A 72,089-nucleotide genomic window follows, 5' to 3' on the forward strand; every position below is an offset into this window, starting at 1 on the left:
TCAGCTCCATTACTGTTTTAGATTGCGAAGCACTGATTAGTAGCAGTTACGTCTATTAATGAGGGAAAGTTTACTCATGGCAGGTGCCATTTTCTTGACAGTGCACCAAAGGGAAGTACTCATCATGTCCCTGACACTCACCATTATTGGAAGTTCAGACACAACATCTGTTTGTGAAAAATGTTTTTCTTTATCCTAATAGCACCTTAGGCGATGGCCTACTCCTCATCTTGTCCCTGATCTCCACAAATGCCTTGGAAAATGTCAAATTGTAAAGTGATATATTGGCATTAATTCAATGAGCCCACCTTTTTACTTATTATATTATTGGCCCATGATATTCAGAATTTTCTCAATGATTTTTACATGTTTATACATCCCATAGCTCTTTTTCATATTTTGGTGATGCAATGTTGGAAGGAGCAAAGAAAATATGAGCAAGGACTTACCGTACATCGATGCGTACTCAACAGTTGACTATGGATTGTCATCACTGGTTATTCCACACTTGTACAGCTGAAAGGGCAGTGAATGATGTTTTTCTCAAGTTTGTCCACCAAAAGTGTTGCCTGAGCAGAGGATAGACTTGCTGATCATACACTGACAGCCAAGAAAGAAGATAAGTGTCCTCTTTAGTCTTATGCCTTCACAGCAGAGCAGAGTGTTTAACTATCAAAAGAGACAGGTGACAACACTGGCCTACAGAATGTAGGTGTTCACAGACAGCTGCCTTTAATCTTTTAATAGGGCAGATAAGGTTAAGGAAAATACAGGGATATGGACAGTGAGTTGTTTGCTGGCTGCTGAAGTAACATCCTGCTGCATTGTATAATAATCATTGTAGTCGAGATGGAAATTTATAAGGTAATTATCTGAATTCTGACTCAAAGATTTTACACCAAAATTCTGGCGGAAATAGCTTTGAAAAGTCTCAATCTTTTGGCACATCCTGGAGCTGCGCTCAAATTTTGCGATTTTTGGGGTCCTCATACCATTTGAGCACAGCTCCGACAAAGTGGGTGAAGCTGGGGTAGAACGTTGGAATCTCAAATTCATAACGTGTGGCTGCTTTTGCTACTCCACAAATCTTACTCCAGTCACCAAAGTAAGATCACTTTTCAGAAGCTCCTGATTCATTAAGAGGTGTGCGCTTCTTAATGAATCAGGAGCTTCTGAAAAGTGACTCCACCATGCCTCTTCATCACGACCAGCGTTAAACCTCCAGTTGAGATAAATCGAAGCCATAATTTATAAAGCAGAGCATCAGAACGGGCAAGAATAACGTGAACCTACACCTAGGCAATGTAAACATTTTTCAGAAGTTTCCCTACAGGCAACAAAGTTCATAATCAGTTATTTTTAAGACACTAACATAATTATGTCTAATTGTATTTTAAAGGGTTTTAAAGAAACAAACTTTCATCTTTTCACTGCAATTTCACATGACCTAAATAGTGAAGCTTCCTAATACATACATTTTATTATTATTATTATTTATTATTATTATAGCGCCATTTATCCATGGTGCTTTACATGTAGGGAGGGTTATACATAATATGTATATATGTATATAATAATACATTTACCGGATCAATAGGTCCCTTATGTGTAACAGGTGTCATAACAGTGTAGCTGAATATCTTGTTCTGAATAGTTCATAAAGCTGGACTTCACTAAAAGTAGCAGAATACCCATACTCTATGATGGTATTTAGTTTCTGTGTGTGTACTGTATTGTATTTAGTCACAGTTTGCTTATGGAATGGTGGTGGTTGCATCTATCTGTCATGCCTCTAGCAACAAATATTTTTACGTCATCATAAGTGATAAAGATTAAAGGTAAATTATCATTTTGTTTTTTTGTTTATCAGTTAACTCTTCTTTCACTAGGCAGTTATTGTTCCGTTCAACTGCTCAGTTCAACTCAATGACATCAACGCGAGCGCCGTTACAACTTTTCACATCAGTGAGGTGAAAAGACTTCCCCACCAGGCACTGAACTGAGCAAGGATGCGCAGATCAGTGTCTCTGCTGCATGGCAGGCTGTATAGTTGCATCATGCAACAATACAGCCTGCCATCTAGATGTAGCAAAGCTAGAGGCGTCACGGGACAAATTGATTATTATCTTCACTTCAGGGACAGGTGAGGATGATATTGCTTTATTATTTTATTTTTATTGCAGGAGACATGGGCTTCAATGGATTGGGCATTGAGGTGAGTATACGTGTTTTTGGTAAATTTAGATTCATTAAAGGAGTTTGTGTCATAATTTCAAATAAAGGACTTTATTCTGGCTGTTACTTTTTTAACAATTTGAATCTGGTGTTAGTAATGGGGGCGTCTTAAAGATGCCTCTCCATTACTAACCTCTGGGCTTGATGTCACCTGACAAATCAATACAAAGGTTGCATCAACCTATACTACAACCAATACTATCAACCCACTTGCCACCGCAACAGAGCAAGAGGGAAGAGCGAGGCTAAGTGCCAGAATTGACGCATCTTATGGATGCGACTTTTCTGGGGCAGCTGGGAGCTTATGTTTTTAGTCTGGGAGGGTGCGAATATCCATGGCCCTGTCATAGGCTATTAATATCAGCCCGCAGCTGTCTGCCTCACCTTTGCTGGTTATTAATTAAAAGGGGACCCTATGTAATTTTTGGGGGGTTCTCCCATTTAAATAACCAGGAAAGGCTAAGTATACAGCTGTGAGCTGATATTAATAGCCTGGAAAGCTCCATGGGTATTACTGCCTTCCCAGGCTATAAACATCTGCCCCCAGCTGTACACTTTCCTTCTGCTGGTTAATAACATGTCCGGGGATCCCACGCCATTTTTTTGTACTAGTTATATATGTCACTGACATCTTTATATCTATCTATTCTATGTGTATATATCTATTCTATCTATTTTATTTTGACGGGTCGCGTTGTGATTTAACTGTACGTGGCTGCTGAAATGTCGGGATTTGAAGGACATGGGTGTGTAAAGATTGTATGGCACTCGCATGGTCCGAGTGCCGTGCGATTGTTTTATCACACCCATTGACTTGTATTAGCGAGTCACGTCTGAGATATGAGGACAATCGCAGCATGCAGTGATTTTTTTCTCATCCAGATCTGAACTGAGAAAAAAATTACAAATGAGCAGGGAATCATAGATTAGCATTGGTCAGAGTGCAATCTGATTTTTTATCTGTTTTGTCTGTTTTTCTCGCAGATGATTAAGAGCCCTAGGGGAGAGGGACTGGAGTAAATTTGCAACAAGTTTTGCATCGTTTTGAAAAATCACAAATAATGATTCAAAAGAACACATATAGAAACACTAAACTGTGCCAAACTAACCAGTAGCAAACTAAAAAAATGAGGCTACCCAATAAAACATAAATTTTAAAGGGAACCTGTCACCTGAATTTGGCGGGACCGGTTTTCGTTCATATGGGCGGAGTTTTTGGGTGTTTGATTCACCCTTTCCTTACCCGCTGGCTGCATGCTAGCCGCAATATTGGATTGAAGTTCATTCTCTGTCCTCCGTAGTACACACCTGCGCAAGGCAATCTTTCAGCATGCATACCCACAGCATGCAGCCAGTGGGTAAGGAAAGGGTGAATCAAATACCTGAAAACTCCGCCCATATGACTGAAAATCGGTCCCGCCAAATTCAGGTGACAGGTTCCTTTAATAAAGGCGCAAATGGAAAGATGATTATGACACAAGCAAATAATGAGCAAAACATTAACAATTAAAAAAAAGGCACAAATGCAGTAATGAATCAGTGTAAATGTAAAGGAAATGCAATAAAACATTGTCCTCCACTAGCGAACCATAACTGCTAGTTTAGTCATAAGAAATATACTGGGCCCAATTCATTATTGCATCTGCTCCTATTTTTTATTGCGTTTCTAGTATTTTGTGCCAATTTTTTGAGTTCGCTTGTTTTTTCGTTTTGTATCTTTTAGTCATTTGTCACTGTGAGCGGTTTCCAGATGTTTTTGCCTGATACATTGTTCATGACTTTTCGAAAAGGCAGAAAATTTGTCACCATTTTTGTGAAACGTGACCTTTTTATGCTAAAAATTTGGAAAAAATGTTAAATAAAGACCATTTTTTTTAACTTTGTGCAAAATGTATGAACAATTTGGGTCACAAATCGGCAAAGAATACCATAAGACAAAACAAAATTTGACTTTAAAAAAAAATGTGATGAATCGAGCCTTAACATATTCTGCGGCTCTCTGTCTCCCCACACACCCACTCTGAGTATGTTTTCACTGGAACAGTTTTAAGTAACACATATTATTTTGCCTTATTCAGACTTTTTCTATTGGGGAGCTGTTTTTTATTATGTGGTAATGCAAATGTAATAATAATAATACTAAATACTCCGTTAGAATTGTAGTAATTGGACTCCATGTATACGGAGCAAATATACACACATACTGTTCACTATATTACATGCAGACTCCCGTGGACTAGCTGTATATACTAACTGAGGCCGGGATCACACATGCGAGAAACACGTCCGTGTCTCGCATGTGAAACCCAAGCTCTGGCGCCGACACTTGGGAGCGGAGCGTGCGGCTCCATTTGTTGCTGTGCGGCCGCACGCTCCGCTCTGGAGTGCCGGTGCCAGAGATTGGTTTTCACATGCGAGACACGGACGTGTTTCTCGCATGTGTGATCCCGGCCTTAGAATGAAGTACGTTATGGACCTCATTTATCCAAACTAATTCATATGTTCATTTTCTGCTCTTTTTCCTACTGCAGATTCAACACAATATCTACATTTTCACTTAATGCAATTTCCATTTTAGTAGAACCTTAAAGTCCCATTTCAGAAATATATTTTTTTAATTTCAGCATTTGTGAACTATCAGTAAAGTATGTTCAATATGTGTATTAAATACTTACCAGTTGCCACCTTCTGCTGTGTCCTGCGCTGCTCCAGTCCATCTCCTGCACTCTGTGACTACGTTTTTTTCTTGTTTGCTCACACCACTGTTCACTAGGCTTTTTTTCCATGTTTTTTCTTTATGCAAATAAAAAACTGTTTTCTTACAATACCAGTAAAAGCTAAGAGATTTCAGAAATCTCATGCTCACGCTTGTTTTTTTTTTCCTGAGTGAATTTGAGAACTACAGCGTTTTTGAAATCCTCAGCATGTCAGCTCTTTCAACATTTTTGAAGCATTATTTTTTTCACCAACAGAAAGCAATGAGAAAATGAAAAGAAAAGCTGCAAAGATGCTTTTCTCAGCATTTTTAAAGAATTTTTGTTGAATAAAACTAACTTTATTTAACATATACTGTAAACAAAGTGCACATGTAGGTAAGAAGGGAGGTCCAGCACAGCCATCTGTCGGTAAAAAATTATTACATTTTATTACTCATCCATTAAAGCTAGAAGAAGAAAAAAGATGGTGAAGAAAATGGTGAAGAAAATTATAAAAAGGAACCCGGGTGAATAGGTAAATAAGGGAGGGGAGGGTATGAGAGGAAGAGGAAGGAGGAAGAAACGTGCTGGGAGGTGGTCGCTTGTCCTGTAAAATAACTTACCCCTATACTGACCTTAAGAATGGATGCATAAGAATGGATAATGGTTGGCGTTGGCACCCTGATGGGCTGGTTATAGGGGCCGTTATATGTTCTGAAGCAGGACTTCAATCAAAACACGGGTGAGATTATTCTGTTTTTTTTTCTGATTAATGTGACACTCACCTATGTTTAACTATTAGCCTTATACCACTTTTGTGAAGCTGTGAGCCTCCAATATACGTTTTTGTGGAGAAATTTGTTGGAACTCAGTGAGTCTTATTTGAGCTGAAAAGCTAATATAACAGGGTCTGAGAGACCTCTGAGTGTTTGTGGTAATATCTGGCTAAGGGAAGTGGTACATAATTTCTCACTATACCTCATATGTCATAGATCACGTGCAATCTGAAGGTGAAGGACATTAATACAGATCCCTTCCCCTGAATGTCATGTAGTGGTAACTAGTCTGGTGACTGGACCAAGGATGTTTATGTTATATGTTATGTGTGTCTTTTTAATCTTTAAAACCAGCATATTAAAAGTTATGTTTTAAAGAATCCCCCTTTATTGCTATAGCTACAAAATCTCTTTAAGGCCTCATTCACATCAGTATTTTTTTTATCAGAAGCGTCTCCAAAACACAGAACAAGTGTCAATCTTTCAATTATATATAGCTTTTCTCTGTAAGTTGAACTCCTGGTTTTGTCATACACTGATGTAAAAAACTAACAAAATACTGATGTGCGAGTAATAATATTAATTATATTTATTTAGTGCCAACATATTCCACAGCACTTTACAATTAAGCGGGGAAATGTACAGACATTAAAAACACTATAAAGAGTCATAGAGGAAAATTGAAATCCATAAGACATCTCCAGGGAGAGGACAACCCCCCCTCAGATTGGACACATTGGGAATATAAACTAAATATAACTGTAGAAGAGCTGACACTCTAACCTCCTTTGAAGCAGAGACCTCATGCAGTGACCAGGTAATTGCACAAAGGACTATCATGGAAAAAGACAGAATCTAAGATTAGTATATTCAAGGGGCACAAAAGTGGAAAATGTAACACCTTTAGATGTAAATCTTGTTCTCTGCAAAGAAAAACTGAACAATAGCAGCTACACGTCTCCGGGGTCCTGATAGGAATATTGGGTTTTGCATTGATCAGATAATTATGGTAGGTACATGATCAGTGTAGTAGTGAAGGGACGAGCATACCACATTCACTCACATCACTGTGGAGCCATTCCAATCCCTCCAACTTAATAACAATCCAATAGATGAAGCTACACAACTTATGTTTTCTAATGGGCTGGGTGGTGGAACCACTGTGCCGAAGCCCAAGGAAGACCTGGAGGGGCATTAATAAAAGCCTCCTCTAATTCGACCATGGATATGCAGCATACGATATCGAGATCTGAGGAGAGACAAGGGAGGTGGTCCAGGTGCGACTCCAGGACAGACCTTGGTTAGGTGGCAGCTGACCCCCTAGGAATGGGTAGCTGAGGTGGCCCGAGGGAATGTCCCAATAGTCACAGGAAGATAGAATAAGACACCAGGAATCACGGATGCAGACTGGACCGGTTGATGGAGAGATGGGCACTAGCAAGTGCAGCTGGACCAGATGACATAGAGGTGTACTCTGGCAGGTGCAGCGGGACCAGCTGACGTTGAGATGAGTACTGGCAGGTGCAGTGGGACCGGCTGATGTTGAGATAGGCAATGGCAGGTGCAGCATACAGGGACTTCGGACCTCACAAGAGTGTTAGGAAACAACAACAAACAACATTGCACAGGCACATCCATGTTGGAGGGTGTGCCTTAAATAGTAAGTGTCCTCCAGCTATTGGCTGGGGACACTTTAGGGAAATGCGGATGGCCCCTTTAAGAAAGGAGAAGTGTACGTGGCGGTGACCTAAGAAGAGAGCCCAGGGACTTGCATGTGGTGCACGCACTCTGGGCACCTGTAGATCCAGAAGGAGGAGACAGAGCAGGACGGGGACACGGCGGTGAGTACGCTGGCATCTATGCAGGGGAAGAGGGACCGCAGACAGAAATACCGACACTACATGTTTGATCTCTATTTAACAGTAAAATCTTGAAAAGAAATATGACATCAATATCTACCTCCCAGAAGCTTCAGGGGTGAAGATATCATGTAAGTTGGGGATCTCATAAAATTCTAACAGACCCAGCACATGCCACAATCTGCCCCCACATGAGCTCATCAAGGGGAGGCATGTAACCTTGGGCTACTGGAATGGAGTATTTGTGTTTATGTCATTTGTCAGATCTTGGAAGGTGGAGCTTGCTGTAGATCATGTCCGTTTCTTAAGGGTACACTGCGTCTAAAGAGCACACATACTCTTGAATTTAGTTGTAGAAATCTCAGTAATATTTTGTAATCTTGCTTGTTAGCACATTATTTAGAAACAAACCCAGTCGCATGTATGGAGCAAATGTCCAATCACAGAAATACGCTGATATATTCATACTAGATGGTGGCCCGATTCTAACACATCGGGTATTCTAGAATATATATGTCGTTTATTTATGAAGATTTAAGAATAATGCAATGAATACACAGGATTTTCCAGGTAAAATATATACATTATCAGTGAAGCGGTGTTTAAATCCCGCGCCAATATCACTGATTGGTGTAGAAGATAAACTTGGCACACACTTAGTGGGATGCAGTGAGATTTTAATTAGGAGAGTACATACAGTAGACGTTTCGGTCAAACATAGACCTTCATCAATGTACTATAACAGAAAAAATAATATATATAACAAAATCAAAATAAAGTATTTACATATTACACCCATATGTGGGTCAAAGATAGGCAGATTAATACATGAACATAGCAGTGTATGGTTATGTACAAGAGCACGAGATTTATAAGAAGATAACCAAATTAAATGTCCAAACATCATAGTAAATCCTAGCATGAAGATAAGAGACGTGCTCTAACTGAGTGAGGTCAATGAGCGTGTTACTGCTATTAGTGAGACCGACGTGTCATGCAATGGACAAGTACCTACCCTCTCAAGAATCCCAGATTATAGGGGGTCACAATAGTAATAGTGAGCGGAAACCTGTGGTGGCACGAAAAAGGAATAACACAAGACTCCTATATTATACTGGCCGAGATGTGACTACAATGAGTAGTGAGGAATAGGCGTTACCTACCCTGCTTGCTGCAGTAGATAAAGGGGCCTGAGATCGGCACTATGGGGTTAAAATAATGATAGCCATAATGCAAAAGAAAGCAGGTTTACCTCACTACTCATTGTAGTCACATCTCGGCCAGTATAATATAGGAGTCTTGTGTTATTCCTTTTTCGTGCCACCACAGGTTTCCGCTCACTATTACTATTGTGACCCCCTATAATCTGGGATTCTTGAGAGGGTAGGTACTTGTCCATTGCATGACACGTCGGTCTCACTAATAGCAGTAACACGCTCATTGACCTCACTCAGTTAGAGCACGTCTCTTATCTTCATGCTAGGATTTACTATGATGCTTGGACATTTAATTTGGTTATCTTCTTATAAATCTCGTGCTCTTGTACATAACCATACACTGCTATGTTCATGTATTAATCTGCCTATCTTTGACCCACATATGGGTGTAATATGTAAATACTTTATTTTGATTTTGTTATATATATTATTTTTTCTGTTATAGTACATTGATGAAGGTCTATGTTCGACCGAAACGTCTACTGTATGTACTCTCCTAATTAAAATCTCACTGCATCCCACTAAGTGTGTGCCAAGTTTATCTTCTACACTATATGGTTTGGGCACCTACTTGAGCACCACTGATATCAGCTGTGCCTACGGTTATTATTCAATATCACTGATTGGTCATGGCCGGCCAGGCGTGACCAATCAGCGCAGCGGGGTTTAAATCTCGAGCCAATATCGCTGATTGGTCATGGCCGGCTGGGCGCAACCAATCAGCGAAGCGTGGTTCAAATCCCGTGCCAATTCGCGGCTGGACTGCACCTGTCGCTGATTGGCATGCTGGCCGGCCGGGCGCGACAAATCAGCACAGTGGGGTTTAAATCCCGAGCCAATATCGCTGATTGGTCGCGGCCGACTGGGCGCGACCAATCAGCGAAGCGTGGTTCAAATCCCGTGCCAATTCACGGCCGGACTGCACCTGTCGCTGATTGGTCGCGGGCAGCTGGTGAGACCAATCAGCGACACGGTATTTCCGTTACAGACAGACAGAATTAGACCATTATATATTAGATCCCCGATGCATTATAATTGGGCCACCATCTAGTATGCATATAAACATTGGTGCTTACATTTATGTTTTAACCTGTCCTCCATGTTATTCTCTCCCTCACAGACTGTTCTCCATGTTATTCTCTCCCTCACAGACTGTCCTCCATGTTATTCTCTCCCTCACAGACTGTCCTCCATGTTATTCTCTCCCTCACAGACTGTTCTACATGTTATTCTCTCCCTCACAGACTGTCCTCCATGTTATTCTCTCCCTCACAGACTGTTCTCCATGTTATTCTCTACCTCACAGACTGTCCTCCATGTTAATCTCTCCCTCACAGACTGTTCTCCATGTTATTCTCTCCCTCACAGACTGTCTTTCATGTTATTCTCGTTCTAGCATATGTATGTAGTTTATTTATGGACGCTGATTGGTCGAAGCCGGCCGGGCGCGACCAATTAGCGACGCGGAATTTCAGTTACAGACAAACAGTATTCATATAAACATTGGTGCTTACATTTAAGTTTTAACCTGTCCTCCATGTTATTCTCTCCCCCCCCAGACTGTTCTCCATGTTATTCTCTCCCTCACAGACTGTCTTCCATGTTATTCTCTCCCTCACAGACTGTCCTCCATGTTATTCTCTCCCTCACAGACTGTCCTCCATGTTATTCTCTACCTCACAGACTGTTCTCCATGTTATTCTCTCCCTCAGAGACTGCCCTCCATGTTATTCTCTCCCTCACAGACTGTTCTCCATGTTATTCTCTCCCTCAGAGACTGTCCTCCATGTTATTCTCTCCCCCACAGACTGTTCTCCATGTTATTCTCTCCCTCACAGACTGTTCTCCATGTTATTCTCTCCCTCACAGACGGTCCTCCATGTTATTCTCTCCTTCACAGACTTTCCTCCATGCTATTCTCTCCCTCACAGACTGTTCTCCATGTTATTCTCTCCCTCACAGACTGTCTTCCATGTTATTCTCTCCCTCACAGACTGACCTCCATGGTATTCTCTCCCTCACAGACTTTCCTCCATGCTATTCTCTCCCTCACAGACTGTTCTCCATGTTATTCTCTCCCTCAGAGACTGTCCTCCATGTTATTCTCTCCCCCACAGACTGTTCTCCATGTTATTCTCTCCCTCACAGACTGACCTCCATGGTATTCTCTCCCTCACAGACTGTTCTCCATGGTATTCTCTCCCTCACAGACTGTCCTCCATGTTATTCTCTCCCTCACAGACTGTTCTCCATGTTATTCTCTCCCTCACAGACTGTCCTCCATGTTATTCTCTCCCTCACAGACTGTTCTCCATGTTATTCTCTCCCTCACATACTGTCCTCCATGTTATTCTCTCCCTCACAGACTGTCCTCCATGTTATTCTCTCCCTCATAGACTGTCCTCCATGTTATTCTCTCCCTCACAGACTGTCCTCCATGTTATTCTCTCCCTCACAGACTGTTCTCCATGTTATTCTCTCCCTCACAGACTGTTCTCCATGTTATTCTGCCCCTCACATACTGTCCTCCATGTTATTCTCTCCCTCACAGACTGTCCTCCATGTTATTATCTCCCTCATAGACTGTCCTCCATGTTATTCTCTCCCTCACAGACTGTCCTCCATGTTATTCTCTCCCTCACAGACTGTTCTCCATGTTATTCTCTCCCTCACAGACTGTCCTCCATGTTATTCTCTCCCTCACTGACTGTCCTCCATGTTATATTCTCTCCCTCACAGACTGTCCTCCATGTTATTCTCTCCCTCACAGACTGTTCTCCATGTTATTCTCTCCCTCACAGACTGTTCTCCATGTTATTCTCTCCCTCACAGACTGTCCTCCATGTTATTCTCTCCCTCACAGACTGTCCTCCATGTTATTCTCTCCCTCACAGACTGTCCTCCATGTTATTCTCTCCCTCACAGACTGTTCTCCATGTTATTCTCTCCCTCACAGACTGTCCTTCATGTTATTCTCTCCCTCACAGACTGTCCTCCATGTTATTCTCTCCCTCACAGACTGTCCTCCATGTTATTCTCTCCCTCACAGACTGTCCTCCATGTTATTCTCTCCCTCACAGACTCTTCTCCATGTTATTCTCTCCCTCACAGACTGTCCTCCATGTTATTCTCTTCCTCACAGACTGTCCTCCGTGTTATTCTCTCCCTCACAGACTCTTCTCCATGTTATTCTCTCCCTCACAGACTGTCCTCCATGTTATTCTCTCCCTCACAGACTGTCCTCCATGTTATTCTCTCCCTCACAGACTGTCCTCCATGTTATTCTCTCCCTCACAGACTGTTCTCCATGTTATTCTCTCCCTCACAGACTGTTCTCCATGTTATTCTCTCCCTCACAGACTGTCCTTCATGTTATTCTTGTTCTAGTATATGTATGTGGTTTATTTATGAACGCTGATTGGTCGAGGCCGGCCGGGCGCGACCAATTAGCGACGCGGGATTTCGGTTACAGACAAACAGACCCTTAGACAATTTATATTCATATGTGGGCTCATATTTTTAGTCTGAATGCGATCCCAAAAAACATTGGATCGCACTCGGACCAATGTTATGCGGTGGGGCCGTGCACATGTCCGATTTTTTCCTCGGACCAACTCGATCCGAGGAAAAAATCGCAGCATGCTTGATTTGCATCTATAAATCGGATCGCACTCGGGCATGCAAGTCAATGGATCAATCAAAAAAAATTGAGTGAGGTCCGATTTTCATGGACTGATTGGAGAAGATGGAGATTTTTTTTTCATCTCATATCTGAGAAAACCGGATCACCCTGTGACCAAACTCTGATCAGAGTGTGATTACCACAATCTTCCTGATTCTCTGATGAGAGAAAATACGATTGTGTGACCGTAGCCTAAAATGCGTCCTTTCCAATCCACCCAAGAAAAACTATATTGTGTTTTGCAATATATATTGCAAAAAGGAATTTTATTTAAATGAAAATTATATGAATGATAAAATATATAGAGTATTATATAATATTTCATCAGTAAATAAAATCCTTGAGTTTTCCTCTTCCATAGAATTGGTACCCAGCTGTCCTGGGATCCTGAATGGCAATTGTATTATGGTTTATTGTCTGTTGGTCTCTCCATCACATATGTATGTGTGTATATTAGTGGAATTGTGATAACACTTCAAACATCAGAAATCAGATCTGTACTAATGGGAAGAACTCATTTGTCAGACTGCCAACCTTATGAATGAAAGAGGGCGTGGTTCAGCAGGGGGCGTGGCCTAGGAGTAGAGGCACAGGAGCTGCCAGTGCTCTGCTGTCAGTGTGTCTGTGTGCATGCTGCTGGATCTGCATCTGAGCATCCTGAGCCCTGAGTGCAGCCTGGGATTAGCCTACACACACCCTTCCAGCCATTGTGGCCCTAGAGAACTGTCCATGTGTCTGACAGCAGACTGATTCCTTCCAAGCGTCTCACTTGGGATATTATTGACCCAAAGAAGAAGAAGATGAGGAGTAAAGTGATGCTGATTGTCCTGATAAATTGCTGCTTGGTGGGAGTTCTTTCAGCTTCAGGTAAGAGATCCCCCTTTGGAATTCTGGGATGTTTATTATTATAACTTTACTTTGTTATTCTCCTGAGATCAGTTTTTCCCATTGTGTCGGAATACTGCAGATGCCAGAGAATATCTGTTTATTACGCAGGGATTTCATATCGGCCAAGCGTCCCATAAAGATGTCATTAGTTGTTGTGTGATGGGAACGCTTTCCCTCCAGTATATTCCTAACTATGATCCATGATCAATAAAAACACCAAAAACGTGAGCACAACTTCCCATGGATCTAAAAGATTTCAGTTGATTCCATCTGGTTACTTTTGTGGCGAAAAGGGAACAATTATTGATAAAATGGCATCTATTGCAAGGAAAAGTGATTAAATCTATGATCAGTGCTAGTAGTAAGAAAAAAAGTGTTTGTTTTTTTTTAATAGTCACACCGAGTGAAAACGTAATAAATTAAATGTCTGACTGTATAGTATGAGATAAGGTCCATCCATCTGCTTAAGTCACAGAAAATATTATAGTTTGCCAGATAAAAGCGGTGTGTTCGTAAAAATGCCTCATTGTATGGGAAAAGTTTCCAAAACTTTTGTATATTTGACAATTTATGCAAAAACTTTTATGCATGTTATGTCCAAAATAGCAGATCCCAAAAAGCGTTTTCTCAGCATGTTTGATATTACATGGGGACTCTACCGTACCTCTCTATGCCTCTAAATTCATGAAGAGATATATGGAGGTGTTTTATGCAGGTGCAGGTATATGTGACATTTTAAAGTAAAAATTGCTTCATTGCTCTCTTTTATTGCTACATTTTGTTTAATATTTCTTTTTCAATTACAATGTTAAATTGTCTATGGAACTTGCTTACTCTGCATCATTAAGTTATGGTGAAAATATATAAATATTCTTAATCATTGATCTGCAACATGTGGCTATTCCGTTGTGAACCTACAACACCCATCATCCAATAAGTAGAACTCTACCTAGCGCTTACTTGCTGAAAGCAGTCGTTTCTGATTAGCTGTAATGTGACAACTTGCAGACCACCATTATATATGAATATATAGTACCACTCCACTCATGTATGTAATTTTGGTTGATGATGACTAACGATGTCTCATGTATCATCGTTATCACCGCACCCTTACTGGAATATTAGGCAACTTTATGGGATATTGCGCCGTAAATGTGCAAGTTGTTCGCTTGTGACTCTACACAATGGAAGACAGGAAGTGCACACTGGAACAATGCAACATCATTGATATCTCATTAACACTAGATTAATTAGTGCTTGTTGGCACCATAAGTTTCCAAATAGCGAGCAGAACACTTATGATAGTATTTTAGCACTGATGGTGGGGGAGTGAGATCGTCAGATGGGGGCTACCACATTTTAATGTCACAAATCCTTTCATAAAGACCTTGGAACTGCCCTGGCAGAATAACAGGAACTCCACCCAAGGTTATGAATTGATATGCTAGCGTTTTACCTCTGGGCCATCTGCGCTATCTTCCTGTTATGATAGTTATAGTTACAAATAAATTATTTTCTACTGAATGATCTATGCAATTAAGTTTTTTTAATTAATACTATTATTTTATAGTATTACCTTACATAATTTTACATTACATTGTTCTTTTTTTCTTTCCAGATACCCCCATTTTAAGTACTAAGAATGCCAATCTCTCCATAGCTTCAAACCATACACTAAATATTACTTGCAGGTATGCTACATTGTGTTCACGAAAATTGACATGAAAGATGTGATCATCTGTATGTTACTTTTTACACTCTGTCCTGAGTCGTTACAGCTTAATAGTTTTTATTCTACTTTTTGATACATAGATAAATTAATCAACAGCTGAAAAATTCCAACGCTGGAGTTAAGACATCTTTGATCAGTGGATGTTTGAAATGGTTGAAATCAGCTACTTCAGCAGATTTCTACCTAATATGTGTGACTAGCAGCTACACGATGTTCCAAATTGTTATGCAAATTACATTTTTCTTGGATTTTCCTAAGTGGTTGGTGCAAATGACAGTCAGTCTAATAAAAGTCATCACCCGTTAGAGTATACATCGAATGTTATTGAAGAAACCTCCCAATGATAACAGTATAATCTCCAAAATGAATAAAAACTCAAAATGCACTGTTCCAAATTATTAGGCACAGTAGAATTTCTAAACATTTGATATGTTTTAAAGAACTGAAAATGTTCATTTGTGGAATTTGCAGCATTAGGAGGTCCCATTCACTGAACAAAAAAGCTATTTAACTCCAAAACATCCTACCAGTCCAAGTTATATGTTAACATAGGAACCCTTCTTTGATATCACCTTCACAGTTCTTGCATCCATTGAACTTGAGAGTTTTTGGAGAGTTTCTGCTTGTATTTCTTTGTGTGAAGTCAGAATAGCCTCCCAGAGCTGCTGTTTTGATGTGAACGGCCTCCCACCCTCATAGATTTTGTGCTGGATGATACTCCAAAGGTTCTCTGTACGGTTGAGGTCAGGGAAAGATGGTGGCCACACCATGAGTTTATCTCCCTTCATGCCCATATCAGCCAATGACTCAGAGGTATTCTTTGCAACATGAGATGGTGCATTGTCATACATGAAGATGATTTTGCTCCTGAAGGCACGTTTCTGCTTTTTATACCATGGAAGAAAGTTGTCAGTCAGAAACTCTATATACTTTGCAGATGTCATTTTCACACCTTCAGGAACCTTAAAGCGTCCTACCAGCTGTTCCCCCATGATTCTGACCCAAAACATGACTCCTCCACCTCCATTCTGACATTGCAGCCTTGTTGGGACATGGTGGCCATCCACCGACCATCCAATACTCTATCCATCTGGACCATCCAGGGTTGCTTGAAACTCATCAGTAAACAAGACTGTTTGAAAATTAATCTTCATGTATGTCTGGGCCCACTGCAACCGTTTCTGCTTGTGAACACTGTTTAGGGGTGGCCGAATAGTAGGTTTATGCAGCACAGTAAGGCTTTGAAGGATCCTACACCTTGAGGTTCGAGGCACCAGCAGCTTCAAATAACTGTTTGCTGCTTTGTAATAGTAGCTTGGCAGCTGCTCTCTTAATCCAATGAATTCATCTAGCAGAAACCTTCCTCATTATGCCTTTATCTGCATGAACTCTGTCTGTGCTCTGTTTCAGTCACAAATCTCTTCACAGTATAATAATCACTCTTAAGTTTTCGCGAAATATCTAATGTTTTCATACCTTGTCCAAGGCATTGCACTATTTAACGCTTTTCAGCAGCAGAGAGATCATTTTTATTTCCCATATTGCTTGAAACCTGTTGCCTGCTTAATATTGTGGAACATCATTTTTAAGTAGTTTTCCTTTCATTAGAATTACCTGGAAAACTAATTATCACATGTGTTTAAGATTGATTTCAGTGATCCATTGAGCCCTGAGACACAATAACATCCATGAGTTTATTTGAAAAACAAAATAATTAAATCTTTATGACACTTAAATACAATTTGCATAATAATTTGGAACACAGTGTAATTGTGGATGATCTTACTGCTGGCAGCCTCAGCACTCGGGTGTTTTTGATGGGCATCAGTGAACTCCTGAACGGGGGGACTGAGCTCTTGCCGTTCCCTAAATGAGAGACTTTTATTAATCAGTTGAACATGTCATAACAGAGGACAATGTTTAAAGTAAAGTAGAGATTTGCAGAAAGTAGTGATCCTAGATTTTACCAAAAGCATTGGATTTGTTGCACTAGTTTCCCCTGCGTACTTGGACAATGTCCTGTGAAAGTGGAAATAGCTCAGTCATGTATAACTCATACTCACATTATACATATACATGGTCTTAGACGTTACATATTTCAGCATTACACATCAAGTCATTATCGATATCTAGAATTGTATAATTTGAAGGAGAAGATTTTATGTAAATATTAATTCTCTATTTTTCAGTGGGGAGCAACCAGTGGTTTGGTCATTGCCGGGTCCTGTTGATAGCCGCCTGTCACTCTTTGTGTGCAATGAAAGTGTCTATTGCCAGACAATTGTTGTATCCCAGTTCACTGTTAATGACACAGGAATGTACAAGTGCTACTATGAAGGCAGCAGTAGTGTCTCCAGGGTTCACGTGTCCATTGGTGGTAAGTGCATACATGTCACTAATATAGTTTACAAAATAAAGAAAAGGAGCACAGATTAAAATAAACTCCTGGAGCAGAGCTGCCAATGGTTTGATCCAAAGAACAACAAAATGGCAAGAGAAGTAGAACTTCAGTTCCACTTTGTGATTAAATGTAGCATTTGGTGAATAAAGGATTGTGAATTCGAAGGCCGGCTTCTTTCTACTTTTGTTAGAGTACATGAAGATAGACTTTAAATGGGCATTCTGATTGGAAGAAGTCATCACTTATCCAAAGGAACATACTCTAATACCCTGCCATTGCTCTGGATAGGTGATAATTTCTAGAATGGTGGGGGTCTGACTGGTGAAACCCCCACTGATCGCCAGAATGAGGCACTTTTATCACCACTACAATGGAACAGCAGTGTGCATGCTTAACCACCAATCGATTCATTTTCCATGGGAATGCCGAAGCGCTGTATTGGGCTTTTTACAGCAGTTTCATGGAGAATGAATGGAGTAGCTGTCATAGATGTGCAACGGGAATAAAAATGCTTAATTGGGGTTATCAGTGGTTGTACCCCCACTAGAAGTGACCACCTACGTTGTGCATAGGTGATGACTTCTACCAACCAGAATAAATCTTAAAATCTTGTGTCTGTCTTATAATGTTTCCATTTAACGTACAGTTGAGTGAGATGTATTATTGCACTTTACCATACACAATGCTCAACTAGTCATCATAACCAGTGATAGGGAAAAAAAGGAGAGGAAACAACCTAAGACATCTGTTATGGCTGGCAATCAGGCAACACAGCGTGCAGTAATCAGCGCACATACAGAGATCTGGCAATAACCAAAAACAATAGGACGAGCTCTGAGACGTGGAATCTCTGTAGACTGCAGTACCTGATCTATCCTCACACAACTATAAGCAGCAGTGGATTGCGCCTAACAACTACCTATGCAACTCGGCACTGCCTGAGGAGCTGACTAGCCTGAAGATAGAAATACAAGCCTGACTTACCTCAGAGAAAAACCCCAAAGGAATAGGCAGCCCCCCACATATAATGACTGTTAGCAAGATGAAAAGACAAACGTAGGAATGAAATAGATTCAGCAAAGTGAGGCCCGATATTCTAGACAGAGCGAGGATAGCAAAGAGAACTATGCAGTCTACAAAAAACCCTAAAACGAAAACCACGCAAAGGGGCAAAAAGACCCACCGTGCCGAACTAACAGCACGGCGGTGCACCCCTCTGCTTCTCAGAGCTTCCAGCAAAAGACAATAGCAAGCTGGACAGCTAAAAACAGAAAACAAACTAGAAGCACTTATCTAGCAGAGCAGCAGGCCCAAGGAAAGATGCAGTAGCTCAGATCCAACACTGGAACATTGACAAGGAGCAAGGAAGACAGACTCAGGTGGAGCTAAATAGCAAGGCAGCCAACGAGCTCACCAAAACACCTGAGGGAGGAAGCCCAGAGACTGCAATACCACTTGTGACCACAGAAGTGAACTCAGCCACAGAATTCACAACAGTACCCCCCCCTTGAGGAGGGGTCACCGAACCCTCACCAGAACCCCCAGGCCGACCAGGATGAGCCACATGAAAGGCACGAACAAGATCTGGGGCATGGACATCAGAGGCAAAAACCCAGGAATTATCTTCCTGAGCATAACCCTTCCATTTGACCAGATACTGGAGTTTCCGTCTAGAGACACGAGAATCCAAAATCTTCTCCACAATATACTCCAATTCCCCCTCCACCAAAACAGGGGCAGGAGGCTCCACAGATGGAACCATAGGTGCCACGTATCTCCTCAACAACGACCTATGGAATACATTATGTATGGAAAAGGAGTCTGGGAGGGTCAGACGAAAAGACACTGGATTGAGAATCTCAGAAATCCTATACGGACCAATAAAACGAGGTTTAAATTTAGGAGAGGAAACCTTCATAGGAATATGACGAGAAGATAACCAAACCAAATCCCCAACACGAAGTCGGGGTCCCACACGGCGTCTGCGATTAGCGAAAAGCTGAGCCTTCTCCTGGGACAAGGTCAAATTGTCCACTACCTGAGTCCAGATCTGCTGCAACCTGTCCACCACAGAATCCACACCAGGACAGTCCGAAGACTCAACCTGTCCTGAAGAGAAACGAGGATGGAACCCAGAATTGCAGAAAAATGGAGAGACCAAGGTAGCCGAGCTGGCCCGATTATTAAGGGCGAACTCAGCCAACGGCAAAAATGACACCCAATCATCCTGGTCAGCAGAAACAAAACATCTCAGATATGTTTCCAAGGTCTGATTGGTTCGTTCGGTCTGGCCATTAGTCTGAGGATGGAAGGCCGAGGAGAAAGATAGGTCAATGCCCATCCTACCACAAAAGGCTCGCCAGAACCTCGAGACAAACTGGGAACCTCTGTCAGAAACAATATTCTCAGGAATGCCATGTAAACGAACCACATGCTGGAAGAACAAAGGCACCAAATCAGAGGAGGAAGGCAATTTAACCAAGGGCACCAGATGGACCATTTTAGAAAAGCGATCACAGACCACCCAAATGACCGACATTTTTTGAGAAACGGGAAGGTCAGAAATGAAATCCATCGAAATATGTGTCCAAGGCCTCTTCGGGACCGGCAAGGGCAAAAGCAACCCACTGGCACGTGAACAGCAGGGCTTAGCCCTAGCACAAATTCCACAGGACTGCACAAAAGCACGCACATCCCGTGACAGAGATGGCCACCAGAAGGATCTAGCAACCAACTCCCTGGTACCAAAGATTCCTGGATGACCGGCCAGCACCGAACAATGAAGTTCAGAGATAACTTTACTAGTCCACCTATCAGGGACGAACAGTTTCTCGGCCGGACAACGATCAGGTTTATTAGCCTGAAATTTCTGCAACACTCTCCGCAAATCAGGGGAGATGGCAGACACAATGACTCCTTCCTTGAGGATACTCGCCGGCTCAGATAACCCCGGAGAGTCGGGCACAAAACTCCTAGACAGAGCATCCGCCTTCACATTTTTAGAGCCCGGAAGGTATGAAATCACAAAATCAAAACGAGCAAAAAATAACGACCAACGGGCCTGTCTAGGATTCAAGCGCTTGGCAGACTCGAGATAAGTCAAGTTCTTATGATCAGTCAATACCACCACGCGATGCTTAGCACCCTCAAGCCAATGACGCCACTCCTCGAATGCCCACTTCATGGCCAGCAACTCTCGGTTGCCCACATCAAAATTACGCTCAGCAGCAGAAAATTTCCTGGAAAAGAAAGCACATGGTTTGAACACTGAGCAACCAGAACCTCTCTGTGACAAAACCGCCCCTGCACCAATCTCAGAAGCATCAACCTCGACCTGGAACGGAAGAGAAACATCAGGTTGACACAACACAGGGGCACAGCAAAAACGACGCTTCAACTCCTGAAAAGCTTCCACGGCAGCAGAAGACCAATTAACCAAATCAGCACCCTTCTTGGTCAAATCGGTCAATGGTCTGGCAATGCTAGAAAAATTACAGATGAAGCGACGATAAAAATTAGCAAAGCCCAGGAATTTCTGCAGACTTTTTAGAGATGTCGGCTGAGTCCAATCCTGGATGGCCTGAACCTTAACCGGATCCATCTCGATAGTAGAAGGGGAAAAGATGAACCCCAAAAATGAAACTTTCTGCACACCGAAGAGACACTTTGATCCCTTCACGAACAAGGAATTAGCACGCAGTACCTGGAAAACCATTCTGACTTGCTTCACATGAGACTCCCAATCATCTGAGAAGATCAAAATGTCATCCAAGTAAACAATCAAGAATTTATCCAGATACTCACGGAAAATGTCATGCATAAAAGACTGAAAAACAGATGGAGCATTGGCAAGTCCGAACGGCATCACCAGATACTCAAAATGACCCTCGGGCGTATTAAATGCCGTTTTCCATTCATCTCCCTGCCTGATTCTCACCAGATTATACGCACCACGAAGATCAATCTTAGTAAACCAACTAGCCCCCTTAATCCGAGCAAACAAGTCAGAAATCAATGGCAAGGGATACTGAAACTTAACAGTGATCTTATTAAGAAGGCGGTAATCAATACACGGTCTTAGCGAACCATCCTTCTTGGCTACAAAAAAGAACCCTGCTCCCAATGGTGACGACGATGGGCGAATATGTCCCTTCTCCAGGGACTCCTTCACATAACTGCGCATAGCGGTGTGTTCAGGTACGGACAAATTAAATAAACGACCCTTAGGGAATTTACTACCAGGAATCAAATCGATAGCACAATCACAATTCCTATGCGGAGGTAGGGCATCAGACTTGGACTCTTCAAATACATCCTGAAAGTCCGACAAGAACTCTGGGATGTCAGAAGGAATGGATGACGAAATAGACAAAAATGGAACATCACCATGTACTCCCTGATAACCCCAGCTGGTTACCGACATAGAGTTCCAATCCAATACTGGATTATGGGTTTGTAGCCATGGCAACCCCAACACGACCACATCATGCAAATTATGCAGTACCAGAAAGCGAATAACTTCCTGATGTGCAGGAGCCATGCACATGGTCAGCTGGGCCCAGTACTGAGGCTTATTCTTGGCCAAAGGTGTAGCATCAATTCCTCTCAACGGAATAGGACACCGCAAAGGCTCCAAGAAAAATCCACAACGTTTAGCATAATCCAAATCCATCAGATTCAGGGCAGCGCCTGAATCCACAAACGCCATGACAGAATACGATGACAAAGAGCACATTAAGGTAATGGACAAAAGGAATTTGGACTGTACAGTACCAATAACAGCAGAGCTATCGAACCGCCTAGTGCGTTTAGGACAATTAGAAATAGCATGAGTAGAATCACCACAATAGAAACACAGTCTGTTCAGACGTCTGTGTTCTTGCCGTTCTACTTTAGTCATAGTCCTGTCGCACTGCATAGGCTCAGGTTTACTCTCAGGCAGTACCGCCAGATGGTGCACAGATTTACGCTCGCGCAAGCGACGACCGATCTGAATGGCCAAGGACATAGACTCATTCAAACCAGCAGGCATAGGAAATCCCACCATTACATCCTTAAGAGCTTTAGAGAGACCCTTTCTGAACAAAGCCGCTAGTGCAGATTCATTCCACAGAGTGAGTACTGACCATTTCCTAAATTTCTGACAATATACTTCTACATCATCCTGACCCTGGCATAAAGCCAGCAGATTTTTCTCAGCCTGATCCACTGAATTAGGCTCATCGTAAAGCAATCCGAGCGCCAGGAAAAATGCATCAACATTACTCAATGCAGAATCTCCTGGTGCAAGAGAAAACGCCCAGTCCTGTGGGTCGCCGCGCAAAAAAGAAATAATAATCAAAACCTGTTGAATAGGATTACCAGAAGAATGAGGTTTCAAGGCCAAAAATAGCTTACAATTATTTCTGAAGCTCAGGAACTTAGTTCTGTCACCAAAAAACAAATCAGGAATCGGAATTCTTGGTTCTAGCATCGATTTCTGATCAATAGTATCTTGAATCTTTTGTACATTTACAACGAGATTATCCATTGAGGAGCACAGAGCCTGAATATTCATGTCCACAGCTGTGTCCTGAAGCACTCTAATGTCTAGGGGAAAAAAAAGACTGAAGACAGAGCTAAGAAAAAAAAAATGATGTCAGGATTTCTTTTTTCCCTCTATTGGGAATCATTGGGTTGGCTCCTTGTACTGTTATGGCTGGCAATCAGGCAACACAGCGTGCAGTAATCAGCGCACATACAGAGATCTGGCAATAACCAAAAACAATAGGACGAGCTCTGAGACGTGGAATCTCTGTAGACTGCAGTACCTGATCTATCCTCACACAACTATAAGCAGCAGTGGATTGCGCCTAACAACTACCTATGCAACTCGGCACTGTCTGAGGAGCTGACTAGCCTGAAGATAGAAATACAAGCCTGACTTACCTCAGAGAAAAACCCCAAAGGAATAGGCAGCCCCCCACATATAATGACTGTTAGCAAGATGAAAAGACAAACGTAGGAATGAAATAGATTCAGCAAAGTGAGGCCCGATATTCTAGACAGAGCGAGGATAGCAAAGAGAACTATGCAGTCTACAAAAAACCCTAAAACGAAAACCACGCAAAGGGGCAAAAAGACCCACCGTGCCGAACTAACAGCACGGCGGTGCACCCCTCTGCTTCTCAGAGCTTCCAGCAAAAGACAATAGCAAGCTGGACAGAAAAAAACAGAAAACAAACTAGAAGCACTTATCTAGCAGAGCAGCAGGCCCAAGGAAAGATGCAGTAGCTCAGATCCAACACTGGAACATTGACAAGGAGCAAGGAAGACAGACTCAGGTGGAGCTAAATAGCAAGGCAGCCAACGAGCTCACCAAAACACCTGAGGGAGGAAGCCCAGAGACTGCAATACCACTTGTGACCACAGAAGTGAACTCAGCCACAGAATTCACAACAGACATCATTTCTTCCCTCCCTGTAATTTAACCAACATCTGTTGTCCTTCACACATGAGCCTTGTAATCTATGTCTTAATAAAATTTGTCAAATTTTTACCTTTATTGTGTTTGGACAATGACTCTGAGAGGTCTTGTAGGATTTATGATTTTTGGAGTGTCCATAAGATATTGATTCTGACCCTTGAAATAGGCATATGGCAAGATTAATTAATATTTAGTATGTATCAGTGAATTCTTTTCTGTATTCTTCCCAACAGAGGTTGGAAAGTGGTGGCAGACAGATGCCTACCTTCTTGCCATGAGATCAAAGGAGACCTGGAGGGTTAGTGGGGTGGTCCTGGACTAGCATTGTAAAAGAATGACCTCCTCTCTATGTATGCCTCTTAAAGTAGTGACTTTTAATTACATTGGTACATCCAACTGATTTCTTCCTGAATAAAGACCATTTAATTGACTATTAATGTTCCAAAAAGTCTTTTAATAAAGTTTTAGTGAACTAATTATCTGTCATGGTGGTAAAGGCTTAAATAAAACATATTTCACATTCACAACTGAACCCTGTGACCAGCTCTGGTTATATTACTGCTTTATGATGAGTATGATGCCTATATTTTCAACATTCATTTCATCTTTAGATCAGAGCTCTCCATTTGCGTCATCAGCTAGTGACACCCCTATTGTTGTGCGCATTCCTGGTGGCGATTCTGCAGGAAATCAGACTGTGGTAATCCCATGCGTTGCTTCCCGAGAGGATCTCAACGTAACCTTGCGCACAGTAAGGAATACTTACATTTTAGAATGTTGTCCATGCCCCTTTGATTTTGAATATTACACCCGTTTCTCTTTTCTGTTTAATGATGTGAGATATTGTGACACCTTATAAATACAAGCAGATTTTAGAATTTGCTCTTGATTTTCAAATTGATAATAGGCCAATCTGTCTCATATTTTACCCATTTCATCTGAATGGAGAAAGGAAATCTGCAAGTAAGACTGGTATTCTGTAAAATATGCAGTTCCATGTGGATATCTGTGCCAGCTGGAATTTTTCCAAGGCATCTGCAGGGTGTGAACACACCCATAATGTCTGTTTTTTTTTATATGTGTGAAGCACACAGTCATTGTTAATCTGTGTCATTTAATGGCCAGGGCAATTCTAGAGCCAATCCTACAGATCGCTAGTAATTGCTTTGGTTTAATAATTTGCTTGTTTATGGGATTCTGATCAATTGGGTCACATACATGATATTCTTGCATGAATTCAATATTTTTGTCTTTAAAGAAAATGACTCAATATGATCACCAATCCTAAGCCATCTATAGGGAAGAAATTTTCAACTTTTTTACTATGAAAATGAGCTACTAAGATCTATGGGTTGGACATACAGTAGATCTCCCTGGGAATCTACCACCAGAGCTTATTTTAAATGAAAGGAGGAGTTACCAGTGTGAGACATGTAGATCAGGAGAGCAGACTGTCAGTCAATACACGTCTCACACTGGTAAGAAAATGCAGTCACTAGAGTTGCAAAAAAATGTACATCACCTTGGTGCAACGACCACATTGTTAGTTCATGGCTACCAAGCTACAGCATTGTGAACCTCCTTCTTTCAGCCATGCTTTAGTTTGGTAGCCATGCTGTAGTTTGGTAGCCATAAACTTCTTAATCTTCTGATTATTAGACCTTTGACAGTATTACATTGTGGCGTAACACTCACATGATGTCGCACCATGCCTTCTAATCAGAAGAGGCACTGGGGATGCTGGTAGGCAAGAGAAGGTTCACAATGCTCGACTTCAATAGCCACAAACTACCAATGCATCTACTGGAGCTTGCAAAAATGAGTTACACCTTTACTTTGTGTAAATTAACTGATTTAATTGTACATATTTTCATGCAGAAATACGCTGAAAACGCATTTGCTCCAAATGGGCACAGTATACATTGGAACTATAAAAAGGGCATCATCATTTCGAGTGGACTGCTGAGGTTTTACGATATGGTCTTCTGTGAAACTACTTTGAACGGACAAACATACAAATCCTCCAACTTCATTATTGTCGTTGTAGGTAAGCATCAGATATTAGTTCTCCAGGAATAATAATCTACTTTAATGTGATATAATATGAATAAACCAAAATAGCTTAATATAATCATCATCGTTGTGTAGTCATGTAAGGCCATGTGCACATGTTGAGTATTTTGTGAGTTTTTTCACATCAGTATTTGTAAGCCAAAACCAGGAGTGGAACAATTGAAGGAAAAATATAATAGAAACACGTCATAATTTCTGAATTTTTCACCCACTCCTCATTTTGGCTTACAAATGCTGATCTAAAATACTGACCAAATACTAAACATGTGAACGTGGCTTAGATGTGAGATCTCACAGAATTACTCTGCCTTGTAGATGATACATAGCATCTTATTGTGTTTGTTCTCTTTCTTTTAGAATTTAAAATCTTCAGTCTTTCAATCACCCCCCACCCTCAGATCTATTTGGCTGTTGGACAGAAGCTGGCACTATCTTGCAGTGCACAGACGCAATTCAACGTCAGAGTTCAATTTAAATGGGACTTTCCTTCAATGGGGGTAATTTGTGCTTTTTTGTTGCTTGTTTAAAGAGTTTCAATTATTCCAGAGGAATTATAAGAATCAGCTATTGGATGTACCGGAGTCAAATCAGTATTTATGAACATGTGACTTCTTCTGCAGTTTTTACCCTCTACACTCTGTTTCTTTAATTAGCAATTTTGGCTCTCAAATCGGAAGCCCCACCTTCAGGAACACAATGTCCTCCAACCCACAATCATATTTTTGCTTCTATTGAACTACTAGAGAGTTCTGATCAATATCCTTGGCGAGCTTCACATGTTCTCCGGCTTCTCTCATTGTAAGATGACCCTTTATTAACCCTGCTGTTCTGTTCGGTCTGGGGAGACCTATTTTGAACTTTGGTATTTTTTGGGGTGTTCAAGATGCGGTTCTGAAACTTGTGGTTGATTGACTTAAATGAGGATGGGTCGGTCGGCCACGGGTTTCAGAGCCGCATCTTGAATATTTTAAAGAATATTGAAGTTCAAAGTCGGTCATTTTTGACCAACAGAACAGCAGGGTTAACAGTGAAAGCTCCAATTACTTACTTGCTTCATAAGCTTTGCCGTGAGTGCAGAGATTCTGAGCTGTTATAAACAGAGCATGAAGCAGGTTTAGAGATAGAAGAGTATCTTACAGTAAAAGAATGGTGTATAGTACACAATGGCATCATGATTGCTTTTGGTTCTACAGTGGCATATAAAAGTTTGGGCACCCCTTCTCAAAATTACTGTCATTGTGAACAGTTAAGCTAGTTGAAGATGACATTATCTCTAAAAGGCCTAAAGTTAGACATGACACTTCACTTTGTATTTTAGGTATCATTTTTTACATTTTATAAAAATTACAAACAGGAAAATGGGCCTATGATAAAGTCTGGGCACCCTTGGAGATGTGTGTGCTCAGATAACTTTGACTAAGGTATCAGACCATAATTAGGCTGTTAGGGTTGTGGCTTGTTCACTATCATCATTAGGAAAGGCCAGGTAATGCAAATTTCACAGCTTTAGAAAAAACCTAGCCTCTAACATTGTGCCAAAGAACAGCCGTCATGGGTTCATCTAAGCAGCTGCCTAGAACTCTGAAAATGAAAATGGTGGAGGCCCACAAAGCAGGAGAAGGCTATAAGAAGATAGCAAAGTGTTTTTAAGTTGCTATTTCCTCACTTCGAAAACCAATATTGAAATGGCAGGTAACAAGAACAGTAGAGGTCAAGGTAAGGTCTGGCAGGCCAAGGAAAATTTCAGTGAGAGCTGCTCATAGGATTGCTAGAAAGGAAAATCAGAACCTCCACCTGACTGCAAAAGACCTTCTAAAAGTTTTAGCTGACTCTGGAGATGTGGTACATTGTTTTACTATTCAGAGACACCTGGGCAAATATGGTCTTCATTGAAGTGTCTTACGATTAGAACCTTTCCTGCATCATCTCCATAAAATTCAGCGTCGGACGTATGCAAAAGAATATCTAAACAAGTACTTTGCAGATAAGTCCTGTGGACTGATGAGGTATGGAGAGAAAAGGGCACAGAGTTTCAGGAAAAGAGCATCTTGACAACCATTAAGCATTGGGGGAGATCACTCATGTTTTGGGGTTGTGTTGAAGTCAATGGCACGGGGAACATTTAACGTGTAGAGGGAAGAATGGATTAAATTAAATATCAGCAAATTATTTGATGCAAACATAAATACTTGATGCAAACATAACACCATATGTACGAAAAGCTGAAATTGAAAAGACATTGGCTTCTACAAATGGACAATGATCCAAAACACATGTCAAAATCCACAATAGATGACCTCAGAATAGCAGTGCATGTAAGACACCCCAGGAATCTCACAGAACTGGAAGAATTTTCCAAAGAAGAATGGATGAAAATCCCTCAAACAAAAATTGAAAGACTCTCGACTGGCTACAAAAAGCATTTACAAGTTGTAAAAGGGGGTTCTACTAGGTACTAACCATGCAGACTGGCCAAACTTTTGAATTAGCTTTTTTCATTTTTGTAATATTTGAAAATGTGAAAGATGAAAAAAAATAAACATATATATATATATATTTTATATTTAATTTTTTTTGCACAATATACAAAGGAAATGTGTCATCTTTAACTTTAACCCTTTTAGAGATCATTTCATCTTCAACTTCCTTAACTACAATAACAATAATTTTGACCAGAGGTGCCCAAACTTTTACATGCCACTGTGTCCACCAATATGTAGGTACCCTGTGAAAATTAAATATGATTGTTAATTAAGGTAAAAAGTACTATAAATATTGTTATTTCTGTACTTCGGTTTTTATAATCTCAATTACATGGACAGTGAAAGAAATGGTAATAAATGTATAATTTACCAAGAGTGAAATCTGTTCTTTCTGTGAAGTGAATACTCAGTTTATATATTATACATTTGCTTCTTTGTGATATTAGGATAACAGAGCAATTGAAAAATTATCCAGATATCAGTTAACAAGTGTTCTGAACTACACGGGATCACTGACTATAGAAGAGGTAACTTTGGAAGATGAAGGGTATTATAGCTGCACAGCAGACACTGGAGGCATGAGTAAGACTAACATTACCAAGGTCATTGTATATGGTAAGTACAGACTTGTATTGAACTATCATTTACAAAAACCAATATGTATTATATGGCCTTCTATGTGCCGCTGATACCCCACCGATCGCTCAGAAAAACACTCTTCCTGCATTAACTGAGCGCTCAGAGCAGTGATCGTGCTCAATGCTCAATATTAAGTCTATATGTTCGAAATCCACTTTGCTGGGAGAGGTGTAAGGAGCTATAGATTTACTATTGAAAATGATAGTTACCCTTTAAAGGGAACCTGTCATCAGGATTTTATTCTCCAAGCTAATAGCATGCACAGTATATAAAGCTCTTTAATGCTTATTAACCCCTTAGTGATGGAGCTAATTTTGACCTTAAAGCGAATCTGTCACCTCATTTTTCGCATATAAGCTGCGTCCACCGCCATTAGTGGCTTGTCTACAGCATTCTATCATGCTGTAAATAAGCCCCCGATGTAATCTGAAAGATAATAAAAACAAGTTAGACTATACTCACCTAGGGGCGGTCTGGTGCGGTCCAGCGCCTCCCATCTTCATAAGATGACGTCCTCTTCCTTGCTTCTGTGTGTGGCTCCTGTGCAGGCGTAATTATCTGCCTTGTTGATGGCAGAGCAAAGTACTGCTGTGTGCAGGTGCCGGGAAAGGTCAGAGAGGCCCGGCGCCTGCGCACTGCAGTACTTTACGCTGCCCTCAACAGGGCAAATCAATATGCCTACTCAGGAGCCGTGACACGAAGCAAGGAGGATGGCGACATCATATGAAGATGGGAGGTGCCGGACCCGGTCCTGCGATGCCCATCGGACCCGGACCGCACTGGACTGCCTCTGGAGGAGTATAATATAACTTGTTTTTCTTATCTTTCAAGTTACATCGGGGGGCTTATCTACAGCATTACAGAATTCTGTAGATAAGCCCCTAATGGCGGTGGTCGCAGCTTATATGCGAAAAGTGTGGCGACAGATTCCCTTTAATGACCAGGCCAAATTTTTTAAATCTGACCAGTGTCCCTTTATGTGGTAATAATTCTGGAATGCTTCAACGGATCCAGTGATTCTGAGACTGTTTTTTGTGACATATTGTACTTAATGTTAGTGGTAAATTTTGGTCGATGTGATTTGCATATATTTATGAAAATATAAAAAATTTGACAAAAAAATTAACATTTCACAATTTGTAAATTTAAAATGTTTATGCCCTTAAATCACAGAGTTACGTGGCACAAAATAATTTGTAAATAATATTTCCCATGTGTCTACTTTACATCAGCACAATGTTTGAAACAATTTTTTTTTGTTAGGAACTTAGAAGGGTTCAAAGTTGATCAGCAGTTTCTCAATTTTCCAATAAAATGCACAAAACCATTTTTTAGGGACCACATCACACTTGAAGTGACTTTGAGAGGCCTATATGACAGAAAATACCCAAATGTTACACCATTCTAAAAACTGCACCCCTCAAATCCTCAAAATCACATTCAAGAAATGCAGTAACCCTTCAGGTGCTTCACATGGATTAATGGAATTGAAAAAATGAACATTTTACTTTTTTCACAACAATTTTGCTTTAGCCCCAAATGTTTTATTTTCACAAAGATAACAGGAGAAATGGACTCCAAAATTTAATGTTTAATTTTTCCTGAGTACGCCAATACCCCATATGTGAGGGAAAACTGCTGTTTGTGCACATGGCAGGGCATAGAAGGAAAGCATCACCAATTAACCATTTGAAAGCAAAAATGGCTCGAATCGATAGCTGGCGCCATGTCGCTGTTGGAGAGCAAACAAAAAACAAAATGCGGTAAAAAACCTCAGCCAGCATTTGCTGTTGGAGAGCCCCTAATGTGCCAGGACAGTGGATACCCACAACCCACAAGTGACCCCATTGTGGAAACTACACCCATCAAAGATTTTATCCAGGGGTATAGTGATGATTTTTAGCACAAAGTTACTACACAGAATTTGCTAACATTAGGTCGTCGTATTGAATATGTCATCATTAGTGTTAAGCTCGCGACTCTAGTTTGCATCGGGGTGCTCTGGTATGTACCAAGTAGTGCAGGTGCTCGAGCAACCTCAATGCAAACTCGAGTAGAGAGAACTTGTGTTCAACACTAGTCGTCATATCTTCAAACACACTAACTCCAACGTTAACCATAACCCATTCATAACCTTAAGCCCAACTACAACACTAAGCCCAACCCTAAATCAAACCTCAACCTAACGCCAACCCTAACCCCAAAGACAAAGAATGAAAGAAATAAAAATTATAAAATAAAAAAATGTAGTGTAGTGATCAAAATGTATCAATAAGAAAAATCTCTGCTGTTGCCAGGTGCTGTCCGCCAGATCTGGGTGGGTGCACTGCGAATGCGCCCACCATTTTTTTCAGGAAGAGAAGGCGGAGAAGGGACTGAGCTGGAGGGGCTAGGAGATGGCAGAAGCAATCATGTGATCAGGGACCCGAAAAAAGGTCCCTGATCGTGTTCTCCAGAGTCTCAGCTATCCCCGGTAGCTGAAACCCTAGAGATTTTCCGACGTTGGGGGACACTATAAGCTTATTCCCAATCTCGGTTTTAAAATGGCGTCGTTTTAATGTGTATCGGCGATTGTTAAGGGGATAAATCCTTTCCTTACTTTTAGAAATCCATTTTTCTGTTTTAGAAAAATCCATAGTTGACATTGAATGCTAATGAGTTGCAAGTGCAGTGGGTGGGGAAAGACATTACAGCTCTCCTGCTTCCTCCCTATTACTCACCCACTGCCCACTCATTAGCATACAATTTCAATTATTGATTTCTCTAAAACAGCAAACCTGATGTCTAAGAGCAACATAAGGATTTACTCAGCATTAAAGTGCCTTTATATACATACTATTAGTTTGGGGAATAAAATTCAGATGACAGGTTCTTCTTAAGTCACCTCATCAATAGCCACCGAATTACCAAGTTTCCACTGGGCTCTGTTTTCTCTGTCATTCTCCAAATTATATATAAGTTAAGAAGATTAGTACTAAAGTACCTTTACTGTTTACTGTATACAATCCCTGTACTGTGGCGGAATAGGTTGATGCTAGTTAAGCAATCGAAATGAATAAATATAGTAACTGATTACAGTTTTGAAAATCTGAACATAGATGTAATTTGCATCTAATTTCTGTTCACAGAAAAGCCATTTATAATTATGGATGAAGAAATGGAAAAAGTGATTGTGTGTAAGACTGGAAACGACATCAGGATACCAGTGAAATTTACGGCGTTTCCCGATCCTGATGTGGCATGGTAAATCCATTGTAAAAGTTTTATCATGGTACTTTCTTTAATACACCTTTGGGTTTAACTATGAATTTTTTTTAAAGGATGAAGAATGGAAAAGTGGTGCATCAAAGGTACCGATATTTCCTGTCTATCAGTCACTGTGATGAAGATGCCATTGGGAATTATACTGTTACTCTCACTAACCCAACGACAAAGGATTTTGAGAGACACACATTTCAAGTCTTTGTACATGGTGAGTTTCAGTTGTTTTGTATTGTCTGAAGTACAGATGTTGTTAGTCATATAAAGGAGTTGACAATGAAGTTGTGCCTATGTTGTTCTGCAGTACCACCGCAAATAGGTGAAAAAGCTGTATCCTCCACCCTGGAATCATACAAGTATGGCAAAGCGTTCTCTCTCACATGTACCGCATATGGAATACCAACCCCTCTGAGCATTCAGTGGTCATGGCAGCTGGAAGAAGAGTGCACATACCTACCACAGTGAGTACTTTTATATTGACAAATCTTGTGCTCCAGAGAATATTATTGCTATCCCATGTACTAGATGGAATATGTTTTATTTTTCAATAGGCTGCTTTTTTTTACATAAAAATAGTGCCACACCTGTCCACAAGTCGTAAGGGGTATTGCAGTTCAGCTCCATCCAATTTAATCAAATGGAATTGCAATACATCCATGGATAGTTCTGACACTATTTCCAGAAGAAAACTCATGTCTTTAAATGTTATTGCCTTTAAGGTTAGTTGTATACATTTGGTACTTTATTATAATGTCATGTGCAGGGAGCTGCCAATCACTTATGTGACATCTAAAATTTGGGTGAAACGTTAGAATTCTCCTGGATGTAAAATTCGTTGTTTTTTTCAAAATATCAGAGATTCCTGGCAGCCTCCCATCTCTACCTTATCAATAGAAGGAAAATGCATGTTCAGCAAATAGAAATTTCCGTTGGACTTCTTAATTGTTTAATTCGGGAAACAGTTATAGCATACCTAATGAGAGGATTTCTGTTTGCCCTCTTTTCTACCGGTAAAGTCCCAGTGGGAATTATATTCGGAATGGCCAGAAGATGACTCAGTATATTGTTTCACCAGATATCTTTTTGCTGTTTCAGTCTTTCTTATCTAAGTCCACAATAACTCTTAGTACCAACTCCGAAGAGCTGTTTGTATTGGCACTTAAGTATGTCTGTGGACCTCTGTAGTCGAATGTCTTATCATGTCTTCTTTTATACAGTAGTTCTTGAGCGAAATGAAGTGTACAGCAAGCTTTTTTTTTTAAGACTATCTGTGTGAAAGGCCATCCAAGAGGAAATGTGCTGATTGATGTATGGGGTGATAGCCAGGGATCCTGTGCTGGGACCACATGGTTTCCCTTATCAGACCTCTGCATAGCTTTCGGCTTCCTGCATCAGAGACTGGAGTATTCCGCTTTCCTGTTGTTGTTGTCCAGATAACTTCCTTTGACTTCTTCCTCTGGAGCCCTAGTGCTTCCTACCATTCCATAGAACAACACTAAGTTAATGCTTTGGTTTTGTGACCATGCTGCTTCCTCACATCCACATAAACTAGGAATTATGAATTTATGAATGAATTTGTTTTTTCTTCTTATGCCCCTCCCTCTCTTCTTCCCACCTCAATGTTTTCTTTCCTTCTCATCCCCCTCCCCTGCTTCCTACGACCTCAATATTAGTGCTAATTTTGGAAAAGATCTAGAGAATTCACCTTTTCACCCGGACAATTGTATTTATTTACCAATCATTGATCTTCTCAGTCTCCATAGAACTTGAATTCAGCCCATTGTTTAAGGGTCATTATATTTCTGGAGATTGGCATAAATTTTATTAACATCTAGTTATGTTTCCTTCCTTCTAGACTTTATCATGCAGGGAAAAATCCCTACAGTTGTTCCAAGTGGAGAAATATTACTGATCAGTACGGTGGGAATGTAATTGAGACACCAGATATTCGTACTGACATCATTGAAGGAAAACTAAAGGTGGGATTATATTTTTCATCTACATGAAATCAACTGTAACATTTTCTAAAAGGCAATGAAATATGGTCAATATTCGGTTAATGAATAATACATTTTTTTTTTTTAAAGAATTTTGACGCACAGATATTTTTTACATTTTTGAATTTTCACTTAAATTTAAAAAAAAAATTCTGCTCATCACTAATATCACACACAGCTTTCTATTACTTCCTAAGGTAATCTCAGAAAGACCTTTGTTAAAGTGACAATGTGTCTTCATACTTATGTAGACCTTAAGCACATGGCTCGGAGGTCATGTGGTTATTTATGGCTCTGAATTTCGAGCTTCTGGGACTCCAAGTGCCAATGTGCAATGCCTTGCTGTGTGCTCCTCTTCCTACACTACACTGCCTACATATTACTAAGAGAATATATTTTTCTGGCAGTGCCTCTTTAAGCCATCTTAATACCAAATGGTAAATATTCTTTTGTTTTTTATTTTTCATTTTAGACTATAAGCAAGTTGCTTATTTCATTAGCTCATGTATCTGCTGTCTACAAGTGCACTGCCACTAACCAGGCTGGGAGCGATGAACACATCATTCCTTTCCATGTGACACGTAAGTTTGATAAACTTTTACATTGAAGTTTCTTTTCTTACATTGATATTAGTTTAAATAATTTTCTCATCTTGATTTTTTTTTACGTTAAGTCTTATTGTAGTCATAGCTGCTTGCTGGTTAAATGCGTTGTCCAGTAAAAACAGTTTATCGTCTGTCCAAAGGATAGGTAATTACTTGCTGTTGCTGATTGATTGGTGTCCCACTGATGAGACCCCCACCAATCGGTTGATCAAGAGCTTAAATTCCCAATGAGGAACTTTTATCACTGTTAAAAAATGGAACGGAAGTTTGGATGACGGACCTCTGTTACAATTATTCCCTATGGGGCTGACAAAATTGATTGCAACGCTCAGCAACACTATAGGGAAATAACGAATGAAGCGCTGGTTACACACGCGCACTTCCACTCCAGTATAATATGGATAAAAGTTCCTAACACAAGAAGTGTTACCTATCCTATGAGTAATCTATGGATATCCCGCAGATAGGTAATAACTTGTTTTCACTGGAAAAGCCTTTTAAGTTCGGAAAGAACAATTTATCACTACTCAAGGATTAGATGTTTATTAGATGTTTTCGACTCATGGCTTTATGATGTAAACACTGGCCTCTGGGGAAGATCACCAATGGTTCGCAAATTCAGGTTTTGCTGTACAGTGAGAGAAACAACACCATAGTAACATACCTCATTGTGATTTTAGGGGGCATTGATGTCCGCATGCACCCAAGGGGCAGACTCACTGAGCATGTCAATGTGACTTTAAAATGTATTGCTGATAAGTTCACCTATGGAAGCTTAACGTGGTTCAAGCGGAAGTCTCCAGGAGCAAGGAGCTGGTCACTGCACACTTGTGGAAATCTCACCAACCTCATTAAAATGAATCAGTCCACACTGGATGTCAATGGAGAATACATGACCTTGGAGCTGACTCTGCATAATATCTCCTTGGTTGACCAAGGTCACTATGACTGTATAGCTCAGGAGAAGAAAACCATTCGGAAGGGCTGTTTCACTACTGTATTAACTATTCATGGTAAGGGAAACATACGGCAATTCTAGCAGATCACAGATTTTTTTTCAGAAATGTCAAAAAATGTTTTTTTTTCTTTGCATTAGGCTTGTTCAATTTTCTGAAGAGAAAATCACAAAAAAAACCCCAGCATGTTTGTAGGCATTTGTTAAACTATGACGACAATGAGTTCTTTTAGGGGCTCGTGCTCAAGGCTGCATTTTCGGTCTGAGTGCGATCCGACAAGACACTCCGGTCAGAGGAAAAAATTGCTGCATGCGCTTGGATCACATCTTAGTGCAGTCTGATTTTCATGGACTGACAAAATGGAGATTTTTTTTTCTCCATCTTCTCCTTTTCCAAGAGAATCGGATTGCACTCTGTTCACACTCTAATCAGCGTATCAGTTGCATAATTGACCCGATTCTCTCGGATGAGAAAATACACGCTCGTCTGCACCTGCCCTAAGGCCAGTCTCACACGTCCAGATAATTCTGGTACCGGAAAAATTGGTACCGGAATTATCCGTGTCCGTGTGCTTACCGTGAACATCAGTGTGGCACACATGCGGCAGCCGTGTGCCGCCCGTGTGCTAACTGGGTACCACACGGACTGTGCAGGAGACAGCGCTACAAGTAAGCGCTGTCCCCTGCATCTGGTGCTGAAGCCGCCATTTATATCTTCTCTCCAGCAGCGTTCGCTGTAGAGAAGATATGAAAAATCCTTTTTTTTTTCGTGTTTAAAATAAAGATCCCTGTCCCCACCCCCTCCCACCCCCTGTGCACCCAGCCGCTGTTACTAAAATACTCACCCGGCTCCCTCGAAGCGTCCTCTCCGCGCTGTACCTTCTCCTGTATGAGCGGTCACGTGGTGCCGCCCATTACAGTGATGAATATGCAGCTCCACCCCTATGGGAGGTGGAGCCGCATATTCATGACTGTAATCGGCGGCACCACGTGACCGCTCATACGGGAGAAGGTGCGGCGAGGACAGGACGCTGCGAGGGAGCCGGGTGAGTATTTTATTAACAGCGGGGTGGCACACAAGGGGTGGGAGGGGGGTGGGGACAGGGATCTTTATTTTAAACGCGGAAAAAAAAAAAAAGGATTTTTCATATTTTCTATCCAGCGAACGCTGCTGGAGAGAAGATATGAATGGCAGCTTCAGCACCACGTGGGGGGACAGTGCTTACTTGTAGCGCTGTCTCCTGCATGGCACACGGACTGCACATGGACAGCGTCCGTGTGTGGTACATGTTTTACACGGACCCATTGACTTTAATGGGTCCGTGTAATCCGTGCGCTCCCACGAACACTGACATGTCTCCGTGTTTTGCACACAGACACACAGTCCGTGAAAACACGCTGACATGTGCAGAGACACCTTGATTTCAATGTGTCTACGTGAGTCAGTGTCTCCGGTACGTGAGGAAACTGTCACCACACGTACCAGAGCCACTGACGTGTGAAACGGGCCTAAGAGTGCTTCAGCAGGCAGGGTAGCACCCAGTGGGGCGTCTGACTCATGTTTCCAAAAGTCATAGCCACCTGAGGAGGTGAATAAGCAGCAACACTGAGATGTCCAGTGTTTAAAAAAAAAAAGAAGCAAAATGGTTTCCAAAACACAAGGCAATACAGCGTACTAAAAGAAACAATTTTCAGCTCGTCACCTGTTAAGTATGTGTACAACTAAATGTAAAGAAGTAAATCAGTGCACATTATCAGGACTGATGACGTTTACTGACACCAAGCAGAGGTTTTGTAGATAGTGAGGATTTGAAAATCACACTATAGTAGAAATTATGATTTAACGACATAGGTTGTGACATAGAATGTTCTGACCTATAAGTGAAACATGCTAATATATGAAGGTGGGACACAAACACATGTAACACATCCATATACATACTGATACATGGTGCCAAGCACATAGGTGCACTTCACTTTTCAGCATCTAACATTTCAGAACCAGTTTATAACAAATATATTGTTATAGGCATGCGCTTTTTCAAAATATTTTATTATCTTAACAGCCCAAAAGCATCCAATTATTCATGATGATCTGAGGAACCAGACTACCAATGTCAGTGAGACTATGGAGGTGCGCTGCCTCGCCACTGGATTACCAGAGCCACAAATTCTATGGTTTAAAAATTCTGATGCTTTGATTGGGGATTCAGGTATTGATATTTTCCTTTGTCTTTGAAATACAAAATTTCTTTCCATATTTATCTCCATTTATTTGTGTTACATTAACCCATTCTACAGTGCTGTATGATTATGTATTTACTCCTTGTTGCAATTAATTACATGCCACTATGTGTTTCATCATACATCAGTTCACTCACACATGATTGTATTCTTCATCACAGGTATTATTTTAAAAGATCACAACAGAACATTGACCATACAGCGAGTTAGAAAGCAAGATGAAGGATTCTATTCCTGCCGAGCCTGCAATGATTTGGGTTGTGCAGAAGCTGGAATGTACTTTACAGTATATGGTAACTACACTCAATGCCCACCCAAAAATAATGAATTACTGTTAATTGCATACATGTTTAACTCACATGTTATTATTGCCTATCAACCTCAATCTTACAAGGAGTCAAGAGGTAGAACACGTGTATGACTGACTACTGCTTAATTTAAACAGGAGACATAGTACTCCCATTCTTTTGATATTTTGAATATATGGAGTGGTATCCTATCCGGGCACCCATCCACACAGTGGCGTTTATTTTTGTCCTGCATTCTTTTGATCAGTGTGTGTCCTAGCTGTGTGACCCTCTACATTCATATATATTGATCGCCTATTTTGATCATTGCTAGGACATGTCATTTATGTAATATTACAACCAGTGTAATCCCTCTACTTAACTGGGAACATGTTTAACTGTCAAGTATTATTTTTTAATTTAAAACAACCAATAAGATGAAGATGGCGCTGAGATTTCTATCATCATTTTCTTATAATTCTTTAAAATCTTGATATTCTTTTAACCCCTTCAAGACGCACCCCTTTTTCATTTTTGCGTTTTCGTTTTTTCGCTCCCCCTCCTTCCCAGAGCCATAACTATTTTATTATTCCATCAATATGGCCATGTGAGGGCTTACTTTTTGCGGGAGGAGTTGTACTTTTGAACGACACCATTTGTTTTACCATGTCTTATACTAGAAAACGGTAAACAAATTCCAAGTGTGGTGAAATTGCAAAAACAGTGGAATCCCACACTTGTTTTTTGTTTGGCTTTTTTGCTAGGTTCACTAAATGCTAAAAATGACCTGCCATTATGATTCTCCAGGTCATTACGAGTTCAGATACATCAAACATATCTAGGTTATTTTTTATCTAAGTGGTGAAAAAAAATTCCAAACTTTGCTAAAAAAAGAAAAGAAAAAGCGCAATTTTCCGATACCCGTAGTGTCTCTATTTTTTGTGATCTGGGGTCGGGTGAGGGTTTTTTTTTATGTGCCAAGCTAAACTTTTTAATGATATCTCGTTTGTGCAGGTACATTCGTTTGATCGCCCATTATTGCATTTTAATGCAATGTTGCGGTGACCAAAAAAAAGTAATTCTGGCGCTTTGAATTTTTTTCTCACTACACCGTTTAGCGATCAGGTTAATCCTTTTTTTTTTATTGATAAATCGGGCGATTTTGAACTCGGCAATACCAAATATGTGTAGGTTTCATTTTTTTTTAATTGTTTTATTTTGAATGGGGCGAAAAGGGAGTGATTTAAACTTTTATATTTTTTTTATTTTTTTCATATTTTTTAAAACATTTTTTTTAACTTTTGCTATGCTTCAATAGCCTCCATGGGAGCCTAGAAGCTGGCATAGCTTGATCGGCTCTTCTACATAGGAGCGATCCTCAGATCGCCCCTATGTAGTAGAATTACAGGCTTGCTATGAGCGCCGACCACAGGGTGGCGCTCACAGCAAACCGGCATCAACAACCATAGAGGTCTCAAGTAGACCTCTGGTTGTTATGCCAATGCATTGCTGACCCCCGATCATGTGACGGGGGTCGGCAATGTGCGCATTTTCAGCCCGATGGCCGGAAGCGGTAGTTAAATGCCACTGTCAGTCAATAGCGACGGGTGGATTGCGATTCCACCTGCCGCTATTGCGCACACGTCAGCTGTACAAAACAGCTGACATGTCGCGACTTTCATGTGGGCTCAGCGCCGGAGCCCACATCAAAAGGGGAGACACGACATGCGCAGTACTAGTCTGGTGCATGTCGTGAAGGGGTTAATGAATAATACACCCTTGTCCTCTCAATGTCTCATCAATTGAAGAGCTCCAAAAGAGCAAAAAAATTTTCAATAAGCACCAAATGAAGAGACTTGTAAAAACAACTGCAACTAAAAATGTGTTCCCTAAAAGCAATTATTTTCCTATGGTGGGTTGTAAAGTGAATGGTAGAGCCTGATAGTTAATAAGGACATCTTCTCCATGCATGTTCCAAGGAGTGTTCCTAAAATAGAGGTGACAGTATCACAAGGATATGCCACCACTTTGATTGGTGAGAATCACACTGACAGAGTCCCCACAATACTGAGAATAAAAGGGTTGCAATGCTGTCTATTTCATGAATCTGTCTAAAATAGCTGGAAAGGCCACATGACATAAAAATCTTAAAACTAGCTAAACCAGCAATGACAACTTGGTAAAAGGTCCAAATCGTTTGATGAATTTGTTGGAAATGAAAAAGTCACTAGTTAAGAGGTATTCAAGCCAAAAAACTGCAATGATAATTCTGATCCTGTGCATCCAAGTATCATTTTAAACTCCATAATATTTCGACAAAAAATGCAGTTATCATTTTTCCTTTCTTTAAGTATTGGATAATGACTGCAAACAACAGAAGGTATATAAAGCTTCAATGTAGAGAATCCAGTTCATTGTGGGTGTTGTACCATGAACTTGGGACTTTTTCTCCTCCCTGGGGCCCCAGTAACTCTTTTTTATTAAGGCTTAACTCAGCAGTAGACTTTTTTCATGTACAGAATACATGCTCTACTGAATCAGCAAAGCAGAAGGCCTAATTTTCCTCAGTAATCCTACTTGCTGGAGATTAATGGACTGTGCTTGATGACTTTACAGCTATCCTAAAACTGTGAGCTGACATGAACTGTCAAATGTTCAATTGTTTCCCTCCAGACTCAGAAGAGAAAACAAATCTGGAACTCATTATTCTGGTTGGCACCGGTGTGATCGCCCTGTTCTTTTGGTTGCTTCTCGTAATCATCCTTCGGACCGTAAAGAGGGTAATGAATCAAGTTTCTCTACTGTCCCATTTGTATGTGCCTGACATGACAAATGAAAACTGATGGGGGACCTTTTGTTTCACTTTCTTCCCATTGTACTAATGTCAACAGACACATTTTCCCTTTCAAAGCCATAAAACTCTTGCATGGTTTACTAAGTATGTATTAATTTGATTTTAATTGCAATTGCCCATAAAGGAAAACATTCCAGGGCATTCTTTGCTTGTTATGAGCAGAAAATTAATTATGATCCGTGTGAACAGTTTTAGGGCTGGAGATCTGAACCGTAGGAGACTGCTGGCCCTCTTTTATATTGGAGAACATTTGAGTGTTTTTTTTTGTTATAAAAGTGTCACGAACTTTATCTTTTTATTTTTCCAGCCCAATGAAGGGGAACTCAAGGCTGGCTACTTGTCAATCATTATGGATCCTAGTGAGGTTCCCCTCGATGAGCAATGTGAAAGACTCCTCTATGATGCAATGAAATGGGAGTTCCCAAGGGAACGCCTTAAACTAGGTACCTCCTATGTTCATAACATGCTCCAACAATTCAACAGCTCATGGATAAGAGACTAAGGTTTAATCTCTTGAGCGTGATGGAAGGATGGTCCAAATAATACACAAGTGTTTTATGTCTTCCGTTACACAGGGAAACCTCTTGGGCGAGGAGCTTTTGGGCAAGTTGTAGAAGCCGATGCTTTTGGAATAGATGCAACCTCCACTTGCAAAACAGTGGCAGTGAAAATGTTAAAAGGTAAGAGAATAAAGTATTGTAGATCACTCGAAATAATAGACAGATTGGTTTTATTGAATGTTATTTTGATATTTTTGTAATTTTTTTCACAGAGGGGGCAACTGACAGTGAATACAGGGCATTGATGTCAGAGCTAAAAATCCTTAGTCATATCGGTCACCACTTGAATGTAGTGAACTTGCTTGGAGCCTGCACCAAGCCAGGAGGTGAGTAACCCTCTTTCTCACATTACGCAACGGGCTTTAGAACTACTGGATTTAGGTTTTCTTTTGACTAAAAATGTTAGTGTCCAGGGTTCATTCACCACATTTTTGGAATTCTACTTTCAGTCTACAAAAATTGTTATTCCTATATTTTTTTTTCACCTTCACCTTTTCACAGTTATCTTCACAGCCATAAATCAGAAACTTATAGGCAGCATTAAAAATCAAATTGTTAAATGTGAATTTGATCTCCATATAAACTTCAGTTCTTTTGTTCTAGGACCCTTAATGGTGATTGTTGAATTCTGCCGATTTGGAAATCTATCAACATATTTAAGAAGTAGAAGAAATGACTTTGTTCTGTACAAGGTATGTGTACCCACCATTGTACCATGGTCTGATCAGATCTTCTAAATACAAGTCCTGTTTACATTCTTGAGAGCCTTGATCACATTGTGCTGCGTTGTTATAATCTAAGTGCCTCTGTGCAGCCTTCCTGTCTCTGCTGTCTGTTCTGATATGTAAGAAAGGAAATGCTTTACGCAACATGTAAGGTATATAGACAAGGTTACAGTCTACAGTCAGCATCCTCATGGACATATTGTACCTCCTAAGTGACTACTTGGCATCTGTGATTAAACTTTTTCAGTTTAACACCAGGGTATTTTCGCCATTGTGTACTCTCTGGGCATGTCTTATTACGTCACAGACCTACCCACCGTGTCTAAGTGACAAAGCCCTTTGCTCCTTGCTTTAGCTAAATATTATCCAGTCATGTATTTCTAACTTGTTAGCATTTGTTATTTTATGACATTATATAATTTATAAACCTTGATAAAATTAACCCAAGGGGAAGACTGTACCCCAAAGGTCGTGGAAAAAAGGAATCACCTTTGTAGGTATTTTCTCTCCATACTTCCAGACTTATTTTGTTTTCCATGTCTGGTGTTGCTTGAGTTGCACTAAGACCTCCTCACACTGCGTTCTTCCTTGAAATCTTGCATCCCTCATACGCTATTCGATTGTAATGTTCACATCCACACCCTCCCTTCCTGTAAACTGTACAAAAATAGCATGGTGAGGTTAAAAACCACAGCAGATCCACTGCTAGGACACGTCTTGCACATACTGTATATAGGCAAGCCTTACGGTCAGTTTTCCAGTATTGTACAAAGTATGACAATTTGGTAAATGGATTTCTATAAACCATACAGATAATACAAATAGTCTCTTTTAAATTACCGTATGTTGCATTTATGAAAGTGTGATAATATGGTTAGCTGATCACAAACAGGGACGGATTCATAGTAGTCTGTATCACTGAGCTCTGTATGGCTGTGACTAATGAGACTTACAATAATGTATGATCTTTTCCTTGCAGACCAAATCAGTTCGGTACAGACAGGCCAAGCATCATTACGTAGAATCTCCCAGAGATTTGAAGAAACGATTAGACAGCATTGCAAGCAGCCAGAGTTCAGCAAGCTCGGGATTTGCTGAAGAGAAGTCTCTTAGTGATGTCGAAGAAGAAGAAAGTAAGACTTTAATGTATTATGTTGATATAGATAGTAGTGATAAGCTGATTGCTTGAAAGTCGAATTCACCAGTTCGCGCAGATTTTCCCTGGGAAATTAATTCACAGCTACAGTGCTGTGCAAATTAATTGGGACAAAGCATTTTTTAAGTAAAATCATAAGTTGGTTACCAGTCAGTGAATCAAACCAGTTTTAATATATAATAAATAAATAAATCTTGGTCAACTAGCCAGTGGGAAACGGTAATTTTCAGATTTAGTATGTAACAGTGCATTATAGCATATTTTTTTGCTTTGTCCCAATTAATTTGCTCACCACTGTAAATTATTCATCGCAAATTGAATGTTCCTTGTTATTCTCTGGGGTCTATGTGAAAAAAAGAAAAACTAATACTCACCGCTCACCTCTCCGGCTGCCTCACTGATCGCCATCCATTCCTTAGGGTTTCTTCTTTCAGCCTTCGCCGCCTCATCTGCCTGTTCTTCACTGTTGGGACCAGGCCTTGGGGGCCACTGCGCATTATAAGTGTTCCAATTTGAATGAACCTGCAAATTTCAGGAAATGTGACTTCAATATTATCCTTTGTGCATCAATCCACTTAGATCTACTATAGTAGATTGAAAAATGTTGCCTCAAGATCGCCTTTTACATGAACAGATGGTTGACGAACGCTCAGAGGAACATTCTATCTTGACATGCCCAGCGATCAGCAGCTCATCAAACAAATGATCATTTGTCGGATGATCACATCTTTTATGTGGGCATAAGAATATTGATTGTTGGCTGCACGTCTCCTCTTGTAAATAGACGATATGCTGGCGAGAATGAAGCAAAATGAGTGAGGGAGAATTATCATAGTAACAATGTTACAGTTAGCACAGTTATGAAAATTTGCACTCGCTAAGCTTTGTTTTGAGCGGAACATCTGCCCATTTTAAATGACAGCAGCCCTAAAGACCATAACAATTAGTGGGTAAAGAACAAGGTCTAAAATACTTGCAACAGCCAATTATAATATTAAAAATTATAAATAAAAGAGCTCTCCCAGTAACCTTTTCATTGTTTAAATGTGTATATACAGTACAGACCAAAAGTTTAGACACACCTTCTCAATTAAAGATTTTTCTGTATTTTCATGACTATGAAAATTGTACATTCACACTGAAGGCATCAAAACTATGAATTAACACATGTGGAATTATATACTTAACAAAAAAGTGTGAAACAACTGAAATTATGTCTTATATTCTAAGTTCTTCAAAGTAGCCACCTTTTGCTTTGATGACTGCTTTGCACACTGTATATGTGCATGTAATGTAGTGTGAATGTATTACTATACTCACCTACTGCTGCTTACTCTCTTGGTCAGCACCGTTCTTGTACTTTTATCAGTGATGTCACCACAAATAAGACCTGCCGGCTCACTCCATACTCTATGTATGAGCCAGGAGTTGCTGTTATAATGAAACCCTCTGGCACCTCATTCTGAGCCTCATTCCATAGACTTACATTATAAAAGTCACTTCTGGGTCACACAGAGTGCAGTGACGCCATTCAGAAGCGGAGAAGAACAGCGCTAGTTCCCGGAGAGAGCAGCGGTAGATGAGTATATTAACAGACTCGCACTGCATTACACCCACATACACACACATTAAAACAATAAAAATGTTATTGGGAGTGATTCCTTAATCGTTTTTGTGATCAGATCATTATGTTTCATTGTTGAGTCAGTAGCAAGATAAAGGCTATCACATATCTAACATGATAACATCTTCCAATGTGCAGTTGAAGAAGTGTGCAAGAATCAGCTTTCCATGGAAGAACTCATCTCATACAGCTTCCAAGTGGCACGAGGCATGGAATACATGGCTTCACGGAGGGTATGCTTGATGATAGAAATGGACAAGTCATGATGATGGCAGACAATTTAATCCCATTTTCTTTCATTTGCAGTGTATTCACCGAGACCTGGCAGCTCGTAATATACTTCTGGGCGACAACAATGTGGTTAAGATCTGTGACTTTGGTTTGGCACGTGATGTGTATAAAGATCCTGATTATGTCCGGAAAGGAGATGTAAGTAAAGTAAAGTCCAAGACTCAGCAATTCATTTTTCTTTTGTGTTAATTTTCAGGCTACAGTTATAATTATTATTCACAATTATTATTCATCACTTTTCCTCCCCAAGGCTCGGCTTCCTCTTAAGTGGATGGCACCAGAGACTATCTTTGATAGAGTATATACAACACAAAGTGATGTTTGGTCTTTTGGGGTCCTGCTCTGGGAAATATTCTCATTAGGTGAGTCGGTTTTGTACATTTCCTTTTCCATATGAATCAGTGTCCAACATTTTTAATCATTGAATCATTTCCATGGACTCTCAGTCCATGCATCTAAGTGGTAGCATTCCACAGAATAGATGTTTAAAATGTGACACTATTCCTGGAAGTACAGACATTCACTACTTGGTCTAGAGTCATAAACTGAACATACAGGACACAAAAGGGAGCGATTTTGACCAACACTATAGTATGATCGGCTACGTATGTTTTTGCCTCTGTGTGCAAGCATATCCTGTTACATTATACAACATTTTGGCATGTGAGTGATCTGATTTACATGTAAGATTTAGTAGGCTAAATGCTGCCTGATCTTAAACTACTGGGTTTGGCTGGAGAAGCAATGTAATTGTTTAGCTCAGATACCATATTTTGCATTCTGTACCTCATGTATGCAGTTTGAAACCTGACACAAGTTCAGATCTATTGTGGGAGTGTCTCTCCATGTAATACAGGCTGGATATGAGGTCTGATATTATCCAGGGTGGTGCTATCTTCACTTACTATTATGTATACGCATTGCTCTGATACTGTACTTTCCTCTCTCTGTGCTTTGGTTTTTGTCTATTAAAATATTTTCTTACCCCTCCAAGGTACTTTCCTGCTATCTCTCACACTCAGATAAGCAAAGGAGAAGTATTTAGAGAGCTGTCAAGGAGACAAGTTCTGACAGTTTTGTAACTTTTCTGTAAATCTCTGGATATTTTAATGTATTAAAGTTGCTTAATTTTGCCTTTAGGAAGCAAATGAACAATAATAATAGCAAACTGAACTTTCTGATTATAGGAGGATCTCCATATCCTGGAGTACAGATTGATGAAGACTTTTGCAGACGATTGAAAGATGGGACAAGGATGAGAGCTCCGGATTACGCAACTGTGGAAATGTAAGTCCCCAGGATAGCGGCTGGAAAGTGTGATTCATACGGCAGAGAATTGTTTTATCGTAGTGTGTCACTATTTACTGGCATGGCTTTGTCATTTTAGATACCAGACAATGATAGACTGCTGGCAAGGAGATCCTCTGCATAGACCCACATTTTCTGAGCTGGTCGAACATCTTGGAAATGTCTTACAAGCTAATGTCCAACTGGTTAGTAATAGATAAAATAGTATAGATCTGAGGATTTCATGAAGTAGATCATTAATAAAGTTTATTTCCCCCATTTTCAAGGATGGAAAAGATTACATTCCTGTTACTGTGACTCTGAATGTTGAAGAAGATTCTGGACTATCTATGCCGACCTCACCTGCTTCCTGTGTGGAGGGAGAGGAAATATGTGATGCAAAATTCCATTATGATAACGCTGCTGGAATACGGTAATGACCTATTTATAAGCGTCATCCTCTTCAACCACATTATTACTGGACAATGCATTTCAATAGTGAATTATGATGGAAACTGATTGTCATATAAAGATTAGCTAATAATGGTATATCGGATCGCCAAATACATTTTATATATTTTTACATACGATTGAAATTAAAGAAGTACTCCATTTTTCCCCCCTCTTTGCCTCCTTTTATATAGTACTTAAGTAAAAGATAGTGCAGTTAATGTTTTGAGTGATTGCTTTTTTTTCCCAAAATCCTTCAGCATCCTTTGTGTGAACTGGAAACCAATCACTAAGTGCATACCTCTAAGTCTAGGGTTTAAAAGGTAACATCTCTTCTTGTGGTGAGTGACATGCATGTGTGAGGAGACTTATAGGCTATGCAGTGCTCCTCTGGGAAATTTAATATGCAAATTGTCTCTTCAGAGAGGAAGAGGACTTAAATTTTAGGGCCACCTACTGAAAGTAGCTATTCTAAAATTTAATATCAACCCCTCTAACGAGCCTTGCCACATGACTTAGGATAAAAGCCAAATCAGATACTGTATTTGCAGACACGTGTCTTGGGGTGTTGCTCCTCTTCAATGCAAAGCAAGAGATTTTACTGTATGAAAGCCTCTGACTGGGATATTCAGATAAGGTTTCCCAATAAGGACTCTTAGAAGAAGAGGACTTGAACTCTAGTGCAACCTACTGGAAGCTGCAATCCTGTGGAGAGGCATTATCCCTTAGACATGAGTCAAAAGACTCTCGTACAGTGAAATCAGATCTCTTGCTTTTCACTGATGAAATGCAAACAACCCAAAACATTTGTCTGCAAATAAAGTATTTGGTTTTAATTTTATCCTACATTATTTGGCAAAGCTGGTTCAAAGGTTGAAATTGAGTTTTAGGATCGCTACTGCCTACTGCTGCCATTAGAGTTTAAGTCCTCTTTCAATTTCTAAGAGTTTCAACATGCCTAGGGAGACTGACTCCAAGTCTACGAAGAAGACCATATACTATTCAGATGTGTGGGTCAAGTCATTTAACGGCAGCCGGGAACCGACCTGATAATTTGCATTAAAATACCTAGTAAATAAATTACCGGCACTACTTGATGTACTTTACAAACATAGGCAAGGATAATGCTTTTAACCTGTGTGCTTCTTTATGTAGAAAGGAAAATTATATAGTTTATAAAATAACCTTTTACTAGTTGAATTTGATTAGGTGTGATGTGTAAAATGCCTTCAATATCTCTAACTTTAATTCTCAATTGTCTTCAGGCAGGTCCAAAATGCAAGGAGAAATAGCCGGCCTGTTAGTGTCAAGACATTTGACGATATACCTATAGAGGTCGCAGTGAATGTGCCCATAGAGGTAGGAAAAAAGTCTTTGTCTCTCATTCCACTATTCATCACTAATATCAAATTATTAAAGCTCTTGTTCGTACTGTAGGACAATCAAACAGATAGTGGGATGATTCTTGCATCAGAAGAACTGAAAACTCTGGATAATACCCAAGCTGAAGCTCTGTTATTTAGGTAGACCATTTCTCAATTACTAAATGTCCTTCTTTTGTTGAAAAAACTAGCTTAAAATGAAAATATCATATATGCTTTCTTCAAGTCTTTAAACTACTATTACCAACATGTGTCCTTAAGGTCAGCTTCACATATAAGTGTTTTTTCTTCAAGTCTCTGAAATACTATTACCAACATATGTCCTTAAGGCAGACTTCATACATCTGTGGTTTGGTTTTTTGCATAGATGAAAAATTGAACTATTTCCATCAGTGTTGCGGATCAGACTGTGTAGTCTTTGTGTCTGTGTTTATATCATCTGTATTTTATAAATTTCTCTTGCATGCGAAAAAACCTGATAGCGGTTTCTCAAACTTCTATAAAACAGTCAGTGAAAACCGCAGTAGGTTGTAACTATGATCCATCAATGTGCTCTCCGAGTATTTCACTGACCTATAGATTTTCACGGGTGAATTTAATCCATGAGTAGGATAAAAAGGAACTTGGCTCACATTTATTTATCGATTCTTGGTTTGAAAAAAAAAGCATATACGAACAGTCAGAGTGTTCGTTGTGAGAAAAACATTGATAGAGCATGCACAAGAAAATTGGATTTAGTTGTTGTGTTACTCATACTGTAGGAAGATTACAATTTATTAACCACCGGCTCCTGCTAAAATCCCCCAAACAAATTCACATTAGCGGAATATGTACACATAGCATTTATCTATTCCACGTAATGTCTTTTCAAAGGCCATTGACTCATTGCTCATCGTCATACTACTGACCTTCATTCTAGTTAGTTTACTAATGTTGATTCTTCTCTCATTTCAGTTGTTTAAAATCCAGTCAAAGCAAAGATTCAGTCACATCAGGATCTTCCAACCAAACCAATGATTACCAGTCTGATTACCACTCAGATGAAACTGAAACTGCTAACGATACCAATGAAAAAACTCAGCTTCTCAAAAGGGAAAGTTCATCAGAGATATTCTATTTGGAAAAAGCTCCACATCAAGCTGTTATCCAGTTGACCACAGAAGTTTAGGAGCTCAGAACTTTTTCTAACTTGCCACAATGCACTAATAGAGAAGAAACTTTGGAGATCTATTCTGCAGGAGACGATGATGCCAAGAGACTACCATTGTTCTATCGAAGATGAAGATTCCTGGATATGTGTCTGCATTTCATGTATGAGATAGACTTATACACAATAACAACACTCAAAATACTGTTGAATAAACAGGATATGGACTTCTGGGAGCAAAGATTTACTATTTGGATATCAAGTGTCTGTCAGTGAGGTTTGCTAAAACTGTAAGGTCAATCAATGTCTTAAGTCCATCAATGAAGTGACTAAAGTAGACTTACAGCCTGGACTGTTGACCACACTATGAACTAAGTCAGCTGTCTCACACGTATAGTGGTGATGTATATAAAGTTTTGTATTATGCATTATTTTTATCTTTTTTAAATACCTGATTATGGATAAATGAATTTTCCCATCTAGAGATAAAGAAGTAGTGCTGTATTAACTGCTTCCCTAAAGGGACTGAAATATGGGCTTACCTTTTAGGACTTCCTCTGAAGGTCCAAGAACAGGAGTCAGCTTTCATACACTGGGTACATGTTTCTCTGTGTTATTTTTTTACATGAAGCAATATAGAATTCACACTGGTCTGCAGAGGAAATGGTACAGTGAATTCCACTATTTTACTGATCATTGAGAGAATCAGCAATAATCTAATGGAGAACTTTATTGAATGTGCTAGGGAAGTAGTTGCAATCACATTTCAATACTTAATTTATGTTAAAATTCTGGTCTAACAGATACCAGATCATCTAATCTTGAGTCCTCCATACACATTAGGCTAACGTCATCTGAATGAGACGATATCGATGGGTTCGGCCAACAGTCTAATATGTATGGGGGCATCGGACCACAGCCATCTAATGTGGCTGGCCTAATTATAGTCTAAGGGTTGATAAAAGTGTTCTCAAAAGTTTTATAAAGCTAGTCATGTTATAGTATATGTAATATATTCCCTCAGCTCTTATCTGTCCCACTGTTCAGCCCTGCTTAGGCCTGGTAATCTTGTTATATCCTGTCACGGCTCTTTGTAGTGGAAACCAAACAATTTTCTTAACATTTTTTCCTTACTTTTATTATGCTTTAGGGTCTGGAGAAACCTCTGAGCATAATAGTGCACATTAAATTTGCAAATCAAATTTCCTGGCCTAATTCAAGAGAATCTGGTTAATTTAAATTTCAGTAGATTCACTCAGCCTTAAGGTACCGTCACACTCAGCGACGCTGCAGCGATATAGACAACGAGCCGATCGCTGGAGCGTCGCTGTTTAGGTCGCTGTAGAGACGTCAAACACAGCAACTCCAGAACGATGCAGGAGCGATCCAGTGACGTAACGGCGACTCACTTATCGTTGTAGCTGGTTGTTAGCTCCATGTAAAACATTGCAGGCATCGTTGCTTTTGCTGTCAAACATGACGATACACGCCGACCTGACGACAAAATAAAGTTCTGGACTTCTAGCTCCGACCAGCGATGGCACAGTGGGATCCAGATCGCTGCTGCGTGTCAAACACAACGAGATCGCTATCCAGGACGCTGCAACGTCACGGATCGTTGTCGTTCTCGTTGTAAAGTTGCTGAGTGTGAAGGTACCTTTAGGTAAATTCCTGTAGGACATTGTTATTTGAATTTATGACTAGTTCTGGATTACTGGAAAACAATATGCAATATTTAAAGGGAACCTGTCATGTTGTCATACAGTCCGATCTGTAGACAACATAGTATAAAGCAGATCAATTATATAGGTTTGTTGGAAACAAAATCAGTATACCTTGCATTTTATTAACTGAAATCTCTGGTGTTTGTATGTATTTGAGTCCTATGGGCGGTCCTACTAGTGATTGAAAGGTATCTCTGAATATACAGTTATACATGGAAGACAGTTAATCATTACTAGGACCACCCACTGGACTCATAACATACAAATACCAGGGATTTCAATGAATGAGTTTTTCTGAAACTTTCCCACAAAAATGAATATTTGTCTGATCAGCTCCTCCTGTTGTATAACCTGCCTGCAGATCAGGTACCATTTTCATCATGACAGTTTCCGTTTAATCTTTATGTACGAGGGGGGACTTTAGAAAGACAATCACAGGATATTTTGCAGCTTTGTTCCAGATTTACATTGTCAGCTATTGTATAGTATTCACAGCAGTTTGCAATGAGATTACTGAACTGCACGTCTCTTATCTGACTCCTGATAATCACATTTTACAGAATGGCATCAGTAAAAATGGCCTTAACGTTGCCAATAGTGATCATATGAGAGATGTTAGATGGAAAGACTAATTTTAAGTTCTTCAGTTACCACCAAAACTAAAACAAACGAAAAAAGAAATGAGGGGTTAATTTTTCAAGACTGGCAATTCATTCATTTAGTAAATTCTTGGTGCCAGAATTCCTGCCCAAAGTGTCTTTGTCTGCACAAGATTTTATACCCCCATACAAAATGTGTGGGGTTCACATTTCAGTGACATTTCAAAGCAGATAAATATCAATGTTTTACTTATTTATAATGCAATGTAATAAAAGAAATGTAATATATTATATTTATAAATTTGTTTATTTGTATATACCATAAAAAATGGAAAATATTCTTGTTAGCATTATTAAAGTGTTAAGTTTTATAATAGCGTGTGCTTTATTGTTTTACTTTACATTATAATCAGTTCTTTACTTGGTAAATTCATGGCATTTGTTAGGGACTGGTTCAGATTTGGAGCTTGTACTATAGCCAGTGCTAAATCACAGCTGGTAACTATTGGAAAACCGTCAACGAGTTTTTTGACAGATACAATCTTAATATAGTTGCACTGCTATAAGACAGTTTGCTATTCTTCAGATTACCGTAGACTGTCTGTACAGATGTTGAGCCACAAGGAAATGCTGAAAAAATTCTCTTATTTCTTTCTTGCTTCTCCCCTGAGTATCCCAATTGTTTTACGTGTGTGCTTTGTATGGCAATTTTTATGGACTTTATCAAGGAGGTGGGGCTCACAGGATTATTTGGGGTCATGTCTTTAGTCTGCTCTGCATAATTAACCTGTGCGCAATGCCCCCTTGGTAGAGACTATAATAATTAGTATATTAGGCACACTAAATAAAAAGGAATCTCTGGAAATGAGCAAAAGATTTTTAAGAAAAATTAAAAGTTGCAGACTTCACTGAAATTTTCCCCAAATTTCAAATTGTTATGTGTAAATTTGCACAAATTTGAATACTAGAAAACTTGTAAGTTCTCGTAAAAAGCACTTTGAGGAGAGGAAAAAGAACCTTGTAGACTGTAAGGGCTTACACTTTAGAGATGAGCGAGAGCACCCCTCTGACCATAAGAGCTTACAGTTAGTGATGAGCGAATATACTCGTTGCTCTGGTTTTCCCGAGCATGCTTGAGTAGTCTCCGAGTATTTGTAACTGCTTGGAGATTCAGTTTTTGTTGACTCAGCTGCATGATTTACGGCTGCTAGCCAGGATGAGTACATGTGGGGGTTGCCTGGTTGCTAGGGAATCCCCACATGTAATCAAGCTGGCTAGCAGCCATAAATCATGCAGCTGCAGCAATGAAAATGAAATCTCGGAGCAGTCAGAAATACTCGGATACCACCCGAGCGTGCTCGGGAAAACTAGAGCAACGAGTATACTTGCTCATCACTACTTACAATCTATAGAAAAGAAAGACTTACCCAGTGACTCTGAAGATGGAAAACAACTCTGCCATACAAAGTGTGCTTTTCTAAAAACCTCTGATCTCTGATGGGCCATGTAATGACCACGAAGCAAGTTCATGCAACAATACAAAATGGGGGAAAACCACAAATTAAAGCTCAAAATTCACGTAAAATCTAAAAATTCGACTCAATCCTTTGAGAATTGATCTACGCATCTTTACTGAAAACAGCTATAGTTATATTTCCTAGCATTTCCTCTGTGCTGTACTGATTGTCATCTTACTGTAATTATACACTCATCTATGATATAACAGGCAGTGGTTCTACCGACAAGGTATAAATAACAAACATCCTTGAGCATCTCTGCCTATTTCCGAATACATTCACCAGAACTTGAAACAAGTACGGTACTTGTGACAAAACAAAAATATGCAGGTGAGTAAATAATAAAGTATGTATAGTAATTCACTGTACAGGAAATGGAGAAGAATGCTCTGCTATGCCCTGACAGGAAGAGGAAATGGAGAACTGTCTGCCAAATGAAATCAACCAGACTTCACATCATTATGAACAAGATAGCAACACATCTGCAGGGTGGCAAGAGGTAATACTAACTATGTACAGTCTAAAAGTATGGATGAGTGAACCTGAATGGTAAAGTTTAGGGTCCGTACTGGACACCTAGTGTCTGGATAAGAACCCTGAACACAGACTTTTAACTGTATGTAAGGTCTTCTATTTGGGTTCACCAGTCTAATAAAGCTTGTTGAAAGGCTGCAGTGCAGCAAATCAACAGGCTTTTAGACTGTGGGCATTTCTGAAGCCATCACAGCCATGCCATGTATTGGCATGTATAATGGCCTGATCACTAGTGCCGCCGTCCTTCTGCTCATGTTAGTGTAGGGATAGGACACAGTTGGAGTGACAGACAGATAGTGACTCCACACTCTGCAAAATAGATGCTATGTGTACTGTGCATCCCATACCTGTGGGAGTACTGTGCCAAAAGCCACAGTGTGTACTCTGCAACCCATATCTGTGGGAGTACTGTGCCAAAAAGCCACTGTGTATACTCTGCAAGCCATATCTATGGGAGTTCTGTGCCTTTAAGTCATTGTGTGCACTCTGCACCCCCGTCTATGGGAGTATTGTGCCTTTAAGCTGCTGTGTTGTACTCTGCACCCTCCACCTGTGGTGATACTGTGCCTTTAAGCCTCAGTGTGTACTCTGCCCACCCACCTGTGGGAGTACTGTGCCTTTAAGCTGCTGTGTACTCTGCACCCACAACATCACAGTTGAAGAGTATGTGTCCATATATCTCCACATACCAACAAATGAGTCAGCTCCATTTAGCTTCTGGGTCTCCAAATTGGACACATGGCCTGAGTTTGCTTTTTATGCCTTGGAGGTGATGGCCTTCCCTGCAGCAAGTGTACATTTGTTTAGCACGGCAGGGGATGCCATCACATACAAGCACTTTCACCTGTCCACATCCAACATGGGTAACCTAACATTCCTTAAAATAAACCAGGTGTGGATTCCACAGGACTTGTCCATACCTTTGGATGACTAGACAACTATACCAATCACACCCAGCCAGGATTCAACTCTATTTGCCATTTGTCTCATTTGGGTGCCTCCTCCACAAAAAAAAAAACTGTGTTGGCTACCTCCTCCTCTGCCTCTTCCACCTATACCACCACATCCATCTCTTCATCCACTTGGACTTATGCCTCCTGGTTTTAGATTGCTAGTTTTAGTCTTGTTAATTATTAGAGATGAGCGAGCAGTAAAATGCTCGGATGCTCATAGCTCGAATCGAGCAATTCCGAATACTCGGACGCTCATTTTGAGTAACGATAATAATGGGAGGCAATGGGATATGCGAGCATTGAAAATGTTGAAATGGATGGGGAAAGAGCTGAATGGAAGGAGAATAGCATAGTAAATACACACCTGTGCTTTTTATCTCCCCCACCTCATTGTAGATTGTAAGCTCTTATGAGCAGGGTCGTCTTATTTTGCTTTAATTATTGTATTGTTAATGTTGTTACTTATGACTGTTGTGTTTGAAACTGTTAAACTGTAAAGCGCTGCGGAATATGTTGGCGCTATATAAATAAAGATTATTATTATTATTATTATTAATAGCATGGGAAAGACCCCTGAAGGCATCTGTGACTCCTAGATCGCTGCTGAGAACAATGGTGTCACACTTTTACTCCACTTTAAGGACGGACAAAAAAACATTCAAAATCCAGTAGAAATTGGAGTTTACAGGAAAAAAATGTTAAGAAACATGTTTTGCTTTATAATGACTTGTATATAAGTCAAAATTTAAAAAAGCATTTTAAAGAAATGATTATTTAACCCCTTCAAGACCCAGCCTATTTTGACCTTAAAGACCTTGCCGTTTTTTGCAATTCTGACCAGTGTCCCTTTATGAGGTAATAACTCAGGAACGCTTCAACGGATCCTAGCGGTTCTGAGATTGTTTTTTCGTGACATATTGGGCTTCATGTTAGTGGTAAATTTAGGTCAATAAATTCTGCATTTATTTGTGATAAACACGGAAATTTGGCGAAAATTTTGAAAATTTCGCAATTTTCACATTTTGAATTTTTATTCTGTTAAACCAGAGAGATATGTGACACAAAATAGTTAATAAATAACATTTCCCACATGTTTACTTTACATCAGCACAATTTTGGAAACAAAATTTTTTTTTGTTAGGAAGTTATAAGGGTTAAAATTCGACCAGCGATTTGTCATTTTTACAACGAAATTTACAAAACCATTTTTTTAGGGACCACCTCACATTTGAAGTCAGTTTGAGGGGTCTATATGGCTGAAAATACCCAAAAGTGACACCATTCTAAAAACTGCACCCCTCAAGGTACTCAAAACCACATTCCAGAAGTTTATTAACCCTTCAGGTGCTTCACAGAAGCAGAAGCAACATGGAAGGAAAAAATGAACATTTAACTTTTTAGTCACAAAAATTATCTTTTAGCAACAATTTTTTTATTTTCCCAATGGTAAAAGGAGAAACTGAACCACGAAAGTTGTTGTCCAATTTGTCCTGAGTACGCTGATACCTCATATGTGGGGGTAAACCACTGTTTTGGCGCACGGCAGGGCTTGGAAGGGAAGGAGCGCCATTTGACTTTTTGAATCAAAAATTGGCTCCACTCTTTAGCGGACACCATGTCACGTTTGGAGAGCCCCCGTGTGCCTAAAAATTGGAGCTCCCCCACAAGTGACCCCATTTTGGAAACTAGACGCCCCAAGGAACTTATCTAGATGCATAGTGAGCACTTTGAACCCCCAGGTGCTTCACAAATTGATCCGTAAAAATGAAAAAGTACTTTTTTTTCGCAAAAAAATTCTTTTAGCCTCAATTTTTTCATTTTCACATGGGCAACAGGATAAAATGGATCCTAAAATGTGTTGGGCAATTTCTCCTGAGTACACCAATACCTCACATGTGGAGGTAAACCACTGTTTGGGCACATGGTAAGGCTCGGAAGGGAAGGAGCGCCATTTGACTTTTTGAATGAAAAATTATTTCCATCGTTAGCGGACACCATGTCGCGTTTGGATAGCTCCTGTGTGCCTAAACATTGGCGCTCCCCCACAAGTGACCCCATTTTGGAAACTAGACCCCCCAAGGAACTAATTTGGATGCCTAGTGAGCACTTTAAACCCTCAGGTGCTTCACAAATTGATCTGTAAAAATGAAAAAGTAATTTTTTTTCACAAAAAAATTTTTTCGCCTCAATTTTTTCATTTTCACATGGGCAGTAGGATAAAATGGATCATAAAATTTGTTGGGCAATTTCTCCCGAGTACGCCGATACCTCATATGTGGGGGTAAACCACTGTTTGGGCACTCGGCAGGGCTCGGAAGAGAAGGCGCGCCATTTGACTTTTTGAATGGAAAATTAGCTCCAATTGTTAGCGGACACCATGTCGCGTTTGGAGAGCCCCTGTGTGCCTAAACATTGGAGCTCCCCCACAAGTGACCCCATTTTGGAAACTAGACCCCCCAAGGAACTTATCTAGATGCATATTGAGCACTTTAAACCCCCAGGTGCTTCACAGAAGTTTATAACGCAGAGCCATGAAAATAAAAAATAATTTTTCTTTCCTCAAAAATGATTTTTTAGCCTGGAATTTCCTATTTTGCCAAGGATAATAGGAGAAATTGGACCCCAAATATTGTTGTCCAGTTTGTCCTGAGTACGCTGATACCCCATATGTGGGGGTAAACCACTGTTTGGGCGCACGGCAGGGCTCGGAAGGGATGGCACGCCATTTGGCTTTTTAAATGGAAAATTAGCTCCAATCATTAGCGGACACCATGTCACGTTTGGAGAGCCCCTGTGTGCCTAAACATTGGAGATCCCCCAGAAATGACACCATTTTAGAAACTAGACCCCCAAAGGAACTAATCTAGATGTGTGGTGAGGACTTTGAACCCCCAAGTGCTTCACAGAAGTTTATAACGCAGAGCCATGAAAATAAAAAAAAAAATTATTTTCTCAAAAATGATCTTTTAGCCTGCAATTTTTTATTTTCCCAAGGGTAACAGGAGAAATTTGAGTACGCTGATACCCCATATGTGGGGGTAAATCACTGTTTGGGCACATGCCGGGGCTCGGAAGTGAAGTAGTGACGTTTTGAAATGCAGACTTTGATGGAATGCTCTGTGGGCGTCACGTTGCATTTGCAGAGCCCCTGATGTGGCTTAACAGTAGAAACCCCCCACAAGTGACCCCATTTTGGAAACTAGACCCCCAAAGGAACTTATCTAGATGTGTGGTGAGCACTTTGAACCCCCAAGTGCTTCATAGAAGTTTATAATGCAGAGCCGTGAAACTAATAAATACGTTTTCTTTCCTCAAAAATAATTATTTAGCCCAGAATTTTTTAATTTTCCCAAGGGTTACAGGAGAAATTGGACCCCAAAAGTTGTTGTCCAGTTTCTCCTGAGTACGCTGATACCCCATATGTGGGGGTAAACCACTGTTTGGGCACACGTCGGGGCTCAGAAGGGAAGTAGTGACTTTTGAAATGCAGACTTTGATGGAATGGTCTGCGGGTGTCACGTTGCGTTTGCAGAGCCCCTGGTGTGCCTAAACAGTAGAAACCCCCCACAAGTGACCCCATTTTAGAGACTAGACCCCCCAAGGAACTTATCTAGATATGTGGTGAGCACTTTGAACCCCCAAGTGCTTCACAGACGTTTACAACGCAGAGCCGTGAAAATAAAAAATCATTTTTCTTTCCTCAAAAATTATGTTTTAGCAAGCATTTTTTTTAGATTCACAAGGGTAACAGGAGAAATTGGACCCCAGTAATTGTTGCGCAGTTTGTCCTGAGTATGCTGGTACCCCATATGTGGGGGTAAACCACTGTTTGGGCACACGTCAGGGCTCGGAAGTGAGGGAGCACCATTTGACTTTTTGAATACGAGATTGGCTGGAATCAATGGTGGCGCCATGTTGCGTTTGGAGACCCCTGATGTGCCTAAACAGTGGAAACCCCTCAATTCTAACTCCAACACTAACCCCCCCACACCCCTAACCCTAATCCCAACTGTAGCCATAACCCTAATCACAACCCTAACCCCAACACACCCCTAACCACAACCCTAACCCCAACACACCCCTAACCCTAACCACAACCCTAATTCCAACCCTAACCCTAAGGCTATGTGCCCACGTTGCGGATTCGTGTGAGATATTTCCGCACCATTTTTGAAAAATCTGCGGGTAAAAGGCACTGTGTTTTACCTGCGGATTTTCCGCGGATTTCCAGTGTTTTTTGTGCGGATTTCACCTGCGGATTCCTATTGAGGAACAGGTGTAAAACGCTGCGGAATCCGCACAAAGAATTGACATGCTGCGGAAAATACAATGCAGCGTTTCCGCGCGGTATTTTCCGCACCATGGGCACAGCGGATTTGGTTTTCCATATGTTTACATGGTACTGTAAACCTGATGGAACACTGCTGCGGATCCGCAGCCAAATCCGCACCGTGTGCACATGGCCTAATTCTAAAGGTATGTGCACACGCTGCGGAAAACGCTGCGGATCCGCAGCAGTTTCCCATGAGTGTACATTTCAATGTAAACCTATGGGAAACAAAAATCGCTGTGCACATGCTGCGGAAAAACTGCACGGAAACGCAGCGGTTTACATTCCGCAGCATGTCACTTCTTTGTGCGGATTCCGCAGCGGTTTTACAACTGCTCCAATAGAAAATCGCAATTGTAAAACCGCAGTGAAATGCGCAGAAAAAAACGCGGTAAATCCGCCATAAATCCGCAGCGGTTTAGCACTGCGGATTTATCAAATCCGCAGCGGAAAAATCCGCAGAGGACCAGAATACGTGTGCACATTCCTAACCCTAACCCTAGCCCTAACCCTACCCCTACCCCTAACCCTAACCCTACCCCTAACCCTAGCCCTACCCCTACCCCTACCCCTAACCCTAACCCTAACCCTACCCCTACCCCTAACCCTAACCCTAACCCTATTCTAACATTAGTGGAAAAAAAAAATTTCTTTATTTTTTTTATTGTCCCTACCTATGGGGGTGACAAAGGGGGGGGGTCATTTATTATTTTTTTTATTTTGATCACTGAGATAGATTATATCTCAGTGATCAAAATGCACTTTGGAACGAATCTGCCGGCCGGCAGATTCGGCGGGCGCACTGCGCATGCGCCCGCCATTTTGGAAGATGGCGGCGCCCGGGAGAAGACGGACGGGACCACGGCTGGATCGGTAAGTATGATAGGGTGGGGGGGGGACCACGGGGGGGGGGATCGGAGCACGGGGGGGGAATCGGAGCGCGGGAGGGGTGGAACGGAGCGCGGGGGGGCTGGAATGGAGCACGGGGGGGTGGAACGGAGCACGGGGGGGGGTGGATCGGAGTGCAGGGGGGGTGATTGGAGCACGGGGGGTGATTGGAGCACGGGGGGAGCGGACACGAGCACGGGGGGGAGCGGAGCACAGGGCGGAGGGGAGCCGGAGCAGTGTACCGGCCAGATCGGGGGGGTGGGGGGGCGATCGGAGGGGTGGGGTGGGGGCACACTAGTATTTCCAGCCATGGCCGATGATATTTCAGCATCGGCCATGGCTGGATTGTAATATTTCACCCGTTATAATGGGTGAAATATTACAAATCGCTCTGATTGGCAGTTTCACTTTCAACAGCCAATCAGAGCGATCGTAGCCACGAGGGGGTGAAGCCACCCCCCCTGGGCTAAACTACCACTCCCCCTGTCCCTGCAGATCGGGTGAAATGGGAGTTAACCCTTTCACCCGATCTGCAGGGACGCGATCTTTCCATGACGCCGCATAGGCGTCATGGGTCGGAATGGCACCGACTTTCATGACGCCTACGTGGCGTCATGGGTCGGGAAGGGGTTAAGTAAACCAAAATTTAATTTTTATTAAAAAATTGGAACTGTCAGTGTAATTTATGAAGGAAGCAAAAAGTGATAAAATTAGGGACTCAGAGGGAGGCTGGGGTCACACTTGCGAATGTGATGCGAGAAAGTCGCATGAGTCTCTCGCATCAATGCCCACCGGCACTCGGGAGCGGAGTGTGCGGCTGCATGCATTTCTATGCAGTTGAACACCAGTGGCAGCGCCAGGTATTGATGCGAGAGACTCATGCGAGTTTCTCGCATCACACTCGCAAGTGTGACCCTGGCCGGACTCAGATACACCCTGTATTATACATAAAGGTGGTCCTCATACACATTCTTTTCAAATTGAAATGTAGTGGTACTTCAATACTCAGAAAAGCTATTCACTTATTGCAAATCCTGCCAAAATTACAAGCAGGGTCATCCATACACCCATGAAAGCACCAACTGGAGTGCCTCATAAGAAAAATTAAAAAGTGTAGTTGTGGTACTTGTACACTCATAAAGGCTTTGCTAAAAGTGCAAAACCTGGAAAAAATAAGTAGGGTCATCCAGGTATCCCTAGACCCTAGAAGGCAACAACTGGAGGGCCTCCTTCAAAGACTGAACATTGAAAGCACTTTATGTGCTGCTGTCATCTGGAGGTGTGGAAAATTGAGGTCTAATTCAGGTTTTATTCATTGTTATCAGAGTGAGCCTGTCAGCACTTTCTGTTGACAGGCGAAAGCGCCTGTCTGTTATGAATCCCCCGATGGCACTAAAAACCTGCTCAGACAAGATGCTAGCCGAAAGACAGCACAACACCTCCAAGGTATAGAGGGACAGCTCATGCCTGAGTTGCATCCAAAGATCACATAACCTACTGTGAAGTATGGGGATGGCAACATCATGCTTTGGGGCTGTTTCCCTGCAAAGGGACCAGGAAGACTGATCCATGTACAAGAAATAATGAATGGGGCCATGTATCGTGAGATTTTGAGTGCAAACCTCCTTCCATCGATAAGGGCATTGAAGATGAAACGTGGATGGGTCTTTCAGCATGACAATGATCCCAAGCACAATACCAAGGCAACGAAGGAGTGGCTTTGTAAGAATTATATTAAGGTCCTGGGGAGGCCTAGCCAGTCTCCAGATCTCAACCCCATAGAAAACCTTTGGAGGGAGTTGAAAGTCCGTGTTGCCCAGCGACAGACCCAAAACATAATTGCTCTAGAGGAGATCTGCATGGAGGAATGGGCCAACATACCATCAACAGTGTGCCAACCTTGTGAAAACTTACAGAAAATGTTTGACCACTGTCATTGCCCACAAAGGATATATAACAAAATATTGAGATAAACTTTTGTTAATGACCAAATACTTTTTTTATACCAGAATTTGCAAAATAAATCTTGCCAAATCAGACAAAGTGATTTTTTGTATTTGTTTTCTCATTTTGACTCTCATAGTTGTGGTCTACCTATGATCTCAAATACAGGCCTTTCTCATCTTTTTTTAGTGGGAGAAATTTCACAATTGGTGGCTTACTAAATATTTTTTTCCCCACTGTAGATTTTTTCAGGGAACAGGTGATGTTGTCTGCGACATGCTGGTGTAGTACAGGCACAGCTTTCTTATGGACTGTGACGGCCATAATTTTTCAGAAACCGTCTGTATCCACCAAGCGGAATGGCAGCATTTCAATGGCCAGCAGGTTGGAGATGGTGGAGTTCAAGTTCTTAGCTTTGGCATGTGTAGGAGGAAACATTATTATACGTTACTACAACTGTGGGACTGAGGGCTGGTTTACTGTGCTGAGAAAGGGTGGAGTAGGGTGAACAGGACAAACTGCTGTACTGTGTGTGAGGTGCAGGCAGAGATGTTATGGCAGATTGAGAAAGATTTGTTGTGATTAGTGTTGAGCGATACTGTCCGATACTTGAAAGTATCGGTATCGGATAGTATCGGCCGATACCCGAAAAATATCGGATATCGCCGATACCGATATCTGATACCAATACAAGTCAATGGGACATCAAGTATCGGAAGGTATTCTCATGGTTCCCAGGGTCTGAAGGAGAGGAAACTCTCCTTCAGGCCCTGGGATCCATAGGGATGTGTAAAATAAAGAATTAAAATAAAAAATATTGATATATTTACCTCTCCGGCGGCCCCTGAACTCAGCGCGGGTAACCGGCAGGCTTCGTTGTTCAAAATCAGCGCTTTTAGGACCTGAGAATCACGTCCCGGCTTCTGATTGGTCGCGGGCCGCCCATGTGACCGCCACGCGACCAATCACAAGCCGCGACGTCACCGCAAGCTATTAACGCGCTCATTTTTAAAAATGAGCGCGTTAATGACTTTCAAAGACGTAGCGGCTTGTGATTGGTCGCGGCCACGCGACCAATCACAAGCCGCGACGTCACCGCAAGCTATTAACGCGCTCATTTTTAAAAATGAGCGCGTTAATGACTTTCAAAGACGTAGCGGCTTGTGATTGGTCGCGGCCACGCGACCAATCACAAGCCGCGACGTCACCGCAAGCTTGCGTGGCCGCGACCAATCACAAGCCGCTACGTCTTTGAAAGCCATTAACGCGCTCATTTTTAAAAATGAGCGCGTTAATAGCTTGCGGTGACGTCGCGGCTTGTGATTGGCCGCGTGGCCGCGACCAATCACAAGCCGCTACGTCTTTGAAAGCCATTAACGCGCTCATTTTTAAAAATGAGCGCGTTAATAGCTTGCGGTGACGTCGCGGCTTGTGATTGGTCGCGTGGCCGCGACCAATCACAAGCCGCTACGTCTTTGAAAGCCATTAACGCGCTCATTTTTAAAAATGAGCGCGTTAATGGCTTTCAAAGACGTAGCGGCTTGTGATTGGTCGCGGCCACGCGACCAATCACAAGCCGCGACATCACCGCAAGCTTGCGTGGCCGCGACCAATCACAAGCCGCTACGTCTTTGAAAGCCATTAACGCGCTCATTTTTAAAAATGAGCGCGTTAATAGCTTGCGGTGACGTCGCGGCTTGTGATTGGCCGCGTGGCCGCGACCAATCACAAGCCGCTACGTCTTTGAAAGCCATTAACGCGCTCATTTTTAAAAATGAGCGCGTTAATAGCTTGCGGTGACGTCGCGGCTTGTGATTGGTCGCGTGGCCGCGACCAATCACAAGCCGCTACGTCTTTGAAAGCCATTAACGCGCTCATTTTTAAAAATGAGCGCGTTAATAGCTTGCGGTGACGTCGCGGCTTGTGATTGGTCGCGTGGCCGCGACCAATCACAAGCCGCTACGTCTTTGAAAGCCATTAACGCGCTCATTTTTAAAAATGAGCGCGTTAATAGCTTGCGGTGACGTCACGGCTTGTGATTGGTCGCGTGGCCGCGACCAATCACAAGCCGCTACGTCTTTGAAAGCCATTAACGCGCTCATTTTTAAAAATGAGCGCGTTAATAGCTTGCGGTGACGTCGCGGCTTGTGATTGGTCGCGTGGCCGCGACCAATCACAAGCCGCTACGTCTTTGAAAGCCATTAACGCGCTCATTTTTAAAAATGAGCGCGTTAATAGCTTGCGGTGACGTCGCGGCTTGTGATTGGTCGCGTGGCGGTCACATGGGCGGCCTGCGACCAATCAGAAGCCGGGACGTGATTCTCAGGTCCTAAAAGCGCTGATTTTGAACAACGAAGCCTGCCGGTTACCCGCGCTGAGTCCAGGGGCCGCCGGAGAGGTAAATATATCAATATTTTTTATTTTAATTCTTTATTTTACACATCTCTATGTATCCGATACCGATACCCGATACCACAAAAGTATGGGATCTCGGTATCGGAATTCCGATACCGCAAGTATCGGCCGATACCCGATACTTGCGGTATCGGAATGCTCAACACTAGTTGTGATTGGTAAAAGAAAAACAGCAGGCATGTCCACTTTTGTAACACCTGATGGGCTCTCACTCACACCAACTGTAGAGGTAAACAAGTGGAGTTTCTGTAGATGAAGACCTGTGTTAGTACATTTAGCACGGTGAAGGAGAAGGAAGAAGCAGCACATGTGGTTAATGGGATGGCTGGTAGTTGGTGAGGCCTGCTAGTCCGCATTTTAGTGCAGTGCAAATCCCAGTCTAATATCCAAGAAGTATCACTTCTCCTTGCGGAGATTGACATGCTAAGCATGCCAAGATGAGAAGACTTACAGACATTGACTTTTAGGATTGCTACTTCCAATAGGTGGCACTAGAGTTCTAATCCTCTTCCTCTCTGAAGAAAAATTTTGCATATTTCCCAGACTAAGGTATGTTCATTGCACATGTGCTGGTTCATGCATGTAGTAGTCAAATAATTGGAATTTTTGCCTTTACTGATACAGGAAAGATATATATCTTGGTACCGTGTTAGCCAGTGGATAGAAAAATATGTATACTTGAGAGTCCTCAGTGGTTGATATCTTTTAATGGCTAACTGAAAAGATGGTAACAAATTGCAAGCTTTCAAGACTACTCAGGTCTCTTTATCAGGCATAGACTAAAAGAAATTCTGAAGAATCACATATTTATGCACAACACAGCACAGAAAAATACCATAGACAAGATAGGTGACGTGAAGCAGAATTACCATTATGTGAGTGATAAACAGTTATGTCCATAAATATTGGAAGAGTTCATAGATAAGGAATGTTTTATTGTCCTGTGATTGGGGTCTGGTTCTGTTATGATGACCCCACATGGTCTGAGGAGCAAATTCCTTAGTTAATGTAAAAAGACATAAATCCATGCGACACATTCATTCCTGCACTGAGAGTGTCAAAGGTGATCATCAGCTTATATTCCCATACTCTTTTGTCTCTCTGAGATTTGAATTTACCTCTTAATACAAGTAATTTCATGTCCATAATGTTATGATTGGGGAGACAAAAATGTATTGCCACAGGTAGATCCATTCTTTTTTCTCTTATTGTATGGCGATGAGAGTTCATCCTTGTTCTCAGTTTCTGCCCTGTCTCCCCTGAATACAGACCCCCAGGACATTTAGTACAAATAATTAAGTACACCACATTAGAAGTGACGCAGCTGAAAGTACCTGGTATCTTGTAGTCTTGATGTGAATTGGGGATCTTTATCTTGTCCGTGGTCATTATAAATGGACAGGTTTTCCATTTTTTCTGGTTGCAAGGAAAGGTTCCTGTAGCTGTGGGAGAAGACAGAGAGCTTCTGACAATGATACTTCTTAGATTTGGGGGCTGCCTAAAATCCAAATCTGGAGGTGCTAAGGGGAGCTGCACGGAAATTACAACCTTTACTACAAAAAGATGCCCAACTGCAATCCATTTTTCCAGACCCCCCACTACTGTGTTTTAGGCAGCCCTCAAATCTAAGAAGCATCGCTGTCAGAAGCTCGCTGTCCTCTCCAACAGCTGCAGGAACATTTCCTTGCAGGGCAATTGTCCTGCTCTTTCCTTGCAGGGCAATTGTCCTGCTCTCACCACCATTTTTCTTCATTTTGCAGCCCACTAGCCCTTACGCTAACCATTTTACAGCCATTTTACAGCACTGACGTTTGAGTCCCCATTGACTTATATAGGGTTTGGAGTCAAGTTCAGCTCATCACTATTTGAAAACTATGGACACATTTGATATGGAAAATAATTGTTACATTTATCAGTGCTTACCCATAACTAATAAAATTCAGTTTCAGTCTGCAATTAACTTTCTTTCATTCATTTTCAGAACTCTGATATGCAGTTTGCATCCAGATCTAAGTTTCAGACTTCTCTCTTGTGGGAGTGTTTCTTACAGCAATATAGGCTAGATGTGAAATTTGTGTGCTACCAGGGAGGTGTTGCCTTCACTTGCTTTTTTTTGTATGAGCACAAATCCAATATTCTACTTATTTTCTTTTGTCCATCCCCATGTACTTTCCTCCTTATCTGTAGTCTGCGCGCTCCCTGAGATACTTTCTCTCATCTCCACTACAGATCTCCATGATAAGTGCTTTCACCCCTCCCTCCGATACACTGGCAATCATAGCTCAGCAGCTGATCTAGCAATCTAGCACCCTCAGATGCTACTGAGCTGTGATTGGCAATTGGGATAGCGCATGCCCCCAGACAAGACTTTAAATGATCGCCCAGTTGAACTACAAGCAGAGATTTCAAATGTAAAAAAAGTATCAAATCTTACCACACTTTGTAGGTTGAATGTCCATGGGAGAAAAACTGGCGGGTGCCATGGTTCCAGCTGGCGTGGCTCAGCAACAGTGGGAAAAGTGAAGAGAGCAGCACTTCCACAGGTAAAAATAAAAGCTCTATTTTATTTCTTTAAACTGTAAAATCCGGCATACAAAGATAAAAAACTGACGCGTTTCTGGCATCCCAGATGCCCTTCATCTTGCTATAAGTAAGGGTGTCTGGGACACCAGAAACTTGTCAATTTTTTATCTTTGAATGTTGGGTTTTATAGTGTAATCATAATGAAATAAAATAGTGCTTTTATTTTACCTGTGGAAGAGCCTCACTTTTCACTTTTCCCAGAGTTTTCACATGTTGTGCTTCAAAAGCAACAAATGTGAATATGTCTGCAATGCAAGTGATGCAGAGCAAAACAGAAAAAATTGACAAAATCAGGGGAGTTACAGTGGGAGAAATAAGTATTTGATTCCTTTGCTGATTTTGTAAGTTTGCCCACTGACAAAGACATGAACAGTCTATAATATTAAGGGTAGGTTTATTTTAACATTGAGAGATAGAATATCAAAAATAAAATCCAGAAAATTTTGCAATGAGAAATAAGTATTTGATCCCCTAACAACCATTAAGAGTTCTGGCTCCTACAGACCAGTTAGATACTCCTAATAAACTTTTTACCTGCATTAAAGACAGCTGTCTTACATAGTCACCTTTATAAAAGACTCCTGTTTACAGACTCAATTAATCAGTCAGACTCTAACCTCTACAACATGGGCAAGACCAAAGAGCTTTATAAGGATGTCAGGGACAAGATCAGAGACCTGCACAAAGCTGGAATGGGCTACAAAACCATACGTAAGACGCTGGGTGAGAAGGAGACAACTGTTGGTGCACTAGTAAGAAAATGGAAGAAATACAAAATGACTGTCAATGGACATCGATCTGGGGCACCATGCAAAATCTCACCTCGTGGGGTATCCTTGATCATGAGGAAGGTGAGAGATCAGCCCAAAACTAGACAGGGGGAGCATGTTAATGATCTCAAGGCAGCTGGGACCACAGTCACCAAGAAAACCGTTGGTAACACATTACGCCATAAAGGTTTAAAATCCTGCAGTGCCCACAAGGTACCCCTGCTCAGGAAGGCTCAAGTGCAGGCCTGTCTGAAGTTTGATATTGAACACCTGGATGATTCTGTGACTGATTGGGAAAAGGTGTTGTGGTCAAATGAGACAAAAATTTAGGTTTTTGGCATTAACTCAACTCGCCATGTTTGGAGGAAGAGAAATGCTGCCTATGACCCAAAGAACACCATCCCTACTGTCAAACATGGAGGTGGAAACATTATGTTTTGGGGATGTTTCTCTGCTAAGGGCACAAGACTACTTCACCACATCAATGGGAGAATGGATGGAGCCATGTACCGTAAAATCCTGAGCGACAGCCTCCTTCCCTCCACCAGGACATTAAAAATGGGTCATGGCTTTGTCTTCTAGCAAGACAATGACCCAAAACATACAGTCAAGGCAACAAAGGAGTGGCTCAAAAAGAAGCACATTAATGTCATGGAGTGGCCTAGCCAGTCTCCAGACCTTAATCCCATAGAAAACTTATGGAGAGAGTTAAAACTCCGAGTTGCCAAGCGACAGCCTCAAAATATTAATAATTTAGAGATGATCTGCCATGAGCAGTGAACCAAAATTCCTCCTGAGATGCGTGCAAACCTCATCATCAACTACAAAAAACGTCTGACTGCTGTGCTTGCCAACAAGGGTTTTACCACCAAGTATTAAGTCTTGTTTGCCAGAGGGATCAAATACTTATTTCTCACTGCAAAATGCAAATACATTTATATAATTTATATAATCTGGTTTTCTGGATTTTATTTTTGATATTCTGTCTCTCAATGTTAAAATTAACCTACCCTTAAAATTATAGACTGTTCATGTCTTTGTCAGTGGGCAAACTTACAAAATCAGCAAGAGATCCAATACTTATTTCCCCCACTGTATGAGATTGTTACAATGTATCCAACTACATTTTTTTGCTCAAGAAATAGGTCAAGAGACACTGAGGTCTTCTGAACTATCCTAGAGGCAAATTGGTGGTAAAGCAACAAAAAAAATCAAAAGAACACCAATTACACAGAACTCATTAAAGCACATTTTCAGAAGTATTTAGAGGGGCGTGGCCTATGCCATGTACCATGAGGACATAGGAACCGGGTGCTCCTGTGAAACCCATATAATCCAACTCAATCCGCTACGGATATGAACCACCAAACCTCAGATTCTACCTAATCTGCATCCCAAGAAGCTACTGGACCACCTGGGAGTAATTAGATTTGGACCTTTATGCTGCCACTGAGGCCCACACCTCCCTCTGGGCCTGAAGCCAAGGGCTAAATTTCCTTCTACTGGCCCCTCCTATATCTTCTGGGAGATCTGCATCAACCTGAGACTACTGCATAATCTCCAGGACCTGCAAGCGCTTTCCCTGTGATATTTGACTTGAACTGCGGTTTTGTGAACCAGCTGGCCCCTGCAGCAAATGGGGATCGGGCCTCATGGTAACGACACCTCAGCTGTGAGTAACTCAGCAGCCCAACAACAACAACTACGCTGCAGAGTCTCCGGGACTTCCGGCCCCAGCCTTCCCCGTGGGAGCAAGTCCTGCTCATTATCACATCACGGGCTTAACTCCGGCAGGACCGAGATCCTCCCCCTCTCGCCTCACTAGCTGAAGCTGCGTGTGACCCTGCTGGGAGGAGGATCTCCGTACGACACAGACACCCACTCCGCAGAACGGAACGGTGAGGACGCTCCATCGCTGCAGCTGCAGCCGCCGCCGGGAGACCCACCGACACATCGGACATATAACTTCGCCCCCACCGCTGGACTCCGACACTCACCGCAGCTCGGGAAAAGAAGCCCGGGAGGAACAGATGCCGCAGCTCAATCCCCCCCACTACACAGTGAAGCCGCAGCCGCGCCAGCCCGACATCACAGCCACGGAGGAGGAGGACAAGTTGCCAGACGATCTCCACTGACCCGGACCTGCACCCCCGTCCTGCCGCTGGGCTGCTCCTGACTGCTGAATCGGAGCCTCCCTGCACCGATCCTGACCGCCGCTGACACACCACAACACAGACGGAAGTCCGGAGGAGGACCGCGCTCCACACAGCTCTTAGCGGTGAGTACTCCCTCACCCCCTCCGCTGATCGGAGCCTCCGCACGGTCCCAGGTCCACAGCCAGGGGCTTTCCCCCTGAACGCCGCTGCGCACAGCCGACGATAGTGCCGCTGAACCCCCCCTGCAGAGACGCCGGATACCGCTCCTGACCACCGCGGTGTTAACAAGCACAGGAGCTCAGGGTAGGCCCAGCTCCAAGAGTCTCCCCTAGCCCCTGACGAGCAGGTGAGGTGAAGGGGGTTTCCCCCCCAGTCCAAACAGCGGGAGCCAATACTGTAGAATAACACAGGCCACTAAATAAAATATAAACTATAAAGGCAGGGAGCTGTCGCAGTGGTTCTACAGGTGCATCTCATATAGACACTGCAAGAGGGGAGGAAAAAGGAGTAAACAGGAAGATTCAATCCCTAACATATAGCAGAATTTAGTCTGGGAAATACTCCCAACACCATAGCACCACCTGGTGGTAAATCTTAAAGGGGAGGTCCACTATATTAAAAAAAAAAAAAATCATCTTATTTTCTAAATGAGTGCCACCAGAAATAAAGGGTCTTCTCCTGCCTCAAAAATCCCTAACCCACCAAAAAGCAATAAAACTTATCCACAACGTCAAGCTAACAGAGATAGAGTTGACATTTCAAATAGAGACAGATCTCGCTCGCCACACAGGCTCAACTCTCCTATAAAACAAACCTCTCACTATCAAAACATATCTGACAACTCAGGGAAGAGTAGTCAGCCCCACACGGAGATGGACACATCCCAAAGCCTCAAAAGAAGCACTCCAGGAGCATGGGGCAATGTCTGCACCTCCTCACATGTACAATCTGACTCGGATGTAGAGTCAGAGGACACTTCCCCGAATCTCTCCCTTGCCAAAACCAAGGCTAAGAAAAACCCCTCAAAATATAATTACGAAAATGACTTTCCAGCCTTAGCGAGTTCCAAACCAGGCCTTGAATCGCTACAGGGCGATGTACTATCTTGCTTGGTCAATCTATCTGACAGTATTGAAAAAATGAGAAGGGATATGGACAAAAATTTCAAAGACCAAAGACAACAGTTTGATAGCAAACTAGACTCAATGTTTGAAAAATTCTCCGAAAAAATTAACAACCACGAAGAGAGATTACAAAAACTAGAACGCAAATCTGCTGATTCGTCCTTTGACATTCAGGAACTCTCTGAAGAAGTTCATAAACTAAAGCTCAAACTCTCAGATGTGGAAGACAGAAGTCGCCGTAACAATCTAAAGATATGGGGTATACTGGAAAGTGTCCCACCAGAACAGCTCTCTAACCATATCAAAGAGATCTTTAAATCAGCCATCCCGAATCTCTCCTCATCTGACCTAGAGATAGACAGGGCCCACAGACTCCCACGGCCCCCAAAAATAGCAGCTGACGTACCCAGATATACAATCCTGAGAGTTTACTTTTTTCAGACGAAGGAAAAAATCTTAAAATACCTAAAAGAATGAAAGATGTTCCCTGATCCATACGGCAACCTGAAAGTCTTCCCAGATCTGTCAAAACTCATCCTGGACGCCAGACGCTCCTTCTCCGGCGTCACCTCTGCCCTCA

At 41.4% G+C, this 72,089-nt stretch overlaps 1 protein-coding gene across 1 annotated transcript; it reads left to right on the forward strand.

Moving 5' to 3' along the window:
• The first annotated feature begins 13,080 nt into the window (after positions 1 to 13,080).
• On the forward strand, positions 13,081 to 52,663 carry KDR (kinase insert domain receptor). Its single transcript, XM_069744463.1, has 30 exons — positions 13,081 to 13,332; positions 14,972 to 15,044; positions 17,275 to 17,462; positions 24,564 to 24,703; positions 25,831 to 25,999; positions 26,383 to 26,522; positions 28,955 to 29,123; positions 32,276 to 32,390; positions 32,468 to 32,619; positions 32,713 to 32,869; positions 34,264 to 34,387; positions 34,878 to 34,986; positions 35,691 to 36,023; positions 38,032 to 38,178; positions 38,371 to 38,502; positions 41,170 to 41,276; positions 41,658 to 41,793; positions 41,926 to 42,030; positions 42,123 to 42,236; positions 42,514 to 42,602; positions 43,615 to 43,768; positions 45,554 to 45,648; positions 45,722 to 45,844; positions 45,957 to 46,068; positions 46,894 to 46,993; positions 47,094 to 47,199; positions 47,281 to 47,426; positions 48,709 to 48,802; positions 48,881 to 48,966; positions 49,780 to 52,663. Exons 1-30 carry the CDS (start codon positions 13,266 to 13,268, stop codon positions 49,991 to 49,993), a joined length of 3,996 nt encoding a protein of 1,331 aa, XP_069600564.1. The 5' UTR covers positions 13,081 to 13,265; the 3' UTR covers positions 49,994 to 52,663.
• The last annotated feature ends 19,426 nt before the right edge of the window (positions 52,664 to 72,089 follow it).

The sequence above is a fragment of the Ranitomeya imitator genome, chromosome 1 (assembly GCF_032444005.1).
Source record: "Ranitomeya imitator isolate aRanImi1 chromosome 1, aRanImi1.pri, whole genome shotgun sequence".
Taxonomy (NCBI): domain Eukaryota; kingdom Metazoa; phylum Chordata; class Amphibia; order Anura; family Dendrobatidae; genus Ranitomeya; species Ranitomeya imitator.

Coding starts and splice junctions, on each gene's coding strand:
- KDR (XM_069744463.1), top strand. CDS start 13,266: ATGAGGAGTAAAGTGATGCTGATTGTCCTGATAAATTGCTGCTTGGTG. Junction 32,620..32,712: donor ATTTCAAGTCTTTGTACATG/GTGAGTTTCAGT, acceptor GTTGTTCTGCAG/TACCACCGCAAATAGGTGAA. Junction 46,069..46,893: donor CTGGGAAATATTCTCATTAG/GTGAGTCGGTTT, acceptor TTCTGATTATAG/GAGGATCTCCATATCCTGGA.